General features: G+C 54.7%; 2 protein-coding genes across 3 annotated transcripts; both read right to left on the bottom strand.

The window, feature by feature from the left end:
• Positions 1-2,662: 2,662 nt before the first annotated feature.
• Positions 2,663-25,713, bottom strand: SEMA7A (semaphorin 7A (John Milton Hagen blood group)). Its single transcript, XM_019441474.2, has 14 exons — positions 25,484-25,713; positions 12,156-12,307; positions 11,575-11,616; positions 11,158-11,250; positions 10,852-10,936; positions 10,622-10,732; positions 9,822-9,961; positions 9,062-9,246; positions 8,106-8,214; positions 7,822-8,020; positions 5,265-5,392; positions 4,910-5,064; positions 4,649-4,710; positions 2,663-4,353 (listed from the first exon to the last, which is right to left on the bottom strand). Exons 1-14 carry the CDS (start codon positions 25,650-25,652, stop codon positions 3,992-3,994), a joined length of 1,992 nt encoding a protein of 663 aa, XP_019297019.2. The 5' UTR covers positions 25,653-25,713; the 3' UTR covers positions 2,663-3,991.
• A 10,950-nt stretch (positions 25,714-36,663) lies between these two features.
• Positions 36,664-49,681, bottom strand: UBL7 (ubiquitin like 7). 2 transcript variants are annotated; one of them, XM_019441472.1, is made up of 11 exons: positions 49,554-49,681; positions 47,761-47,973; positions 46,829-46,960; positions 43,703-43,785; positions 42,811-42,895; positions 42,226-42,283; positions 40,999-41,132; positions 40,690-40,739; positions 40,281-40,448; positions 39,589-39,711; positions 36,664-36,912 (listed from the first exon to the last, which is right to left on the bottom strand). In XM_019441472.1, the coding sequence occupies exons 1-11, from the start codon at positions 49,639-49,641 to the stop codon at positions 36,775-36,777; spliced, it is 1,272 nt and encodes a 423-aa protein (XP_019297017.1). In that variant the 5' UTR covers positions 49,642-49,681; the 3' UTR covers positions 36,664-36,774. The 2 variants fall into 2 exon arrangements, with proteins under 2 accessions (XP_019297017.1, XP_019297018.1); XM_019441473.2 differs by having other exon boundaries at positions 46,829-46,948.
• Positions 49,682-50,703: the final 1,022 nt, after the last annotated feature.

Genomic DNA, 50,703 nt, shown 5'->3' with positions numbered 1-50,703 from the left:
TTGGGTACCTTCTTCCTAGGACCATCACTTGCACTTCCACCCTCCAGCCCCACTTCTGCCTCCCCTATCAGGCTGGGAGGGTCTCAGGGGCAGGTGCTATGCCTTCCATAGCCAGGACCCCAGGGTCTGATTCCAGCTGCACTCACCCGAAGGCTCCATCTGCCCCCTCCCCAACCCGCAGCTCAGGACCCAGCAGGCCTAGGCATTAGTGGTGCTGGTTGAGAGGATGGTTCAGGACTCCTTTGAAGTCGTTCTGAAATCCCTGCCTGAGATCGCCCTACTCCTGGCATTCGAGGGGAGAGATTCACAAGAGCAAAATCACAGTGTTTCCAGCAAAGGTGGGTAGGGGACTGAGGGTGATGAGGATAGAGAAGACAGGGGTGTGTGGGGCTGTAAATAGAGAGCCAAGGACATCAAGCAGCAGAGAAACTAGAAGGCAGTGATCTTTCCCCAAGGGAGACAGGAGGGGAGGGGGGCAGGGAGGCAGACACCCTGCTTCCGCCTTGCCTCCGCCTCCAGGGTAAACCTTAATGGCCCTGTAGTTATAAACGAGTCCCCCATTCCCTTCCCCAGGGGAGCTGAGCCTTGGTCTTTCACAGTCTCAACTCCCTATTTTGCCAGATCCCCTCTTCCCCTCTGGTGGCAGGAGGCGATGCACAGGAAAGAAGACAGAAAGACAGGCCTGGCTCCTGGCCCCAGCCCCTGGCCCCCAAGAGGCTGATGCTGGTGCCATGATATCAGGTGGATCTCCATGCTTCCAGGCCCAGCCGAATGGTCCTGATGGTCCACCGCCATCCAAGGCCCACTGTGCTTCTTGCCCATTGGGAGAAAACAGGACAAGAGGCTTGTGCCCCGCATGCCCCTCCCTGCCGGCTCATTTACATGGGATTTACACGGGCTCATTTCATGCCTCGATGCACACGCCTTCCTCCTTCCCTAGTCTCTGCCGGCACCTCTGTGGAGACAAAGGAGTGTGTTCTGTCCCTCAAGTCTTCTCCCCAAGGCCCATCCGGGCACCTAGAGCACCGCCACAGGAAAGAGGGATCCTACTGAAGTCCAATAGGGCAGAAACCTCATTGGAGGTCACTCAGCAATCCAGGCAGGGCCAGGACTTGAACCCACACTTTCTCTACTTCCTGCTCCTGGAACCCACTCCTTCCTCCCTTTCCTCCACTGTGGGGTAGGTGGGCTTGCTGAGGGGGAAGCCCTGCCTCTACCTTTGCTTGGATGTGAGCTGGGAAAACAGACAAGGCCAAGATATAGACCCTGAGCTCCCTCCAAGACCAAGTTAATTGGTCTTAGAACCCAGAACTGTGTGCAAGAAAGGGCCCCACAGAAGCGCCGGCCCAGCCCCTTCTTCTTACACATAAGGAGAATGAGTCTCAGGGAAGGCAAGGTCTGCCCAGGATCACGAGCGTGACGGCAGACCCACGTCTCTACACCCAGCCCAGAGCTCTTCCAGATCCCCCCAAACTCCCAGACTCCTGGCCCGAGCACCTGCTGTTGCCTTGGTCATTCTGGGAAGGCTGGGTATGGGGAGGAAAGAACCAGGCAGAATCTTCAGTGGGGGACTGGCCCAGGAAAGCACAAGGGAGGCTGACAGGGAGGGGGTGCCATGGGTGAGGGTGATTCCAGTTCTGCGGGTGTCCGCCAGAGCCACCCAGAGGCTGGGCTCAGACTCAGAGAGGGGAACTGCCCCAAATCTGCCACATTCCTCTTGCCAGCAGTTACTGTTCAGGAAAATCTCCCAGCAAACCCCAAAAGGTCTGGGTCCCGGCCACAGGGGTAGGCCAGAAAGGAACAAAGGGGAGGAGAGGCCTCTGGGGGATTGCAAGGTTCCTCTCCGCATCCCTCCATCTAGCGCACCCCCATTCCTGGTCCTGCCCTAGCCCACTACCTCCCTGAACAGCCTCCTAACTCCCCTCCCTGCCACTCACCCCATCCCTTCTCATGCACGCTTCTGAGTTCTGAAACCTACGTGCTTTACCTTGGAGGGAGCTCAAGTTTCTAAGGCACAGACCCCACCCCAGCCCTGGTCACTGCCCTGGGGGTTGAAAAGCCAAACTCTGGGGCTAGCACATAAACCCCGCACCCCGCCACCAGTGTCCCCTTGCTCGCCAGCCTTCCCCTCTGCACATATGCCCTGCCTGGCAGGCAAGCCCGGAGGAAGTACCTCGTCCCCACTCAGGCACCACCTGCCGCCACCCTCCGGCTTCCTGCACACACACTTCTATCACCACACATTTATCCCACCGGGTCTCATTTGATCAGCTCTCCCTCCCAGCGTGGGCCCCCTGAAGGCAGGAAGGCCTGAAGCGGTTTCTAGCCTGGCTAGGCCAGGCCTCTCAGGGGAAGTGGTGGGAGGTAGAGGCAGGGGGGTGGAGGTGGGGGTGGGGTGGGGTGGGGAGAAAGGCCAGCTCCCCAGGTATGAACAGAGGAGCTGGCGTGCAGAAGCCGCCTGGCTTCCCGTCAACAGCTTTGCAGGCAGCACACCACGGCCCAGGAGATGTGGGTGCACACCCCACCCCTGTCTCTCGCTAGCTAGGTCTCTAACGGCAGAAACAGCGAGTGTGTGTGATGAGGAGGTGGCGAGTCATAAACAGGAGCCCCCCACCCTTGTCCCCCAACCGGGATGGCTTTACAAGCAAGAAGCAGGCACAGGTAAATAAATAGCTTGTTTATTAGTAATATGTTACATTATTAAAGTGCATTGAGAAGAGATGCAGGGGCCAAAGCTGGAAGGCCGCCGGCCCCAGGCCCTGCCCTGGGCTGGCCAGACACAGCCAGAGAAGGGCCCAGCTCTCTGTTGAAATCCACGGACAGGGCTGGGGGCAGAGCCGTGCACCTGGAGAGCTTGGCCCAGGCTGTCCCCACCGGAATTCACAGTTTAGCCTAAGTTATAACATGTCCTGAGCTGAAGGTGGGAGACTAGGAGCATGGAAGCACAGCCCCTGGGGAAGGGGGCTGAGGGGAGGGGAGGGGGCCCCCCCGCCCCCCAGCCCCCAATGCCAAGGGCAGAGTCCTGGAACCTCCCCCTGAGGACCCGGCTCCTCCTTCTATATGAATGTGGTGAACCTAGGGCTCAGTTTCTCCTTCATTTTCCCCTGTCTCCCTCACCCGACCCCCTCCCATAACTGCCCCACACTGGGGACTGGGACCATGCCCCCCTCAGACTGGGATCCCAGGGCAGAGCCAGCTCATGCCACTCTCCTCGAACCCATGCCTGTCCCTAGACTCTTATCCCATCCCCGGAGCCTCAGACTGGGACCCCCCCCACCCCAGCCCATTCCTTTCCCCAGTCCCTCCCTGTCCCACCCCACCCCCAGCATGTAGTTTTGGTATTTTCATACAGATGCAGTCAGAATTAGCTATACATGAAATAAGCCTAACATAAAAATAGAGCTTTTTCCGTCCTTCTGTCCGGAAAGCAAACATCCTTCAATAAACATGCAAGACGGCTGCCTAGTGGGACCCAGGGCTGGTGAGGGAGCCGTAGAAGGCAGCCCTGGGCCTACAAGAACAGCAGCTACCCCCAGCCATGGCAGGAGGGAGGAGGAGGGGGCAGTTTGCGTATAGAGAGTCCGATGGACTCGGGCCTCAGCCCCAAGGTCCAGAGCCTGGGGCCCAGCTTCCCTTTCCAAATCCCGTTCTGGCCCGTGGACTCTTGGGCTGGGAACATCACTGCATTTAGTCAAGTCTGAGGAGGAGTTTTTGAAAAGTAATCTCCAGAAGGTAAAATCTTAGGTCACCAATGCCCCAGCTTCACAGTCAGCGCCTTCACTCTGTGGCCCCCGCCACCCGTGCCCGCTCAGGCCCGGCAGCCGCCTGCGGCTGGCCATCTCCAGGCCTGGTGTCCTTCATCAGGTTATGCAGTCCCCCTGGAAGAAGCATCGAGCAAGGAGCTCGCCGGGCCCAGCCGGCTCTGGACGGGAAACTTTTCTAGTACCTCTGAGGCTGCAGGAGCCTGTGCCATGCCCAGCCCCAGGGGACCTTAGTGGACCAGCAGGCCGAGAGTGAGCGTGGGCAGGACGCCCAGCCAGAGGGAGGCGGCCAGGGCCCGGGCCCGACCCAGCAGGTGCTCGGCCATGGCGCCGTCATCGGGCAGCAGCTCCCAGTGCTGAGCCTCACGGAGGTAGGAGCCCTCCTGGGCCTCGCAGTGGTAGTGGCCATACTGTCGGGCTGTGAGGTTCTCGATGAACAGGATGCAGTTGGGGCTCTGATGGCCCGGCTCGCAGCTCTGCTCCACGTTCTCCTCGTGGCGCCATGAGTAGGTGGCATGACGGGACTCCATGGGGCAGCTCAGGTAGTAACGAGAGTTCCGAGCCAGGGAAACCTTCTGCAGTGGGGCCCTGTCTGGAGCGGGACGGGGGAGGCAGCCGTGAGGAGAGGCCGAGGGCTCCCAGGGCAGACTGTATCCTCCTCTGCTGGCTGGGCCTCCAGGGCCAAGGCTTCTAAATGAACACAGTGCCAATCTCCTCCCCACTCTCCCCTGCCCCCTCTCAACAGCCACCCTCCCATACGACAGGGCCCCCTCTCCAGGACTGTCCTGCCCCATCTGCCTGGGGCCCCCAGGGCCAGGCCATGTCTCTCTCAGACAGGGCTGTGCCACCCTCAGCAGATTGGGGCCCAGCAGGGCCAGATCAGGTACCTGGCTTTGGGTTGGGGCATTCTTTGTGTGGCTCAGCTGGATTAATGGACTGCAGCACCGGCCTGGAGTTGGAAGGGGAAGAGAAAGCTGAGTGGACAGGAGGCCTCGGGTCTGGCCCCCCATCCCTGTCCTCGTTCCCCACCCCCCCCCCCCACTCAGAGGAGGTTGTGGCCCAGCACCGAAGCCTCCTGCAGCCCACTGACGCTACCCCCACTCCTATGTCCACCTCCTCCCAGGAACAAGGGGTCCTGGCCAACGTACCCTTGGGAGCTGTAGATGGAGACACAGCGGCCCTGGTCCCAGCCACAGTAGGGGTCTCGGGCCATGAGGCAGCCATGACAGCCCCCGCCGTAGACCTCACACAGGTCCAGGGGCACCTGGCTCACCTCCCACTGGGAGCTCACATACAGCTTCCACTAGAAGAAGAACACAACTCGGGTCAGGCCAGGGCCCCCAGCCCCAACAGAGTTCTAAGTCCCCAGGCTACCCTCCAGGCTCTGAGCCCTGGGGCCCAGAGGCTCTTAAAAGGACACGCAAATCACATGCAAAGGAGCTCTGTCCTCAGCTGGCCATCGCTGGGTAGCTCCATAGGATACAGTGGGGTGGGGAGGCTCACCCGCTCAGCGTCCAGCGACATGGCCTGGATGGCGGCCGGGTGGTGAAAGGGCTGGATCTCCATGATGTTGAAGGCAAGGCTGCGTTCCCGCTCCCCCGACTCCACCACCTTGTGGATGGTGCCCCTGTCTGTGGGCGAGGGGCAGAGGGTCAGCAGGCCGGTGGGCAGGAGATCCCCAGAGCCAGGCAGCCTCCCTCTAGGCTGTGCCAACCGGGATAGTCGGTGGAGGAGGGCTGGGAAGTCATGGCTCAGGCGAGGGTCACAGGACTGGGGTGGGGTGAAGCGGGGAGAGGGTGACTGGGAGCCTGAGGGCAGCTCTGAAAGCTTCCAAATCTGGGCCACAGAGGCCATCCCAGGAGGCCCAAGGCTCTACCAGTCCACAGGGGCACAGAGCCGACTGTCCTATAGGCACAGCCCCGAGAGCCTAAAACCCGTGGGTGGGAGCCCATGTGCATTAGCATTTCGGTTGTTGAATCCTCCACACCCTTAAGAGGTGGGTATTATCCTCCCAGTTCAAAAAGGAGAAAATGAGGCTCAGAAAGGCTGAGCAACTTGCTCAAGGTCACACAGGTGGTGACCAGAACCCAGAGGCATCAGAACCCTACCCCTCAGCTCCTTCTATGATTCCCCTGTTTCCTGGACTCTTTGGGGATGTTTTCTTTAAATAAACTTTTCATTTCGGAGTAATTTTAGCTTTACAGAAAAGCTGCAAAAATAGTACAGACTTCCCGAATACCCTTCACCCAGTTTCCCCTAACGTTACCGTCTTATGTAATTGTGGTACATTTGTCACAATGGAGCAATCGACACTGAGACATTACTATTACCTCAACTACAGACTTTATTTGGATTTCTTGGGTTTTTCCACTAATGTCCTTTGTCCGTTCCAGGATCCAATCCAGGACTCCACATTGTATTTAATCTTAGGGGATTTTTTTTTTTAATTTTTATAAAATCTTAGATCTAAAAAGGGCCAGGCCGCCTGCCTCTGAGGCCACGCTCTCTCCATTCATACCTGTCAGGGACTAATGGGCATCCTGACCCCCGGGCCCTCCCGTTCCCACCTCACCCGCTGTCCCAGTTTCTAGAATAGCCTACCTCCCCCATTCCTCCCTCCCAATTTCCCAGGGCATCACTTGCCCCAAAAAAGCAGTCAGATGATGGGATGATTGCTTGCCTAGGATTCTCCTTTATGTGTCTATGGCCCCCCTCCGCAGGCTCTGAGATGTGGCCAGACGCTCCTCTGTCCTGACAAGCCCCCAGTCTTGCCACTGCCTTTGCACACACTGCCTGCTGCAGCCCCATAACTGCCTCCCACAGCTTCTCCCAAATGGGTGAGCCTCCTGCTCTCTGCAGAGGGCTCAGAAAGTTCTATTTCTCATCTGGCCCTAATCCTTCCTGCTGCAGGATCCAACATGGCATCTCTCCAATGGCCCTCACACCAAGACCTCATCACTCACGTGCGCTCACCTCCCAGGTCTGCAGGAAGGGAGCCCACAGCCAACCTGGCTTTCCTGGTCCTGGCTCCTGCTCCCATGCCTGTGTTGTGTGACCCTTCCTATCCGACACCCCAATGCCCTGCCATCGCCTGGCTGACCACAGAAGCTAGGCCAGCTGCCGAGCAGAGCAAGGACAGGGGCCCATGGGTGCAGCCAGGATGAATGGAGGAGTAAAGAAGTGGGGTCTCAGGACCCAGAAGCCGGACCCCTTGGGGAATTCCTTTCCTGGAGGCCTCTAGGAGTCAAACAACCAATAAGGCCACCATGGCCCTGAGAAGGCCACAGAGTGAAACAATAGCAGGAAGCCACATTGAGGAGGAGATGTGAATAACTGAGGGGTGGGTGCCTGAGGCCCTGACTGCTAGGCTCCTGGGGGGAGACACTGCCCTTTCTCACAGCACCACCACTCAGTCTCAAGGAAAGCCTGTGGCCCCACCAACACTGATCTCCATGCTTTCTCCCAGCAGCCCCCTTTGCCCACAGTCTGGGAGCAAGAAGCTACCAAAAACTCAGCTCAGAGCTGGCTCAGCAGAAAACTACCCCCCGGGGAAGCCCCCTCTGTGGTCCTCTGCAAAGCCTCCGCTGTCTGGAAGCCCCTCCTCACGGCTCACTAAATTCTTGGCATCCCACATCAAATGTTTCCTCTCACCTGCATGGTCCCCAAGACAAGGAGAGAGTTTGATTTCCTCCTTCTGCCTAGCAGAGGCCCACAGGATCCCAGTGACCAGGTCCTTCCTCCTGACTTTCCATTTCTCTTCCTACCCCCTTCCCCGGGTCAGACATCTGGACCAAAGCTACGCCCAGCTTTGCTCGGTCTTGCTACATTTCTGCCTCTGAATCCCCACGCTTGTTCTCCTCCCATCCTAGGATACCCTCTCCTCTTCCCTTTGCCCCCACCTCCCCTCCACAGCCACACACACTGACACCTGACAGCTCCTGGTCACTCAATTCTTCCTTCCAAGTATAAAGTTCCAACCAGATGCCAGTGATATCATTCCCTATACGTTTCATATCCGTTTTTACAAAGCAGGCCAGAAGGTCCTGGGGTAGCCCCTCACCTGTGGTTAGGTAAAGCACGTGGAAGGTCTCCCCATGGCTGGCCTGCATGCGGTGGACAACCACTTTCTGGTAGTGGTACTTTGAGTGGAACAGTGGCGTCTTCAAAGGCCCCATGGGCTCCACTCTCTGTGCCACCTCAGGGTGACTGTCAGCCACCTGGAAGGTCTCCGTGGGTATGGGCTGCCGGTCTGGGAGACACTGGGCAAGGAGAGCAGGTCCAGGTTAGTCAAGTGGCTGGGGGGGCGGGGCTGGGGCCTGGGCCATGGTGGGCGTCACAGCTTACCTTGCCAGGCCGAGGGTTGGGAAGGCTCGAATGGTAGCCCTTGAGTGAGGAAGTACGAAAGACCTTGTCAATGTCACCAAGGGAGTACACACAGACAGCTGAGTAGTTCCTGGGGGGACACAGAGACCGCCTCACTGGAGGGCCCAGGACCCACCCACCCTCATTCACCCAGGCCAGCCCAGCAAGCCCGGGGCCTGAGAGTTATGAAACACCAGAGAAGGAAGGAGGAAACGAGAGAGGAAGGGGGAAGGGAGAGAGGGAAGTTTAACCAAATTTCTCTCTGTCACAATCTAATCGCCCAACTTGTGGTCTGTCACAGAATCACTGAGTTCAGAGGCTAACCCCAGGGCAGGAGAAATCCCAACATACGCATTCCTGTTAGGTGATTCGCCAACCTCTCTGGACACAGCTAAAGCACACTGATGCCCAACGGGGCCACAGGCCCGTCCCCTTCCCAGCCTGGCTGGGTCTACCTGCCCAGGGGCAACAGAGCAAGGTTTTGGCCTCCCCACCCTGTCCCCCAACTCTCCTCACAATCACCTGACACTTTTGCCTGCCTTGTTTTCAATCAATGAGAGTGATTAAGAGGTGTGAATTATCAGGCGCAGGCAATGCCTGAGCAGGTGTGATAGCACCCAGCACCTAAGAGGCCTCAGCAGCCTCTTCCCAGCGCCCAGCACCCACTCTGAGCACATAGCTGGTGGACACACAGGCACAGGCGCAGTCACGAGCACGCACATGGCATGTGTGCGCACACCCGTCGTATACAGACTCACAAACACACCAGTGCACGCACCTCCCTGAACACTGGCTATCCCCCACCCCATGCCCAGCAACGGCCCTGTCCCTTGAACCTGGAGTCCCCACTCGTGCCACATCAGCCTTCTCCTCAGCAGAGCCCAAGCCTCTTAACCAACGCCAGCTCCAGCCCCAGCCCCAGCATGAAGGTCACTCACCAAGGGTTGGAGAAAACACCATAGACTCTCGTGTCCCTCCACTGGCCATTAGGGTCAGGGAGCAGAAAGACGTCCTGCAGCCTGTTGAAGTTCTTGTTGGTGGTGACATCGCTGCACACCAGCATGGCTTTCAGGAAGGTGTTCCACTTGGAGACCGACAGTGAACTCTCGCCGCCCTGGTCCCCCTGAAAGGGTGAGGAAGAGGAGGCCCTCAGCACCTGCCCACGCTGCTGCACACACCCGAGGCACCTGCCACCAGGAATGCCAGCGCCCAGGCTTCAGAGGAGGAAAGAGAGCTCTGAAAGGGGCCAGGACCTGCCAGGGGACAAGGCACAGGTGCCTCTCCTCTCAGGCCAGGTCCTTGGGCCAGGCTGCAGCCGATCCAGGGCACAGGGCCAGCAACGGGGACCTGCAGGGTAAGGGTGCCAGGTCCCCGTAGAACAGATTGGCACCTTCACACAGGTGAAACAAACACGTGTAAACACACGTTCATACTCACGAACACACTCAAACACATCCGGCATGAATACAGACATTTGCACACCACCACACATGCACAAGACCCCCTCTTTGCCCACGTACAGATGCATGGGCCTTCTCGTGCACACACATTTGCTCCCACAATCCCACTCCCAGACTCACTCGCACATTTCACGCACTCCTTTATGGAAACACGTGTGCACACCTGACCCAGGCATGTATTCCCTTGCTCCTGTTCAGGCTCAGACACACACTCTTGCCCACTTGGCCACACACTCACCCTGCATAGCTGGGCCACACGGGACACATTGAGAGGAGCCTCAGGGTTCTTGTCGGGATTGTCCTCTCGGAAGAAGTAGTAGATCTTGTCATCATAGGCCTGGTCTTGGTGCACAATGGTAGCCTTGATGAACTGGGGGTCTGCCAGAGACACAGATGAATGGATGTGAGGCTGGGAGCCTGCCCAGAGGACCCATCCCGACTCTGTGCGCACGCACACACACACACACACACACACACACACACACACACCTAGTCTCTACAAACAAACCCAGAGCAAATCAGACCTAGACTAAAACTCAGAACATCAGGTCCAACAGCCCAAGGGGCCTGAGACTCTGCACCCCCACCCCACACTTGTTTTGCCCTCTTCCACAAAGATGTCATCGGCCCAGGAGCAATGACTTCATGCCTAGGGACTGGGGGGAGGTCCCTGGGGGCCCCTATGTCACTTCTGCCTAATTGGCAGAGCCCTAATGAGAAGGAGGAGGTGTGGCCCTGACATGAGCTCAGCAGAGGGATACGCTATGGCTCTTGGGGACCCCGTGCTGGGTCTGCAGCTTCCTCTGTTTTGCTCCCAATGTGTTGGGCCCACCCTGCCTCCACACCATTGTCTCTGTTGGTCCCCTGCTCCCTTAAAGACAACCTCCTCAGCTCTGGGTACCTGCCCCCCGTTTCTTGAGCAGGCTGTGGCCCAGCAGCCCTTGGGGAGCCCTCCTATGGAAACTGAGGGCTCTCCATCTGCTGCCCTGGGCATTCACACCCCTTTAGCCCCCACAGCCCAGCCACAGCCCGACTCACTCTGCATAACGGTATCACTGGTATACAGCTCAATCTCGCCCTGGATGCGGCGGAACCGAGGGATCTTCCCGTTGAACTCCTGCTTCCGGATTGTGGAGTACACTTCGTCCCCTGGGCATGGTGGGAGGGGCATGGGTAAGGGCAGACAGCTCCTAGAAGTCCCTCCTCTGAACCTGGGCCACTGGACACAGAGCTGACCACCCTCCCCCAGCCCAAGGCAGCTGCCCTACCATCAAACAGAACCAGCGAGTTCTCATCTGGGCTGAAGGGGGCATAGCCTCTCTTTTCGCCAAGCGACTCCACGGTGCCGTTCACCTGGGGGAGACGAAGGAGGGTCAGACAGCACATGATGCCATGGCCACCGCTTCCTGTGGGCGCCAGCTTCCCAGCCACGATCCCCATCCTCCCAGGGATTTGATACAAAGTGAGGCCAGCCTCAGAGTCCCCCCCCCCCAGCTCCTTCCCAACGTGGTGGGGGCAGAAGCCCACCCAGACGAGGGTGAGCTGACCAAGTGCACGGGGAGGGGCCTTCTCACCAGGCTCCAACAGCTGGGGCGCCGGGCATTGGTGCCACAGATGAGCAGCCCCTCACCCTTCCTCTCCAAGAGCGTGATGTAGTTCTCACAGTCCTGCCCGAGCAAAAGGGAAAGAGAGATGTTGGCTGGAGGCCCGGCAGGCCCAGCACTAGGACCCTCAGTCTTGGGGCAGGAGTCTTCGGATCTGAGCAGAGGAGGTGCCACTGACTCCAATGCCCCAAGAACAGCAAGGACACAGGGGCCTTGGTGAAGAAGCATGTCTCCCTTCAGAATTGGGAATCCTGGGGCAGGGCTACCTCTCGCCTCCCAGACTGTGGCTCCTGAGGTAGGGCCATGCCTCCTTCCCCAGACTCTCAGGGACTCCTGTCCCTTTTCCAAGGGGTCAGCCTCCCCTCTGTACTCTTCTCCCTCACTCACCCGCTTGTCCAGGCAGGACCCCTTCGTGGAGCCAATGTTCACCTGGAGGGGAGGGGAAAGCATTAGGCCATTCTGCCAAGGCAACATGCCTGTGTGTGCTTTCTATGCATCCTCAGGACGAGCTCGTTTTATAGATGAGCAACTAGGGTGAGTGATTTACCCAAGATCACACAGGCTATTTGCCCTGATACCCGAGCCAAAGCCCAGAGCTCACAGGCCAGCCCAGAGATCTCAGAAGATAGGGGCCATAGGGTTCTGGAGCCCTGGAGTCCTGACTGGGTCTCCCCCATCAGCACTACTCACTTGGCCTGGGAGGTTAGCTCCAGGCTTTTCTCCACACTACCCCAACACCCACACCAATCTGGACTACCTTTAGGGAGCCTCTCGCAGGGACCATATATGGAACATAATGGGGGGGGAGACCTGTTCAGGAAGAGATGTTAGCTCCCCCGGATTCCCTGAGGCCCCTCACCAAGGACAGAGGGGAGATGAGAGAAATGGGGCGGGGAGGGAAGGAGGAAGGGGCTCAGCTCTGTCCCTGGAGCCAGCAGAGGGGTCCAGGCAGAGGGGTCTAGGCTCACCGTGCGCATGGAGGCATTCTTGCCCTCGGGGAAGTCGAAGAAATAGATCTTGCCACGTCCACCCACCCACACGGAGGAGCTGCCGGGCTCGTGGAAAAGCACCGTGTGAGGTTCAGCCAGGCCAAAGTCCACCCAGTCCTGCCCTGCGCGGCCTGAGGGGGAGGCAATTGGCAGAAACATTGAGGCTGGGCCCTGGACAGGAAGAACCCCAACCCTCCCCACCCTGCCAGGCGTATCAGCACCTGCATGGCAGCTAGTGTTTGGGTCTGGGCTGGGGCAGTACCAGGACTCAGAGCCACGAGTGGGAGAAGTGAGGGATCCCCTGCTGGGGTCCAGCAACCAGCTGTCCTCACCTCAAAGCCAAGGCCCCTGTCCTACAATATGTGTAACCTCAGGATGAGGGCAGGATTTAGGGACCCCTGGGGAGAAAAAACACCGCCCACACTCACCACGCACATACACAGGCACACGCACACACAGTCGGCTCTTCCTGGGAAGCTGGGCTCTGGCAGGAGGAACCAGGGCTCCCCGTCTCTGCCGCCAGGACAGAGCAAGCAGCCACCTCCTTCCCCTGCAGGTAGCTGGGCCTCTAAGCAACCCACTTAGAGTCAAGGTTCCCAGGGATCACTTTGGTCAGAGCCCGAACCCCTCCTTTGGGAAGCCCTCTGCAACTCCTTCCCGCCCACCCAGCCCCTTAGTGAGCCGGTCAACTTAGATCAGAGCTAGAAAGGAATCTGAATGTCCACTCCTTCCCATGTTTACAGATGGGAAAATGGAAGTCCAGAAAGAGGCAGCCCAAGGTCACACGGTCGGTAGCAGGCACTGAACTAGAGCCCACGCTGCTGCCCCCAACTGGGCTCTGTGGCCTGGCCTGCTCTGGTCTGGTTTCACAGGGCTGCCAGCTCACCCCGGTGGGGAGAGATCAGCCCTCTCTCCCCAGCAACTCCGGGACAGGGAGCCCTTCACAGGGCACAGTAAGCAGAAGGGCTGACCGGGACACTTTTGCCCAAAAAAGAAACTGTCTGTAGCCACTGCCTCCAGGGAGGAGACGTCTCATCTCCGGTGACATTGCTGAGGTTGTCCTGGTTGCAAGGCTAAATTACAGGGATGGGACAGCCTGTGGCTGTGCCCCCAGCAATCAGCCACAGCTAGCATCTCCCCACCTCTGACCAGCTCTAGGCCTCACCCCAGAGCGCGGCCTGACCACTGTTTATTCAGCTGCAGCAATTTCAGGAGCAGCCAGCTTACCCAAGACCCTGAAGCAGGATGCACCACAGCCCCACAGGAGAGGACAGCCATTTCCCTGAGACTGTCCCCACCCCCGTGCGTTCTTGCTGCCAACCAGCCATTCCTACCGATTCTGCCTTCAAGGGGGGTGCACCCTGTGACCCATACCTTCGTTCCCTTTCCCTAAGCTACCTCCCTGCTCAGTCAAATCATCCCTGGAAGTGGGATATTCTCTGTCTTCACCTCAGCTGTGGTCTGGCTCACAGCACAGAGGCGGAAACTCGGCCCCTGGGGGGCACACTAGTCCAAGGTCACACCAGGAGGGAAGACAAGCTGCCTTATCCAGACAGTATTGGCTGGGGCGGGGGGGGGGGGGGGGTACATTCAGAGAGATGCAACACCGTGGGCCACAGAGAAGTGCTGAGCTCACAGCTCTCAGGTTCCCCTGGCTCTCCTGGGGCACCCCACACACAGCCAGAGCAGCTCAGCACATCAGGCCTCATCGTACCCCAGGCTCACCCCTTCAGCCCCAGCTGTGCAGGGCAGGGCTGAGACCCCGGCTCTGCACTGGGTTGTGGGGACGTGGTGCTGGCCAAGGCTCATGGCTGGCAGGTCTCAGCCCCCGGGCTCCCCCGCCTTTTCAGTTGGGGTAAAATTAAAGTGCTGGGGTCAGCTCTCTGGCTCCCCTTTTACCGGCAGCCAGCCAGAGATCCAGACGGTCTGCAGCCACCGCCCCCCCCCCCGCCCCCACTTCCCTAGCCAGCTATGGCCAGGGAAGGCTGCTTGTCTGCGTCTGGAGACAGGCTGGGCCCTGAGAGTCCAAGCCCCTGGAATCCTACCCCTCAAGCCACATTGGCCTCAGAGGAGGGGACTGCAAGGCCAATCACAGCTCTAGTGGTTGGGAAAGAGGCACCCGAGTGGCCCCTGAGGGACAGCTCTTGTCTGGGGGTCACGGTCCTGCCGTGGGGAATTTAGTCTGATGGGGGAAAGAAAGCCCTGCCCTGGGGAGTCAAGCCTGATGGGAGATGCATGGCCCAGCCCTGGAAAGCAAGGCCTGAGGGGGAGATCCGGCCCTACACCAAAATCCAGCCACAGAAGTGAGATGGCCACACCAAAGCAAGCCTCCCCAGATCTCATGCAAAACTGTTCTGGGACAGAACTCAGGACTGCTCACGAAGTACTTTTGAGGACACAATGGGAGGGAGGGTGAGGGCTGCCCGCAGCTGGGTGCAGCACCAGGCCCAGGGCAGTCCTGCACAGATCTGCAAGCCTGCGTCCCATTCCCTTTAAATCCTGGCTGCAGCAGCCGGGGTTGGGGGGAAGCAAGGGACTACTCGCCCCATTTTGCAGAAGAACAAACAGGGGCTGGCAGCATTGCCTCCCTTGACCCCCTGGCTCCTACCCCTCCCCAGTCTGCGCCTGGCAATGTGTATGGGGAGGACGGCACCAGCTCGAGGCCTTGGCCCATTCTCCACCCCTGCCCCAGCCTGGCTCCCGCACTGCCCGAGGCCCTCAAAGGGCCTGATTGTGCCCGGGAAGTGTCTGAGCGGCAGCAGCTCGATGAATACATGAAAGGGAGCTTTGTTCAGGTCACAGGAGCGGGGGCTGGGGGCTCAGGGGCAGGAGGGCTGCCTGGAAGTGAAGGCAGCACTAAGCCTTCACAGCCAGGACCCATGGCCCGATGGCACCATCACAGAGAGCTGGGTCAAGGAGGGGGCGGCATTCAAGGCTCCACCCATGCAGGGGTTGAGCAAGCCCAGAGGTTGCCCCTAAAAAGACCCAGCCAAGTGAGCAAGTGTCACATCCTTAAATGCATCTTTTTGCTTCCCAGTGAATCCATAGGGCTGGGGGAGGCAGATCAAAGCTACATGGGTCAGGAACAGGCAGGAAGAGAATTCCAGACAAGGGAACCAGCTGAGCAAAGGTGGGGAGGCTGACTGAATGGTGGGTACATAGACCAAAAGGTCCAGAACGTGATGTGGAGGGGAGGTACGGAAGCCCAAGGATACTGCCCATCAGTCTCCACTGCTGCCTTCTCCTCCCTTGGAGCAGGGCTAGGGTTGCAGGGCCAAGCTGGGGAAACCTCCCCTCCTCCAGCATCCCCCACCTCCTTTCTCTCCCTGCCTGACCAGCCCCCTCTGCTTCCCATCCTGGATGTCTAAAAGGAGCACCGTCTGGCACCGTGTCTCCCCCCTCACTCCCCGGCCTGACGCATTAGTGGCTGACTAAGTGGTAGCTAAAAGCTCCCAGAATAACCAGGGGTTCAGGCAGGGGAGGGGGCTAGGGGCACATGGAGAGGGCATGGCCCCAAAGGTGGGCCAGGCACCCACCCCATCCTTTCTCCTTCTGGACCCTCAGAAAGCCCCCTGAGTCCCCTCCCTCCTCACTGTGGCAGGAGCTGCAAGGCCCAGCCCCGGCCAGAAAGGAGGGTCAAGGAGATAGCTGGGGGTGGGAGACAAGATGCTGTTGGCAAGAATCAGACCTGACTGCTCTTGGAGCCACCACCCTCCTACCGCAGTCCCAGTGGCCCATGGGCTGGGGCAAGTCCGGGGTTCACACGCGCTGAGTTTTCCTAAAGCAGGCTGGCCTGGAGAGGTACTGCTCCTCCTCTCCTTCACTCTGTGTGTTGTCACCATCTGGTCCCCACTGTCCCCATACCCTCATTGCCTATGAAAGACGGGGGCAGCCCAAGGGGACGGTAGAATTGGGGCTGGAATGTATGGGATGTTGCTGTCCATGAAGGGAGCAACAAGGCAGGGACAGCCTTCCAACCTGACCCACTGACCCAAAGGGCCTTGAATGCTAACCTCAGGGAGCCTTTTGAAAGTGGGCATTGAGGCAGGCTCTGAGAATGGCAGGAATGTGGGCACGCAGCAGGGAATGCCTGAGTCAGGCAGCCTGGGGGGCCAGGGCACGGAGCAGGAGCCAGGCCAACCTCTGACTGGGGACCCAGCCACATCCTCCCACGACGGCACCCCACCCTGCATTGTCAGGCCCACCTCACACCCTCGCATACCACACACACGTGGCTGAGAAAGAGGAGGGAGTCCTCCTCCCCACATGCAGTCCAAGAATTAGCATGCAGCCTCTCCACCCTTTGCAACCCATACCCCACAGGTCAAGGTGGAAGAGAGAGGATCTGAACAATCACTGGGCTGAGAGGGCACAGAGGCCAGACACATGGCAAGGAGGGCAGAGGTAGGGCCAGGCTACAGCCCAGGGCTTCCGGTGCCCATCACCAGCTCCAGCCCTCCAGGACCACAGCCCGGACCTCCCTGAGAGCCTCTTGATTTACAAAACACTGTATATTGCTTCTTCCTACTTCCCTGGGTCATTTCCTGCTCCCCATCCTTCCCTCCCTGACCACCAGGTGAAAACTTGCTAACCTGATAACTGAAGGGAATCACCCACTCGCCCACTTTCCAGGTGAGCCCTGATCTCTCGGGAGCCTTTAGTAATCCAGGCCTCAAACCCTAAGGAGTGACTAATGGGGAAACTCAGCACTGCGTCAGATCAGCGGAGGGAAACTCTTCCACTGGGATGAGTGCAAATGAACAAGTGTTTCATCTCTGTTTCTCCAGATATGGCCAGGAATGAGGGCAGGAGAAGCCATTCCTATCCACAAGCCCAGTTTCCAGGGTGGCCCCAGCCCATGCCAAGGAGCAGTGATGGTTGCTCTTGGAGATCTGGTAACACAGGACAGAGCAACGTTCCAGACAGCTGCCTGGCAGGCCCTTGAGGTGGTACTTAGCTCATGGCGGAGTGACAGGTCTGCCTGTCTTCATCAGCCATAGGAACAGTGAACTGTGTGCTGGGCTGAAGAGGCACATCCTCCCACCCACCAAGGTCAGCTGTGGTGGGGAGGGGAACATATCTCACGTGTGGGCTCAGCCCTGGCTCCAAGAAGCCTGTGCTCCCTTTGGAAGCCAGGTGGCTGATTGTGACCAGGGCCTTCCTGAGTTCAGTTTCCTTCTCTGTGAATTGAAGAGGTTGATACCTGCTACCATCTAGGTTTTATGACCCACTCATGGTTCTCAGGACAAATCACAAGTCAGGGTTGAGTTCACAGGTCCTTTTGGGGAAGGTGGGATTATGAGTCCTGGAAAGGTCAGAGACAGCTTTTGGATGGAGGTGGGGGTAGCAGAAGAAGCCAACCTCACCTTCTGCCTCCATCAACTAGCCTGCCAAATTCCCCAACCACCCTGCAACGAAGGCAAGTCAAGTGTATGCACCCCCATTTTTTTAGTTACTTTTTTATTTGAGAGAGAGAGAGTGGAGAGGAGCAGGGGGGAGGGGGGGGTGCGGAATCCCAAGCAGGCTCCATGTTGAGCATGGAGCCTGATGAGGGGCTCGATATCATGACCTGAGCTGACAAAATCAAGAGTCAGGCGCTCAACCCACTGAGCCACCCAGGTGCCCCTGTACCATTTTATAGACGGGAAAACTAAGGCCCCTCCAAGCCGGCAAGGGCCATGCGCTCTCTGCACCACGCCGCTGTGCTCGAAGGGCCAGAGGCTTGGCTGGTGGGGAGACCAGCTGGGGCCAAGGCTTCAGGGGAAAGGGCAGTGTGGACAGCAAGCTGTGGGGGCGCCAGTCTGACACCAAAGCCTACGTGGAGCAGGGAGGATGTTCCAAAGCCAGGGAAGTCAGGAAACCCAGGATGAACATCATGTCCTGTCCACCTTCCGCCTGCTCTTCAGCCCAGCAGGTTCCAAAAGCCCCAGAGTAAGGCCGAGGTCAACTATCCTTCAAAGGAGAGGATGGGCAGAGGCATAGGGCCTGCCCTTGGGCCCAGAGCCAGGGCAGAGGTGGGGGAGAGGGCAGAGATGGCTACATCACCCTAGCAGAGGGAGGCAGACACGATGGGAAGACTTGAGAAACAGAAGGTTCCCCAGCTTACTCTTAGCCTGGGCCAGTCGGGAGAGTGGGAGTGGGCAAAGAGCAAGGGCAGGCACCCAACAGAGCCAGTAAGGGAGAGCTGGCAGGGGCCGGCTGCCAGGGCTGCATTTCATCAGAAATCAGAATGTCAAAGGAGGAGAATGACAGTGATGGCAACAGTGATTTTCCTACCACCAAACTGTTCCACTGCATTTATTATGTGCCAGGCACTATTCTTAAGTGATTTGTAGATAAATTAGCTCACTTGGTCATCACTGAACTCTTAGAAGGTGGGATCTCTTACTACCCCCATTTTATAATGAGCTCAGCGAGACACAGAACTTGAGTAACCCGCCCAGGATCACACAGCTGTTAAGTGATGGAGGTTGACTCTCAGGCAGCTTGATTCTGGAATCTGTGCTTAAAGCACTGCGCTCCATAGAAGGGCCCTTGGAAGCTTCCAGGCCAGTGCCTCCCACACAAAAGAGAAGACTGGGGGGCAGAGAGGGTGGAGCCTGGTCAGAGGCCTCTTGACCCATGAAGGCCTGACCGCGATGCCCCAAAGAGAGTGTAAGAGCGTGGGCGTGCAGACCCGAGGCACCAGGGATTAGGGGTGTGGGGTGGGGTGGTAGGGATCTGGGGGTGCAGCACAGCACTGAGTGCTGACCAGCATGACTAATTAGGAAGATAAATCTCTTGAGATCTCTACCCAAAATAGAAAGCACTGTCGAGCCTGAGGCAGACCACAGTGAAGGGCAGGATATGCTCATGAACCCTTCCTTATTATCTGTCCAGCCAGGTTCCTACCCAACCAGCACCAACCAAAAACACTCGCCTCCGCCCCTGACCCCTCAGCTCAAAAACCCACCATGACTCTCAACTGCCTACCCAGCAGGGCCCTCCCCCTCTACCTGGCAGTCAAGGCCCATCTCTGCTCATCTCTGCCAAGGCTCTTTCCCTCCTCCGCACCTTTGCTTGTGCTCTCCTTTACCTTGATTGCCCTTTCCCCTTCTGTCTGTGCACATGGTCTTTCCTGTCCTTGAACACCTGGTCTCAACCTCCCTGGCTTTAGGAAGTGTTCCCTACTGCTCCAGCCCTCACTGCTCTGTCCTCCCTCTGACCTTGTGCTATATACCATCTGGCACACACCATCTTCTCTCAGATCACCTGTCTGGTGGGATTTCACCTGGACTGTGGGGTCCTGAAGGTGAAGTCCAGGCTTCCTCTCGCTCTGTGGGCCCCGGGCCAAGCCAAGGCCAGGGCTGGGCAAGCAGGGACAGTTTAGATAGTAGGGAGGGGCAGACTGGGGTAGTAGGCCACGTCGGAGGAACTAACATCTTGGATGAAGCTCCTGAGCCACTGGCAGCGTGCTTAGTTTATCACAGTGACCTTCCTTCCTCACCAGGCTGGCTCAGAGCCCTGGGCCCAGCAGATAAACAACATGAGTGGTTCTCTGCGCCCCACCTTGCCCCCACCACATACACCTGCCCTTCGCTCTCAGTCTGGATCTTCCTCTCACCCCACACTGACCTGTCCTGCTCTCATCTCCTGTCACAGTCCGTGGCTACACCTACAGGCTCCAGATCTCCCAGGTGCCCTCCTAACCAGGCAGCAGGCCCACCTCTCCAGGCACCTGTGTGCTCCCCAAGGGCAAACCCAGGCCTTCTCCTGCTCTCTCCCCTAGAGAAGCTGCACAGACCTAGGCACGGGGGCAGGTGCTGGCTGCCTCCACAGTGAGGGCTGCCCCTGAGGGTGTTAGCACAGAGCCCGAGCCCCTGACTAGAAGCAAGGGGTGCAGGAGGCAGGGTAGGATCAGCCTAATCCCAGGCTGCCGTGACAGTTAAACCCAGATTAGCCCGTGACACAGATCAACCTGCCCTCAAGACCTGAGGCCCAGCTGCCCTGAGGAAAAGACCAGAGGAGGCACATCAAGCTGGCCCAATCTAAAGTCCTGAAGGGAAGATGGTCATGGCCAGTGGGGATCCTGGGAGCAGAAAGCACTGGGGCCGGAAGAGTCTGGGCTCAGCCGAGCTGGCCGAGGAGCAAAGTGCTCAGTGAGCCCCAAGCCTGGGGAAAGAGCATGTAGACAGACAGACAAGTGAAGGGAGGCCAATAGCTGAGGCCAAGAGCAGGCTTGGGCAGAAGATACAGTCCTGGTCCCAGCTCTGCCTATGTCATTGGGTGACCTTGGGCCAGTCTCTGTCATCTCTGGCCTCAGTTTCCCCATCTGTGGAACACGTCAGGGAACGTGTGGATCTCTGACATTTGTCTTCTGATGTCCTAAGCTCTGCCCCATCAGGCTGTGTGGGTTGGGAGTCATTCAAGAAGTTTCCTTGGAGGAAGTGAGACAGAAATGACAGAAAGGAAGAGAATGGGGTGCTGGGACAGATGACAAGCAGGGCAGTGGCCCTGAGGCAGGAAAACATGGGCGCTGGGGAGCGGTGAGGAAAGATGTGTGGGAGACAAGGTAGGCATGGGGCCCGGCCACCACGCAGCACTGGGGAAAGCAGTTTCTCTGTCACTGTGTATTCGAGGTGAACTGTTCAGCGCATTAACGTGAAGGGATGGAGGGGCCTCACGGGGACAGACAGACGTGTCCAAAAAAGGAAATTAAGAGAAGGGGAAGCTTTCCGGCCCCCGAGCTGCCAACAGAGCAGAGGAAGTATGGTCAGTCTCTTGTGACATAGCCAGACGCCTATAGTGGCTGACATAAGGGACACAGGGCTGGGTGTGGAAGACAGGACGTCAGCTAGGGCCTCAGCTGTCAACTGTAGGGCCACCCACTCCCACCACTGCCCTCTGCGGGCTGCTGGACCCCTTCCCCTGGCTGAAGCCTCAGCTTACCACCTGCACATTAGGGGTCCTGACCCGACCCTCCACAAAGAAGGGTACCCAGTTCTCCCTGCTTCTCCTGGGTGCCCAGAATTCTGCCCCACACCTGCCACGTCCCCTATGCCCAATGACCTACCCCTGCTAAGGTGACCTTCTCCTGGAAGGGAAAGCTGGTCAGAGGAAGGGCATGCTGCCCTCAGCAACAGGGCCTAGATCTTCCCCACAGGGAGAGTCTCTGGTGAGGAACAGGCTGCCTCATCGGCAGAACCTGGGCAGTCAGGAGTTAGGCAGAAAGCTCTGGTCTCCCTGGACCCAGCCCTGGCTTCCCATCAGGGAGCTAGGACACTCGGGAGGCCTTCCCTGCCAGATCCCTCTTCCTGCTGGCTGTGTAAGGTCAAATGGCTCACTTCAGATGTCCCCTCCTGCAAGAAACCTTCCTGGAGCCCCCAAGCCCTGGCTAACTCACGTCTCCCTCCTGGAGACACCCACTCAGCTCCTCTCCTCTCCCTGGTCCTAGTTGCAAGTTTGTGAAATTATGTCACACCAGGTACTTCCTCCTGTCCCTCCCCTCCGAAGCTGGCTTCTACTTCTCCTGACATCCCAACTTACCACCTCTCCGGGGAAGCCCTCCTTGATTGGGCAGACTGGGTTAGGTACCTCCTCAACCCCCATAGTTGCCCTTTGTTACAGGCCCTGCCACATTTTATTGTAACTGAAGGCTGACCTGCCTGTCTGCCTCCCCATCTACCCTGAGAAATCTACAAACTTGTCTACTTTCTCATCCCTGGGTCCCTAAGCCCTGCTCTGGGACCAATACAAGGTTGGCCCCAGCAAATGTCAAATATGCTAAATTACTATGTCCACCCTGGAGACCACAAACCAATGAGCCACTTCCTCCAGCTGATTCACAGCCTTCAGCTCACAAGAGAAAAAGATAGGAAAGAACACAGAACTCAAGGATTTCCCCTGACTTCCCAGGTTTCAATTTCTCCTCACCGCTAAGGTTTGAACTGGCCACCACAGCCTCTGCCCATCCCAGAGAATTCGCGCTCTGATAAATATAAGCTCCTCCCTCCTTCTGCCCACTTTGGACATTTGAGGAAACTGAGGCTCAGAAAAAGGCATGTACGTGCCCAAGGTCACACAAAAAACCAGGTCAGAGCTAGGACCAGAGTCAGGCTCCTGACCTCCCATCTCTTTTCTCCAAGCCGTATAGTCTTAAACCCGTGCCAGCATCCACCCCACCCCAGCCTACTCTCAGAATCTTCACTATCCAGGACAGAGGGGCCACACAGCTTGGCAGGACGCTCCCGGTGACATCACCGTACATCTCTCCCAGCTCTCCCAGCTTAGGAAACCCCCCTCTCCTCCTGGGAATTGCCCCCCTTCCCTGGTTCTGCAGAGGGAGTTCACCTTGAAGGTGATGAGCACATCTAAGTCCCCAAGGGGGCAAGGATTTCCACTGGAAATGCTGATGCTTGGGGAGCCCCAGCTGTGACCTCATCTCCTGGAGGAGGTGACAACAACCCCCTGCCCTGGGGAGTCGCCCCATAATGGCTCCCCCAGCAGCCACCAAGTCAACAATAACATCCTGTTGTTTAATTGGACAAGGGAGAGCCCAGAACCAGCTGGGCAGGTGGAGATTGGAGACTGGGCACTGTTTCTCTCGTTTCATGCTGGCTCACCTCTGATCTTGGGGGTCAGGACCTTCCTCGGCTTCTCCATCTCCTCCAAGCAGGATGGAACAGGAGAGGGGTGCACAGCTTACATAAGCATGCCAACACAATCTCCTCTAGCCCCTGCTTGCAGGGAGGTAAGGCTCACACCTGGCATCTGTGACCAGTTCATGTGTCAGTGATGCCCTCCGAGGACAATCTCCAGAGCCCTTCCTGATCTGGCAAGCTCTGAGGGTCAGAGACAGATGCAGAGTTCAAGGGAACCCAGCAGGTCAGTGATGACACAGTCCTCTCTCTCCTGGCCAGGTCTTCATCAGGCTGAAGAGGCATCAGCCTTCCCAATAAGTGCAGGCTGGGAATCTCTCAGAACTCCCTGATTCTAATCTTTCCCTGAGGCTTAGGAGACCAAGCAACAAAAAATAAATGACAGAGAAGAACCCTCCGTATCCACTCCAGTCCTTGCACCTATCCTGGCTTAAAACTAAAACTCTAGTCTATGCTTCATTAAAAAAAACTGGCTCCAGAACTACCATTATCTTTGATCTAGTCATTCATGGAAGTCAATTCCCACAGCACCCCAACCCCTGCAAGACAGGGACCTGGCCTACAGCAAAGGCTGGAGGGCCCTCTTCTCAGCCTACTCCCCTGTTTGCGCTGCCCAAACCCATTCCTGTCCGACTGCCATGTGTCACCCCACAGGAAATAGGAGACAGCTGTCAGCCAGGCATACCATCACCAGCTGGTGGGCCTGGGGGATAGGCGGATGGCAGGGTCCGTCTGGCCAGTGGGGCGCCTGGCACTGGTGCAGATGAGCAAAGACTGCCTTTGGACAAGATAGGTGAGGGGGTGGCAGATCCCAGTAGGGATCAATAGTGCATTATGAAGCAGAGGGCACGGCCAATGCGGGCCTCTGTGGTACAGTTGTGAACTGCGCGCAGGGGAGAGGTGGAGCTGGGCTGGGAGCTTTGCAAGTGGGTAAGAGGACTGAAAGCAGCTTTAAATAGCCCCAGGGTGGGGACTAAGTGCCCAAGATGTGGAGGTTCACATTAAGTGCTAAGATGTGGCTGCGCATTAAGTATAGGGGGAGGGGTCTTAGGAAGACTTGGGGCTAGGAACAAGCAGAGCCAAATGCAAGGGGTTGGGTGCAGGGGGGAGATTCCAGAACACTCAGATATGGCCATTTGCCCTTTTCAGAGTGCCCAAATGCTGTGCCGTCCAGGACAGCCAAGGGGACGGAGTCAAGGCAGGGATGCTGGCAATGCAGAGAAAGCCTGGGCTGGAGCTCATATGACTGAGGGGTGGGCAGGTGTCCACCATGAATAGGCGACCAGAGGTCCAGCTTCCTGCTCTACTCCTACCAGAAATACCTCTGGCTGGGTAGCAGAACTGGCCCCCAGAGTCCCTCCTTTATGGCCAAAAAATTGCCTAAATCCTCCTCCCCTCCCTAACTCAGAAATAGCACTGGTCCTGTGCCAGATCAGAGCCCCCAGTTTGCACTGTGAGCTCACACACTGCGGAGTGACCTTGGGCAAGTCACATTCCCCCCGCTGCAGCTGCAGATCAGGCTACTTGTTTTGTGTGTGGGATTTTTTCCTCTCTCTCTGCTAAGAATACCTGCCCCAGATAATGCTCAGGCTCTGGCAATTCCTGCAAACCGCCTCAGGCATCAAAGGGCCCCCAGCAGGGCCAGACCAGACCAGTCCCCCAGTCCCCCAGCCCCCACTACGAGTCCACCACCACCACAGGGAGTCTGCAGTGCCGCCAAATTTGGAGGACAGAGCCCTGTCGGTCTAGGGGCGGGGAAGCATTTGTGTGCAATGCAGGGGAGGGGAGCTCAGTTCCTGGCAGCAGAAAGACTCAAACCCCACCTAAGCCGGCTTTCTGACCCATTGGACAGGGGTCTAAAGTGAGGCGCCCCTGGGGGAGACTCTGGTCCCCCAGTTCACATATCTATCGAGGCCTAAAAGCTGCACTCCCTCCCCAGATCCGCCACCTGGGGGTCCTAACGTCCGTGCCCCACCCAACGGGCACTGCCCCCCAAGCTGGCGCCGATTCCTGATGACAACTGCCACGTGCAGACAAGGGGGGAGCGGCCGGTCCTGGCATTGCAGAGGCAGCGCCCGGGTGCCCCAAGCCTCCGCACCGCACCTTGTCCCGGCTCGCCACTGGGTGTCCACCCCTTTACCCGGCCCGCGCTCGGGGCCGGGGCGGGGGCGGGGGCAGGCAGCGGGGTCTTTGTTCCCGCAGCCGGAGCGCAGCGGCGGCGGCAAGGGGTCCGCGCCCCCCTTGCCGGCCCAGCCTGCGCTGCGTGCGACAGCGGAGCCCGCAGCTCAAGAAGAGGAGACCTGGGTGGAGGTCCCGGCCGAAGAAAAGGTCCTGTACAGAGGTCCTAGCGCTGGAGGACCGAGAATGCCTCTCGGCCGAGAGAGGGGCCCTCTTCCTCCCCTGCGCCCCTGCGCTGCGGTTCCCGACTGGGGGCGGACTTGGAGCGACTTAGCCGGGGCTCCGGCCCCCGCCGCTCGCTCGCCGCAGCGTTACAGCCGCTCCAGCGTGCCAGCGCGCACACTCACACACTCACCCAGACCCACACGCTCCCCGCGGGGACAGCCCGGGACCCGCAGCGCAGAGCACGCACTCCCTCCGGTGCCGCACACTCTGCACCCACCCCGCGCGGCGTCCGTTCCCTTTCCCCACCGGCCGCGCGGCGCCACCTACCTTTCCAGACAGCGGAGATGCGGGGTCCGCTCCTCGGGTGGCCTTGGGTGGCGGCGGCAGTCCAGAGCAGCAGCAGCAGCTGCAGCAGGAGCCAAGACCGAGCCAGCCGGCCGGGAACGCGGGCGCGCGGGGCGCCGAGGGAGGCGCATCCGGGCGGAGGCGGTGTCATCCCGCAGCCCGGGAGCGACAGCGGCGAGCAGCCGAGACTGAGCCAGCGCCCGATCGCAGGCTGCTCCCAGTGCAAGGAGGCGGAGTCAAATTCCTGACCCTCCCTCCCCGCTTCCCCACCCCGCAGCCTTTCTCGCCTCCCTGCTGCCCAAGGGGGGCGCAGTGCCCGCAGCTAGGGAACCTTCGCCACCCTCTCCGGGGCAACTCCAAAGGGAGAACCCGGACCGCCAGGGACAAGACAGACGTGGACTTCTCTGATCGGTGGCAGGCCCTGTACCCTCTCTGGGCCTGAAATCCACTCCCCCATACCCCATGAAAGGGTTGGCCTAGAAGTCGGGAAGCACCTCTCCTAGGGCATGGACCAGGTAACTGCACTAATGGCCAGCTAAGTGGTTTGGCCCCTGAAAGCTGTGGTTCTCAGAGGACAGGCTAGCTTGAGTGTACACGGTTCCCTCGGAGACTATATGGAGGAGCAAGATGCTTTCCCCTGGGGGAAAACAGGCAGAGGAGTAGATGATCTGTGGGGAGCACTCAGCACCCCATCATTGCTCTGCAGTGAGAATGTGGAATTTTCATCTTGGCCTGACTCCCTCCCCTCTCCCTTCTCCTCCCTTTCCCAACCAGCAGCCTTCTGGGCTGCCTCCCCCCAGCCAGCTGGTGTATGCTCAGAAAATCCAAACTCATTTCCATGTGAGTGGAGGGGGATGTAATTAAGAAGTCCCCTTTCCCAAGTAGAGAGAGGGGAGCCTCCTGCATTCCCAGGACTCCTTGTCCTGGAGGCAGGGTCAGACCAGCTTTAGGGAGTCTCTGCCCCCAAAGCATATAGAGCTCAGCCAAGCAGGCAACCTGATGACTGAGTGATGATGCCCGGCAGGATCCAGACCCAGTCCCTCTGCAGTTGGGTGGACAGTCCAGGCAGTTCTGCCATCAGCTCATCCTCTTAGAGCCACGTGGCTGCCCTCTATAAGGGGTCTCCTCTCCTCGGGCCAGAGAGCGCCCAGACTCTCCACCTCTGCTGTGCCTGAGGGAACCAGGGATGGGAATCCCACTTACCCAGGACTTACTGGATACCTCTCCCCAGGCAGGCTGGGTAGGGAGGACGTAGGAGGTAAGGACTGGGGAGAGGAGGCAGGGTGAGGAGGCCGTAGCAGAGGTACACATGGGCCTCTAGGACCCACACGCCTAGCTGGACTTGATTTATACGCTTCAGATACCATCGAAGACGGATATAGGCTGCCCAGGCCTCAGCCCCGGCTCCAGCCTTTTGCCTTGTGCCATGGCCAGAAGAGTTTTCTTACCAGGAAGTTTTGCTGTACCATTCCATACTTTGTTTCCAGCTATCCCCTTCCTTCTTCCCTAAGGGCCCCAAGATACCCGAACAGGCCAAAAGGTGAAACCAGGATGCCTCTAGAGACCGGGCAGGACTAGGTTCCTGGGTAGGGCCAACAGCTTCCTGATGCCCAGAGTACAGTGCCCCAAAAAAGAGGGAGGCTATGAGCAAAGAGCCCCTCCCCAGGCCACACCCAAGCCCGTGGCCCTGAACCCAGCAGCATGTCCTTGCCCCGGCTCGTCTCCATGACATACTCTCTCTCCAGCCCAGGGCCTCATCTGCTGAACTGTATGGCCTCCAAAGTCTATCCTCTCTGCAAAGATAAAGAAAATTAAGAAATCACCTGTGCCTGCCTTTAAGCACTGAGAAGTCAGACTTAACGATCACATTGCCCATGTGCTAGGCAACTCACAACACACAACCCACTTCCACCTACCTTATCCCCACCAGTTTTACATTCTCTCCCTCACCGAGGGAGGGGGCACAACCCCATATTAGAGGACACTGAGGCACAGGGAGGGGGAGGGATTTGCCCAAGGTCAGCTGGTAGAGCCAAGGTGGACCTGGGTTTTCTGACTGCAACAAGCAGTGGCTGGCGCTGAGGTTACTATGTGCTACGCATGTTTCACAGCCCCACTTTAACTCAGTCATCTTCAGTCTTGTAAGTAGGTGCTATTGTTTGGCTTCCTTTGCAAACAAACAAACAAACAAACAAACAGAAACCAAGGTACAGAGAGGGAATGTGATGTACCCAAGGTCACACAGCTAGATAGAGAAGGGCTGGGATAGAAGCTCAGGTCATCTCCCTGGGGCCCACACCCTTATCTTCTTTTTTTTTTTTTTTTAACCTTTGTTTATTTTTGAGACAGAGAGAGACAGAGCATGAATGGGGGAGGGTCAGAGAGAGGGAGATACAGAATCTGAAACAGGCTCCAGGCTCCGAGCTGTCAGCACAGAGCCCGACGCGGGGCTCGAACTCACAGACCGCGAGATCATGACCTGAGCCGAAGTCAGAAGCTTAACCGACTGAGCCACCCAGACGCCCCCCACACCCTTATCTTCTACATCATCATGCTCCACTCTCAGTGCACTGCACCCTGTTGCTGCTGCCTGCTGTGTGTAGCTGGGATCTGGATCCAGATGATCCTCGGAAAGACACAGACAGGGCCCAGGTTACCAGGTGCCAGGCTCGGGCTCAGCCTCCCAAGCAACAGGGCAGCAGATGGAAACTGGGGTAGATGCCAGGGAATTTTCTTTTTCCAGGCTGGGGTGGGGATGAGGGGGTAATGCTGAAGATTGTTCCACCTCATGCCCTAGGGTGGGCCTCTGGCTGGGCTTCTCCATGCCTGGCTTAGCACCTGCTACACCAACGGGCACCCCTGAGCCAGCCAATCTAGGGGCAAAGGGCCAGATGGCAGCCCACTCCTGGTTGGCTACAGGCATCCAGGGAGGTAAGGACTGGGCCCGTGATTGGGGCAGTAGCTCTACAGGAGAAAGCAACTACACTGTGGGTATAGTGGGAGCAGGTACCCAGGGTGTGCAAAGCAGAGGACTGGTGTTTGGGTGTGGACTTTGGTGTGCCTCAGGCAGCACGGGGAAATCAAATGAGGATGGCACAAGTGGTGACAAGAGCCTGCCTGCCTCAGTGGAGGCCAAGGCTAGCTTTGGGGCCTGGACCAAGGGTGGGGGCATAATCTCCACTCACAGCAAATGGTGGGAAATGAAGGAGCAGAGGAAGCCACAGATGTGACTGCAGACAGATCTGAGGGGAAGTGCATTCCTATTGCCCTCTTTCCCATGGCTCCCCACATGGGGGAGTCCGGAGAGAAAGCTGGGAGAAAAGCCCCTAAATGGTGCAGGGGCTCCTATTTGGAGAAAAAGACCTTGAAGGGGTCTTCCCTGTGGGGAGCTGAGGCACAGCCAAATCCGGAAGACCCCTTAGGAAGTCAGAGAAATGGACACACACCGACCTGAAGTTCATGGCCCCATAGCAGCATCGGGACCCCTCCCCAGACTTCCAAGCAAAGCCTTGCAGGGCCCTATCAGAGCATTCCTTCTCTCTCCAAGCTTTCTCTGATCCCCTCCTCAGTCCTGATTCCATGGGTCTTCAAAGGAGTGACCTGCTTCTAACAAGAAGCCCGTCGTAGGTATAAGGCACCCAAGCCCACAACAGCCCCTTCGTGCTAGACCCACCATGTTAGGAGGTCTCATGTCCACTCACAACAGCAGCTCTAACTGCACCCCCTCCACTAGCACGGGGCAGAGACCAGGGAAATTCTGAGAACAGTGAAGCAGAAGGGGGGTGGGGTGGGGCTGGGGAACACCAGGAGGGCACACGCTCCATCTACAGAGCAGTTGCTACTTAGCCCCAGGCTATAGGGGCCATGGGAAAGTACACCCAAGATGACAGGCAGTCTCACTTTTCACTGGAAGCTGAAAACTGAGTTTATGTTGAAACTATCAGTTTTAAAACAGTGGCAAAAAAAAAAAAAAAAAAAAAAACCCAAAAAACAAAAACCAAAAAACTCAAGTAAAATGTTTATGACCACCCAGGCCATGTCTGGAAATTCCAACTTACTGTGTGCTCACTGTATGCAGGCCCGTGACTATCTCATGGGCACAGGCATAGACACAACAGCGGCTGCCTCCCCTGTACTTGGCCCAACCTCCAAAGACCACATCAGGGCTTAGGTATGGACCACATGATTGTACACACAGGACACCCTCCTTGGCTTGCGCGGGCCCCGGTACCACATCTCCCCCTCCCCTCAGAGCTCTGTCTGCCCCTAAAACTCTCCCCACCTATCCAAGCCTGTCTCTTCCTTCTAGGCCAGCTCAGAGCCACGGTCTCCCAGGCGGCTGCTCAGACGGAGAACTTCACACAACTGCTGCCACCCTTCCTAGGCTGAGGGTCAGCGCTTTCTTGAAGCATCCCATTCCTGCATCTCTGTTCTCCGACCTAGTTATTCCAGATACATTTTTATTTGTTTGGCCCTACCCTAAATTGTTAAGATTGGGGTCTGGCTTGCCAAGGGGAGAGACAAAAGCAAAAATCCACAGGGGGCTTATTCAGTGATGGACAGGAGACTGGCAGATAAGAGCTAGCCCTTTTCTCCTTCCATCAGGACACTCAGCTCACCTAAAAACATGTCCGGTCCTCCCATGGCTTGCAGGGGCAACCCAGAGTCTTATCCCCCAAACTCTACACGCCAGGCCCTGGGCTTGTGGGGCAGGAGTGCCACCTGGTGGCCACTTTGGAACAGAGGGGAGTCTTAGCATAGACTGTGGGTAGATACAGACTCCCAAGCCTTTCTGGAGACAAACTCCTCCCTCCACCCCACCACACCCCCACCCCCATCTTTGAGCCTCTATTCTCAGTGCCCAAGGCCTGTGGCACAGCAGAATCTCGTGGGAGTCATGTGGAACCCATCCTGCCTAAAAAAGTCTCCTGACTAGATGTGGCTGAGGTCAGAGCAGGTCCCAGCATGGCCAGTGACCCAAGTAAGGCCCTGCCCTAGCCCAGGCCTCCATTTCTTTGTTTACAAAATGATAAAGAGAAACTATCCTTCTGGTCTATCTCCAATCTAGACCAGAGACACACCAAACTTTCTCATTCTTTCTGTGTTTCCTTGTTTGTAGATTGAAACAGATACGCTTTTAAAATTATCTCTGCAGGACAGGTGTCCCAGGCCCTCCCAGCTCTGATGTGTCACCCGAGCCTGCTGGGGCCACCTGCATGAAAAGAAAGACATGCAGACATGTGATCTCCCACAAACAGTTCACGTTCTTTTGTAGATACAATGATCTAAGAATCCTAATTCTTGACTCTCGGAGGTCATTCAGTCCAACCTGGGAGCCCCTCACAGCAGCCTAGATGGCAGTCATGCAGCCTCTTACATACCCCCAGTGATGATGAGCTCACTTCCAAGGCATCTTACTCAGCTCTCATTAAGCCATCTCCCCTGGGAGAAGACTCCTGCCCAGTGGTCCTAAATCTGTCCTCTGAGGCCACACAGACCATGTCTAATCTCTCTTTCTGGGATACAGCCAGGGGATTTCAATAGGGAATTTCAGCAGAGGTCATGCCCTTCTAAATCTACTCTTTTTTCACGGCAAATAACCCCAATTCCAACTAGGTCCCTCAGGGGCTTTGCTTGTTCTCTGTGATCCTTGTTGATTCCTAGGACGTCAGCAGTCAGGCATTTGACAAACTTCTACAGAGAAGCTCTTAGGTGCTGGGCAGCTCGGTTTGTGTCCATCTCCTTCATTTACTTTTTTTTTTTTTTTTTTTTTAAAGTAAGCTCTACGCCCAATGTAGGGCTTGAACTCACAACCCCAAGATCAGGAGTTGCATGCTCTCTTGGGGCGCCTGGGTGGCTCAGTCAGTTAAGCATCTGACTTCAGCTCAGGTAATGATCTTACAGTTCATGGGTTCAGGCCCTGCATCAGGCTCTGTGCTGACAGCTCAGAGCCTGGAGCCTGCTTTGGATTCTGTGTCCCCCTCTCTGCCCCTCCCCCACTCATGTTTGCGCGCTCTCGCTCTCTCTCAAATAAATAAACATAAACAAAAACTTTTTTTTTAATTAAAAAAAAGAGTTGCATGTTCTCCTGACTGAGCCACCTGGGCACCCCTGTGTCCATCTCCTTCAAAAATAGCACCCTGGTGGCAGATCAGAACACAACATTTAGAAGAGAGGCTGAGTAGTAAAGAGTTGGAAGACTGATTTCCCTCCTGACTACAGCCCCGCAAAGGCACTGCCTGATGGGGCTGAGATACCAGGCTGCTAAATCCTATCGTTCTTAGCCCATGGCCATCCTTGGGCCAATTCCCACCCATCAGCAGTGGCCTTCTGGAACACTGGTTGAGAAAGACTGAGTCTGAATCTGGGCTTAGGAGGGGGGAAAAATGAGAACCCATCCTTCATGAGAACAATTGGTTTTCTAGTCCCCACCACAGGACCTCAGGTTGTCCCTATTCCTGTCCCTCGTTAGGGTTGTTCCTGACTCCATCAGTCATCTAGAACACTCACCAGTCCAGCTCTGAGTGCCCTTCCATCTCTGCTTTACACCCTGTCAACATCTACCTCTACAAACTGAGAGGAAATGTCAAACAGGACACGAGCGGGCTCCAAGAGGTTAGGCTGTCTGTGGAGAAGACCTAACTCTCAGCCCGTCTGACTCAGAAGATTGATTCCCCTCGAAGACCCAAGCTGCCGCTTCCTGGAGGGATGTGCCTCCGAGTGGCTTCCAGCTCTGGCAGCCAGGCCCCGCGTGTGCACACTGACGGAATCGTGCTGATACAATCCCACCCCAGTCCTAGAAAGGGCCAGTTTCCCAGCACAGCCACATCCTGTTACACGAGGAAGCCCTCATCAGTAGATGGGGTAGTATCTACCTCTCTGGGTTGTTAGGAGGTTCAGCCGAGATGGCATATGCGTGTACCCAGCTCAATGACTGGCACAGACAGGGTTAATAGACGAGTACTACCCTACTGCACTGCTGTCAGCCACTTTGCCAACGTACAGCAGGGCAGTGCCTGGGTCTCTGCACAAGGCATTGCAAGCATACAGGGAGCTGAATGCTGTCGCCGGCAACTGCAGAGCCTGAAGGAGCCAGACAGGGCGGGCCCAGGGACACAGGGGCAGAGCCAAGCCGACCTAACCCCCACCCAGGCCCACAGGGGGCTCAGGGAGGCTGGGTAAGCACACGGAGGCCTAAATAACCCCCCAACGTTCTCACCAAACGTTCAATGCCACGGCCCGTGGCAGAAGTGACAAGAGGCCAGCTCAGGGTAGGGCTCTGAGAGCTTGGTCTGGGGCCCAGGCCAGATGGGGCTGAGGCGAGGAGCAGAACCGGGGCCCATGTGCCCAGCAAGCTGTGCCAGCCCAGCCCATGCCAGCCCAGCCAAATTTGAGTTATATCAGGAGAAGGGATCTGCTCAGAAAACTCACCCATCTCTGCATATTTACATATTCTATTTTGGGGTCTTTTCCTTTTTTTTCCCTTAGCTTCCTAGAAAAGTTCTCGTGATCAATTCCAACTTCACCTCTGCTGAACTGCAAAAGCTCACTCTCAGTCCCATCTCCCCCCAACTGCCAACTATCTCCCCTCCAGCTACCCTCCTGCAGGCAAGGTTCTCCAGAGTTCTCTGCCCTCCCTGCCTCTGCTGCCCCCACCTATTCAGGCCTCAACCCCTGCCACTGTTTTCTGGTTCCACTATAACGTTTCCGCAAGGTCACCACGGCTCAAGTCAGCAAGTCCAAGGTCAGCCCTGGCTGCTAAGGTCTCTCCACAGAGCTCACAAAACTGACCGTGCCCTCTTTGTCCAGTTCCATTCCGGCAGCTTTGATGACTCATGGTCTCACCTTCCCAGAAGCGGCGGAGACTGCCCCCTTCCGTGTTCCATGGTCACCAGTCACCATCCCTATGAAGTCTAACTCCTTAGTGGGTGTCCCTTGGCTGCTACCCATCCCTGAAAAGTTGAATTCCCTTCTCACAGGACACAAGCAGAGTCTTCAACCCAAGACTCCCTGATCATTATCTCTAACTTAAGAAACACCCACTGTTCTACAAGACACCCCCACCTGGCTGTCCCATGGCACCGTGAGCCCGACGTGTCCCAAACTGGCCCTGCATTCCAAAGCCAACCCCCGATCTCTTATTCTGGCCGCACCACCATCTACCCGCTCACGCCCCACCACCTTCTCCGTCTCCCTCGTCCCCACATCTAGTCTGTCTTTCACATCTCACATCCCTCCCCTCCACCCAGCCCCCCTGCTGCGGCTCTAGTCCCCACGTGCGTGCGTCCCATCTGCAGGCAGCAAGCCGCCGAGCCGCCGAGCTGGTCTCCCACTGCCAATCTCACTTCCCACAAATCCAGCCTCCACACAGCTGTCAGGTTACCTCACACAAATTTGGTCCCCGCCCCCCACCCCCCACCCCCCAACTGGCCTGCCTAAAGCCATCCAAAGGGTGCTCTCTGCCTTTAGGATAAAGCCCAAGCTCCTCTACCTGGTCAGCCCCTGCACCGCCTCCCACCCCTCTGCACCCACCAGCCAGGAGCAGCAGTGGGAAGTGCACCAGCTTTGGTGCAAGACAGACCTGAGTTCCTGAGGCCAACTTGTCCAATGCCTAACTGCGACTGTGGACGGATGACCTCACCTCTCAAGTCCCTGTGTCCTCACCCGAAAACCGGGGCTAATTAAGTAACGCTCACCTTTCCCAAGAGGCCATGTGAATGCTAAGTCCTCAAATGGCTCTCCACCCGCCCCCCTTCCACACGGCCAGACTGCCAGGTAAGCCCACGGTCAGTGCTTAGTGGATCGATCACAGCTTCCTCACTGGCCTCCCTGCCTCAAGCCTAACCCACTCTCCACCTGTTCACACACAGCAGCCAGTGACCTATCTACAATGCAAACCTCACTCTCCCTGGACTCAAAATCTCCTGTGACTCCCAGTGTTCTTGAGGGAAGTCCAAACTCTTTATACATGGCTTAAAAGGATCCAGCCTCTGCCTACCTCAAAAATCCACCCTGCCACACAGGGCTACAGGAGCTGTATTCTCCCTGCTTCTGGCCCTCTCAGCACGTACACTTTCCTGCCCAACTCCTCCTCCCCCTCAGCTCTCAAGTCAGACACCACTTTCTCCAAGAAGCTCTCCCTCACTCACACACCCCCACCCTAACCCTTTCTATGGGGACCCTTTCTCCCCTTTCTATGGGGACCTGCCTCGTCTGCCTGTCATCAGCCTTTAGTGTAAACATGTTTTTCTGTCTTCCCAATGACGTGGCTCTGTGACAGCAAGGACCCCATCAGGTTTACCTGGCTCAGAGCAGAGGCTGAACGAATGTTTTTTGGGAGAGTAAAGGGAACAATGGTGAGGAAGGAGTCCTTGCCCCGTGGAAAGCCCCAGGCTCTGTGTGGGCGCTTATCAGACTCAACATATATTATTTAAAACATGGCCACAGGAAGTAAAGCCAACTTGCCAAGACCTCGGAGGAAAGAGCTGACAAAGAAGGGAAGGGGAAATCGTGGAAACAGTTCAATTCTTGGAAACAGTGCAACTGGTATTTGGGGGGTCAGTTCCAGGGACAGGGCAGGGTTACTCAAATGTCCCCCAGCATGATGGTGTGGGAGAGTTGAGCCCCAGTGCTTGTGATGGCAGTCCCCAGGGGCAGGGTATGAGTGGCCACAGAATGGAACCTAGCTCTAGGCAGGCAGTGTCATGGGGAGAAGGGCTGTGTCAGCAAGTGGTCCCATGTGGCTGGAAATGACCTCTGTTTCTACCACAAACAAGCCAGAGACGTTGGGTGAAAAGACAGAGAGCTTCCTTCTTGGTCTTTGTTCCCACCCACAAGGAGGCAGCTGGGCTCCAGGTAGACCACTGAGGCCCAAAAGAGGCCCAGCACCAAGAAGCCTGGTAAGTTCCAAGCCTTTGCAGCAAATGCAAACACCTCTCAACATTAATTCCAGGATGGAGAGGGAAATGTGGCAAGACTTCACAGTTTCTGGAGGAGGGACAGAACACTATGCTACTCAGGCCATATCTAGAACAGGGGGTCCTCCTGAGCGCCTCCTCTTAAGAGCATCACTGATAAGGAAGTCATTCATGGAGAACAGGATGTGCGAGGCACCAAAACCAGCACAGGCCAAAGGGGCAAGTGAATTGTCACCCCTCTCCCTAACTAAAGCCACGCTAACAGAGCAGAGAGGGCAGCAGGCTTGTCTGTGTGCTCCCTCGGGGCAGAGATGGGACCAAAGGACAGAAGAGACAGTCCTTATCAGTGGTAGACCTCTTGTCCCAGGAAGTGACAAGCAGAGGCTGAATGACCAGGACGGTGGATGCTGTGGGCAGGACGTCTGCCTAAGGCACAGGGCAGGTGCAGACCTGAGCTCCTTTCCACTGAAACACCATCTGAGGGGAAGGATCTTTTCCTGACAAAGTATTCAAAGCACACGAAACCCACTCGCTCAACTTGGACGTGTCTGCGATGCAGTAGGAAACACTGTGCCAAGGGGAACGAGAGCTCGGGCAGATGGAGCGGCAGCTTGGGGGTTGGTGCCCTCTCTTCAAGATGAAAGCTGAGCCCTGTTCGTGTTGGTGTTGTTGTTTAGTATTGTTATTTAACTGCTCTTGTATTTACGCCTTGAGGACAGAGAAGAGGGCCCTGCCTCTTGGCACAGCTCTGAGGCCCAGAGTCTGGCGTGGTTACAGAATAGGCATCAAAGACTCCCTGGCGAGAGGAGGCCAGGGGAGGAATACGGAATCTTGTGGGAGCCTGTGGGAAGGCGAGCTGCCCTACCCGCTCACAGTAAAAGGACACCTGGCCACTCCTCAGACTGGGGTCATCTCAGAAGAGCAGGCCTCTTCTGGCCACAGCCGCCACACAGCAGCCACCCTGGACCTGGGTGGCGGCTCTGCCCCAGCCTTGGGCATGTCCTGAGGCTGCCACACCCCAACGTACCAAAGGTCCTGGGGCTATCACTGGAAACTTCTCCAAAAAAGAGAATGTGGGCATCACACAGCATCCCGTGATGTGGGTCTAAAATTCTCCACCCAGGGCTCAGAAGCAGGGGCAGGCCACAATCCCTGATCCCACGGCGCCAAGACCCACACACCACGCTTGCCCCATTGCCTCCACCAGCTCAGATCAGCCAGAACGGCCAAGCAATGGACAAGGCGGAAGGTCGACCATCAGATGTATTGGGGAGAGGAGAGATGGGGCACCTTCAGGAGTGCCTCCCACGGGCAGCCGCCTTGGCAGTTTGCTGGGGGGTCAGGAGGAGCAGGAGTTCACGGGGCTCCTCCGGCAAAGATGAGCTCCAGGGCCGCTTGGATGTCGCCGCCAGTGGCCTGCAGGGCCCGCAGGCTCAGCTCATCGTCCTGGATGCCCATGTCGCGCAGCTGCTGCAGCTGGGGCTGCCACTGGCTCTGCAGAAAGACAGGACAAGCGGAAGCCGTTAGCTGGGATCCTCAGTAGACTTGCCGGGGTCTGCTCTTTCAGGGGGAGGGACGAAGGTCGGTTCCTAAGGCAAAGTCGCTGATGTGAAGTTCCGCAGAACGCAGGGCTTCTAGGAAGACTACCAGAGGGCCTTGAGAGTTTAGAGAACAAACGAGAAGTTTTCCCAATTAAAAAAGGAAAAATTTAACATAAGGATCAAAAAAGAAGGCACAGATTACTCACTATCTAAATTTTAAAAAATTAAATTACTTTCTTTCTCCTGCTCTATGTATAGACAGACAGACACATACACACAGATGGGGGGAGGGGGTACATTTTTAAATTAGTTTTGTTTTTGAGTGTGATGCATAGTGAAAAGTTTCCCTCTATCCACTCCCATACCCACCCCAGAGAACCTATTTTACTTATCTTTGAGAAAATACAAATATATATTCCCGTAGCTACTCTTTTCTTAGACCCTGTTCTACCCTCAGCACCTGCCTTTTTTCCAACATAATTAACGTAGCCTGATGATCTCTTTGCCACTAGAGAGCTTTTTAATAACTGTACAATATTCCAACTCATACATGTCTTGAAATGTACCATAACTGAGCTGTTTCCAACCCTTTGCCACTACAAACGATGCCACGGTGACGGCCTCTGTACAAATGTCGTTTTCTACATGCACACACATAACTCCAGGAGAAATTCCAAGAAATGGGGCTGGAAGGAATCATGGCGTTAATCAGCACTTCCTTTCCATGAAGAGCCTGTTCCTGTCCTTTGCCCATTTTTCTATGGAGTTGTTGGTCCTAAATTACTAGAATTCTACACACCAGTGAAGTTTTGCCTGGTATGTGTTACAGACTTTTTCCCTGTTTGTTGTTGGCCTTTGGTCTTTGCTTCTGGTTTGGTGTGGTTTCCTATGCAGAAATCTTCACTTTTACAAACTCAAAATGTATTACTCTTTATGTAACGGCTCCTGGATTTGACTCTCAGCTACAAAAGGCCCTCTCCACTATAAGGGTTTAAAGAAATTAACCCACATTTCCTTTCTTTCTTTTTTTTTTTAAATCTTTTTTTTTTAAGTTTTTTTAATGTTTATTTTTGACAGAGAGAGAGAGAGAGAGACAGAGCATGAGCAGGGGAGGGGCAGAGAGAGAGGGAGACACAGAATCCGAAGCAGGCTCCAGGCTTTGAGCTGTCAGCACAGAGCCCAACGCGGGGCTTGAACTCACGAGCTGTGAGATCATGACCTAGGCCGAAGACGGATGCTCAACCGACTGAACCACCCAGGTGCCCCCCACATTTTCTTTTAGTACTTTCAAAGCTTTATCAATATCTCTACTTCATGAAGGAGGAAGTGCACAACTTAAGGAAGACAATGTGCTCACTCGTGGGAAGAAGGCAGTGGGGATGAAATGCAAATTCAGAGAGGCGGGCAGGCAGTGAGGTGTAGAGGGTCTTTCCAAAACCACACAAACCAACTTGGTTGGTCAGGTGGAGCCAGTGAAAGTTCTTGAGCTGGAGAGCAGAGTGAACAGGCATCTAGCTGGGGAAGATGAAGGAATGGAAAAGACAAGCTGTCCACGGACCCTGCTCCTATTCCCCTCACTGTCCACTGGGACCACACAGGTTTAGAGGAAACCACGGGAGCTTGAACCCTGTCTTTCCCACTTGATGGCTATATGACCCTGGACCAATTCCAGAAATGACATTCACCCCCAGGCTCAGGAAACAGAGTGGAAACACAGTGAAGGAAACAAAGGAAACAAAGTGTTTGGAAACAGAGTGAAGGAAACAAAGCAAAGGAAACAGAGTGAAGCAGACAGCTCATGCACAGAGATATGCAATAAAACGTTGGCTCCTATGGTCTTCCACTTAGTTGCTCGAGTGACCTTTCCATGAAGCAGAGCAGCCATGGTGTCATTCCCTGCTGAAACCTTCCTTGGCTCCCTGGTGACTACAGGATCAAGTCTGGTCTCCTTCCTCAAACACTCAGGGCTGTCACACTCAGGGTCCTGCTCCCCTGTTCTCTGGCTCCGTCTGAGGATCTTCTCCATGAGGACACTGCCTTCTGGCCTTGCAGGCTCCGGGATGTCACATGTACCTCCACACATTTGCTCCAACAGGTGGCTGCCTCTACCTGGACACCATCCTCCCAAATACCCCTTTCCTGTCTGGCTAACCTCTAACCAATTCTTTGATAATCAGTTCAAACGCCCCTTCCTCAGAAAAGTTCTGCCTGACCCAGGCCCTCACTTGAAGCCTGGGCCGGGCTTCTCGCTCTACTGCTCCCGTTTCAATCTCCTGATACCCCTCCATGGCAGAGATGATGATGGCTCACCTCTGCCCCAGGAGCTGGACCCAGATCTGGTATTTCAGTACTCAATACTCAGTCAATGCTCACGGAATGAATGAATGACTCTTTGACTAAAACGGCCATTAAGTGTCCCAGCCACACAGTCAGTGGAGTCAGGCCAGGGCCACAGGGTGCAGGAGTGGAAGCCACAGGGAAAACTGCCCTTGCTGGGAGCATCCTCTCCTGTCACACTGCCAGGCACCAGCTGTTCCTAGAGCGAAGAAGGCCCTCCAGAGAGCAGAAAGAAGCTCCGTATTCAAAGTAACCAGGCAGCCGCATGGATACTGGAGTGGGGAAAACTGACCTGAAGGCTGGGCTGCCCAGAGGCCTGCAGAGCGTGCTGTAGGGCTTGGCTGAAGAGATCGTTGGTGATGGGTGTCCCTGACTGGACACCAGAGGACATTGGTGAGGTCCCTGAGGAATGGCCCTAGAGACAAATCAGTGGTTAGTGCCACCCTCAGAGCCACCTCAATCTTCCAGTACATACACGAGACCATCACAGCACCCCATCGTGGCTCCCTGGGGTACCCAACTACTGCCTCCCAATAGACACCTACGTGGGACAACCATACAGGGGTGCCTAAAAGCTCGCTGAGGCCAGAAAAGATTCCATCCTCTTCTGCCCAGGGAAATGGAACTGAGCCTCTGACCTAGCCTAGGACCGCAGCATTGGGAGAGATGGCCTTGGCAGCTAGAGTGACCATTACCAGGAACGCTTAAGCTGGTGATGGCTGAGACCTGTCAAGGATGAGGAAGGGCACACTACGCGAGGGGAGGTTCTGAACGACGAGGGGAGGAATTCTGGACTATACTGCACCCCGGATGCTAAGCCCTAAAGGCAAGTCAGGGAGAGGGTGACCAGGCTGCAGTGAGAACCCCACCAGGGTTCCAGGAAGACTTCAGCTCAAACCAGATCTAGCTCTAGGGTCAGCAAAGGTAAACTCACTGTACTGCTGGGGAGCTTCTCCCCTGGGGGCCCGGCCCCCATCTTCATACCTGGGTGCCAGGAGTCGGCGTGTGAGAGCTGCTCTCCGGAGTGCTGGCCAGGGCCAGGGCAGTGGCCAGCTCGCTCTGGGTAATGGGCCGGGGGCCAGCAGCTCCACTGTACCCCAGGGAGGCTGGGCGGGAGCTGGGTGTGCTGCTAGAAGGCGTGGACCTGGAGGTCTGGAGAAGGGAGGTGCCCAGGATCAGGGAAGTGGCACTGAGACATTCCCAAATGAACCCCGCCCCCGCGGCAGGAACAGAAGGAGCCTCCCCAAGCTGCCAGGTTCAGAAAGGAATAGTATGACATAGATTGGCCACCATAGGGGTTAAGACCACCCCCTGGCTTGGGTGTGCCAAGTCCCAGGGAGAGGCGCATCCCTGGCACCATCTCCTCTAAATGGCAAGCAGCCAGGCCACTTACTGGGTGAAAGTCGTCCTCATCGTCAGAGAGCCCTTCAAACAGGAAGCCACCTGGAGGAGGGAGAACAGATTTCGGGAGGAAGAACAGAAAGGCACAGGCGTAGCTCCAGAATCTCAGTTCAGATACTCTCCAAATTCACATTTTCATCTCTCCCCTTGGAAAATTACAGGACAGATGCACTCCCTGACTCAAACCGAGAGTTCCCGAGGAACGCCCTCTGCCAGAGCTATACATAGCTGCTGAGTAAAGCAAATCCCTGGGCCACTGCCGGCTCCCGAGGGGGCCTACGTTACGCTTTCTGGGGCCTACCTGGCATGTCCCGGTACGAGCTGGAGGGCATGCTCCTCGAAGAGGAGTCAGCTCCTGGCAGTGGGGTGCTACCCGCCACCGAGTGCAGAACCAGGACGATGGCATTGACCAGGGCTGGGTGAGCAGGCACCAACCTGGGATAGAGGCAGGAAGAAACACAAGGGTGACTAAGAAGGAAAGAGACCCCTCAGCATGCCAGCAGTTCTGGGTGCCCCTCAAAACAGCTGCATTCCCTTGCCTGACTTGAAATTCCTTGGCACCTCCCACCGGTTGGCTCTATTCTCCTGCCCTGCCCTCAGCAGCAATGGCAAGGCCGCCAGTCCTAGGGTCCACTGCCAATGCTTCACCTTCCCCTCTGGCAAGGCATGATAGGACATGCACAGCCAAGGAGGCTCAGGGGTCTCTCTCTAGTCTCATCTCCGTCACTACTTTCCTGGATGACCTCTGTCAGGTGCCTTCTCTTCCCAGGGTGGAGCTGTTTTCTTCACTTGCAAAATAAGGTCTATAACCTGTACTGTCCCTTCTAGTTCTAAAATTTTAGGGATCAGTGCTCCTGCATCTTTCCCCATCTTAAAATATTTTAAAGGCTCAGGGCACCTGGGTGGCTCCGTTGGTTAAGCATCCGACTTCGGCTCAGGTCATGATCTCGTGGATCGTGAGTTCAAGCCCTGCATCAGGCTCTCTACTGTCAGCATGGGGCCCGCTTTGGATCCTCTGCCTCCCTCTCTTTGCCCCTCCCCTGCTTGTGCATGTGTGTGTTCGCTCTCTCACTCTCTCAAAAAAAAAGTATATATATATATATATATATATACACACACACACACATATATATATATATGTGTGTGTGTATATATATATATACACACACACATATATATATACTTTTATATATATATATATATATATTTACATTTATATATATTTTTACATATATATATATATATTTTAAAAGCTCTCCAATGTCTACCGAATGAGCACTGAACTGAGCCCGGCTGCAAAGCCACCTCCCTCAGAACCCTGCTTCAACTCCGCATCTCCACGTGTCCTGTCCCCGGGCTTCGTCGGTCTACTGGGAGCCCCTGCTCTTTCTCACCTGCTGACATACTTAACAGGTAGACTTTGGGAGAGATGGGGTTGGGCTCTAAGAGCAGAATCTGGGGTGACGATTAGGTTTCTGACCCAACCATGAGGAGACACAGTACCCTTTAATAAGATGGGTAGACTTACGTATCAAGCATGCTGGGATCAGCGAAGACAGAGAAGAGGTCCTTGTCCTGGAGAACGCCTGAAGGAGAACAGGGCTCACCTCAGAGACTGTTCCTAGTCTAGGAGGGTATGAAGAGGCTTTAGGCCTCAGAGCAACCAGCTCAACAGGGACACAGGACCACAGAGCAGCTCTCATGAGAAGGGGAGGAAACAAAACACCGAGAAGCACAACCCAAGTGTTCTCCACCGTGTTCCCCACTCACCACCTCCCTCTGCACTTAGGTCACATGCTGCATACCGACACATCAGCCTCTCTTCCCCATATATCTGGGTTCCTCCCTTGGCCACCAAAGTGTGTAGGAAGTCTTCCCTCCTGGGGGCGAAATGCTGCCCCCATCTGGTAGGTTTACCATCTCATTTATGATGTTAGCTAGGCCAGGATTTCTCAGCAGCACTGACCGCTCTTGGAGGGCTGGGTGTATGTAACACATCTTGGTTACCCCTCACCCCAACAAGACCAGTGGTTCTTCACAAGATGGTAATTGCCTCTCCCTGTTTCTCCTTCTCCAACAACTCCTGTTTCCTCAAGCTCAGTCCTGCACTTACCGAGGGCAATGGGGTCACTGCTGAGACCTGGGGTGGCCACAATGATCTGATCCAGAGATTCCTTATTGCTGAGCATCTTAAAGACCTGCAGGAGAAATGGGGGTGGGGGCAGGGGTGCTGAGCACTCAACCAGCTCAATCCACTCAGCAAACACCTGCACGCTGCTGAAGTGCTTCCTCCCTCTGTGTGCTTGCATGCACACCACCACAATGGAACAATAGCCCCAGGAAACACATGAACTTTTTTCTCTAAGATTATAGCTTACTGGAGGGGAAACAAACAATTTTTAAAGAAAGCAAGACCACGGTAAACCTTCAATCTCTAGTCCTGTCCCTCATCTGTAGCTCTAATGCTTCCAAAATAAAAGCTCTCTTTGTAAGCCCAATGGCAAACGTTCTTCTAGGTCCCAAAAGCCCTTTTCAATCTCTGTAAAATTATCATTTCATATGCATATATGTCGGGAAGTTTGCAGCTCTATTAATTCTGCTTATCAACTCTCCTACAGAAAGACATCAGCACATTTGCCCAGTGAGGAAATCCAGGTAAGGAGCAGTGGGCAGGCAGTTCAGCAAAAGTCAAAGAATGACGCCCGGCAGAAACAGCATGTGGATCCATTGGCTGTAACTATATTCATTCCATGAGGCCAATCCAATATCAGGAGAGGTAGTATCATTCTCACGAGAGGAAATCAACAAGACCTAGCTGAGAGAGCCTGTTTGGGGGGTGATAGGGCTCTACTGAGACCCACAGACACGACAAAAACTCCCCAAGGAACTCTTAGTAGCCATGGTAACAGGCTTCCAGCTCCCACTCGACACCACTCACCAGCGTTCACACCCTCTCCTGCCATCCTGGCAAGAGTCTGGGGCAAGGGGCCTCGGCACACACTCACCGCCTCCCTGTAGGAGGAGCTGCTGTGCAGGGCAGTGTGCAGCACCCGGAACTCCCTCAGGGCAGCCACTCTGTCCACAGGCTCTGGGGACAAGACACTCAGTTACCTACAACCCGGCCCTGTCCCTGCGGCAGATGCAGAGCATCATCCAGCGTGTTCCCTCAGCACCCCACAAAGAACATGAGTGCCCATTCAGAAAAACCCACTGATGCCACCACAGATGGGAGAACCACACCCTCTTTGGAGCAGCTCCAGTACACAAGGCAAACAAATTCAAGTTCAGGTGGCAGTGGTGGATCTCAGCACCTGAAAGAGACCGCTCTGATCAATATCCCACTGCGGGAGTTCTAGACTTGTTACATTTGAAAAGGAGGAATGTATAGCCAACTCTGTAGACTTTTAGACAGCGATTTAAAATAAGAACCAAAAGCCATCTGAACAATATGGAGCAATGCTGACACAATATGTTAAGAGAAAGAAATAGAACACGAAGTTGTACATATGTTCTCTAGTAAAACTCCGTAAAATGTGTCAGTGTGCACGTGGTCCAAGGCTGGAAGGGGACAAAGGGGAGAAGAGAACTTAGGGAGGGTGGCAGGATCAAGGCTAATTGTTTTCTCTGTCATATTTTCTTTTAGGCTTCTATATTATTTTTAATCTTAAAATATACATATATATAAGAACCAAGAAAAAACACTGTACCCCTTAACCTTGTTATCACCTACGCCCAACAGCAAGTGTTTCACTGGGACTCAAAGCTCCTTCCTGATCTTTGGACACTATGATTTGTATATATGGGAAAGTTTAGCCGTTGGCTTAGTTTTAATTGGTAAAGCAGATGTTTTCTAGGAGAAGGTATTCTAAGCTTCAGTGAGACTGTGTGCAAAATCATGGGAGAATAAAAGAATGAGGTGCTTTGATGGAATCCCAAGTCATTTTTTTTTTGTGGCCAGGGCTCACGGTACACGTCCCTGCTCAAACAGCAGGCTAAGTAAGATCCTGAAGAGATCCGTAACCTGCCACAGAGAACCATCAAAGGGATCCAGGTGGGAAGGGAGGGACTGACAGGTTCTCCTCCTACAGGCGCTAATCTAGTGGGAGACCCAGAAATGTGCTTCCTTTTATAAGAGCACTCAAAAATAAAATATCCAAAATGCCACCGCGAAACCGTTTCTTTTCAGATCTAAGTTTATTTTCACCCCGCAATAAAACATGCACGTGTTTCAAAGATAAAACTCCAGGCCAAAGGGAGGAGGAAAAGGACTCTTAATATCTGAATCCAGTCATCAGCTAAGAGCTGTGGTTGTCTCTGTAACATCTCTGAGCTAATCTCTACCTCACTCTTTGGAAGTGGGAAGCAGCCAGCCCAGTGGAAAGAATGTGGGCTCTAGAGCCAGGAAAACCTGATTCACATCCCAGCTCTTGCATTAATTTTCTAAGTAGGTGACCTTGAATAAATACCTTTTCTAACTTTCCTTTTCTTCATCTATCAAATGCTAATGCTGTTACCTGGCCTGCAGGTCTAATGATTAAATGGGATATCAAAGACAAACAATCTGGCTTGAAGAAGCAACAAATGTTACTTTCCTTCTGTCAGTGCCCTCCAGCCAAAGACGAGAGGGGCACACCTGCAGTGGACCAAGTTGGGCTCACTGCTCTGTACAAAGGGAAGGATGCACACCACGAGAATTGGGGGTATCGCAATATGATGATGTTACAGAAGATTTATAGGATTTGGGATTCGGCTGCGGGATCGGGGGTGGGGGGGCGGTTTCAAGAAGTAGGGTTTTGTTCTGGATTGAACGCTGTCAGGAAGTGGGGGTGATTTTATGATTGGATAGCTAATAATTCTTAGCTAGAAGGAAAGAAAACTAGAGCGAGGCCAACGCTGTAACTGGTAAAGAAGCAACAGCCACACATAATAGCCAGGATGGAGGGATATTTGGTCACTTCTGTGATGTGAACAACGCTCAGGGCTTTGTCTCTGTTCAGAAATGAGAGGGATCTTATTCTTGTCTTGATCCATTATAGTCTCAGAGTGAGTGGCCTTACAGGTGTTGGCGATCTGTTGAAATTGCTCATGTTTCAAGGCCTAGCCAAGGGCCAGGCCAACTCTTGAATGTCAGAGACTGCCTTTCTCTTTCTCACCTCCCGTCAGTGGACAAGAGATCTTTTGTCCTTGATGTTTAGAATTGAAAAGAGGGGATATTTCAGACTGATAACCAATCACAGCAGTCATGAACATTTCAAAAATATGTCAGATGGGCAGTTTAACAAACCTCTTTTACATAGCTTAGCTTTATCCCTGGGGACACTTTTAAAACACAGATGCAAAACTGAAATTATGAATGCCAAGCAGCACCGTTTATTAATAAATCAAAAGGGCATTCGAGGTTTTGTGAGTGTTCTCCAAGAGCTACTTTAGTACTGTTCAAATATTTTCAAGCTTCAGGAAAATAAACTACCAGTACAGCAGAAGTGAGCTATCCAGGGCCACTTGTGGGAAGATTTGCTACAGCATTAGGAGAGCACAGGGAGTTTCAGCTTTTTTCTAGTAAGAACAACAACAAAGAGATCCAAAGTTCACTGAGAAATAAACTGTTAATCTAAACAAGTTTAAAGAGACACACGCTCCCTACCCCACTAGAATACAATGGGTAATGAACTTAAAGTGTAGAGAAACAAGTCCCCTTCTGTTAGTGGTGTTGGCAGCAAATAGATTAAAACTGTACTCTACTGGGGCGCCTGGGCGGCTCAGTCAGTTAAGCGTCTGACTTCGGCTCAGGTCATGATCTCCCAGTCCGTGGGTTTGAGCCCCGCGTCGGGCTCTGTGCTGACAGCTCCGAGTCTGGACCCTGCTTTGGATTCTGTCTCCCTCTCTCTCTGCCCCTCCCCTGCTCGTGCTCTGTCTCTCTCTCTCTCAAAAATAAAGAAACATTAAAAAAAAAAAAATCAAAACTGCACTCTATTACCAATGGGACTAATCCACTAGGTAATAATAGATATCCTCCATCACTATCTCGGTAACTCACTTCTTTGTTCCACCCAGGCCAGGCCTCAAGAGCACACAGACCCTTTCAGTGTAGACATTACAGAAACTCTGCTTGTCTAAGGGCCCTTACTCACCTGGTTTCTGATCAGGCTCGGGCCAGGACTTGCGCAGAACATGGACTGTGGACCCAGGTTGGATGCCGTAGAAGTCAAGGGTCTGGTCATCTTTAAGCTTCCGGCCACAGTAGATCAGATCTAAAAAGAGAACTGTCCATTTATATTTTATTCTTCAAAACAGTGTAGATAGTTTCTGCCCCTAAGAAACTTATCTTGATCGGATAGCTGGAGAAGGATACGTGCTTTAAAAAGTACTCTTTATTAATAAATACATTTTAGTAACAAATTATTAGCAAGTACAAACTCATAAAATACAGAATCTATGCGCAGGTAGGCTCTAGAGCTTAACATCATGCTGACTGATATTTAATTGAATGGGAAAATGCAACAACAAAAAAGGATGAACCCAGTGTTTTTATGACTAAGAACATACTTTTTGCCAGTTGGACACCTCAGCTATTATAAATTACGTTTATGATATAATTTAGCATTACATTTAAATTCCCTCTTCCTCCACCTAGAATACCCTTACCATCTTCCTTTCCTTTATTTACTGCCTTCCCTCTAACCAACCAACCAAGCAAAAACACAAATCCTTCTAATTATCCTTTAAAACCCATCTCAAATGCCATATACTGGGGCCCTCCCCCAACAAGCTGCTCCTTCCCTAGCACACCCCAAATTCTTGCTCTTTCAGGGAAGGAATTTAACAATGTCATGGTTAAGGAGCTCTGTGATAAAGGAACTCAGTATAATGCGCAACTGAAATGGCAACCAATAGTTTTATTTCATGGTTTGTGTTTCTATTCACCCAACTACCATTAACTTCCCCGGACCATTAACATTAATGAGGCAACAAATCCCAAACTCTTAATTTACCCTTGTAATTCCCGAAGTATCCTCCCCAGAAAGAGAGCAGAGCAGCAGCCCAACCCGTTTCAGAGACTCACCAATCAGCTCAGGGTCTGGAACAGACTCCTGGAGTTTTCCAGCAATGAGTTGCTTCAGAAATGAAATACTATAGCCCCCCAGTGAGTATTCACCCAGCTCTGACTCCGGCAACTGAAGAACAGACTTTGGGGCAAGTGGCTGGTCGGCCAGCTTCACCGCCAGATGCCAATCTGAGAGAGACATCCTCTCTCTTTCGCGCTCTCTCTTTCTCCCTGTAAAGGAACAGAGCCTTAGTGGTTAAAGGACAGACTGCCACCCTACACCACCCCCACCCCACCAAGGGGCTGAATGAAAGATAATTCATTGTGACACTGTTGGAAAAACACAGGGTGCAACATCAGGAAGCCAGAACTAGAATCTGGGGTCCTTTCTATACCCATCCTATGATAAACAGCAAAAAAACTTCAGCTCGCTAGGCCTTGGTTTCTTTATCTTTAAAGTGGACATAAAAATGGAATGTCGTGAGGTTCAAATGAGATCATCCAACCCCCTCCCTTACGTACACTCCTTATTTCCAATTTTCTTCATCAACTCTTGCTTGAACTGCAATAGCTTTATAACAAGCCCCTGCCTCTTGCCTCTCTTCCTATCAAATATCCATGCTGCCACCCAACTCATCACTATTTTTTTTCAATTCAGTATAGCTAACAGTGTTATATTATTTTCAGGTGTACAGTCTAGTGATTCAATAATTGTGTACATTACTCGGTGCTCATCATGCCAAATGTACTCAATCTCCATCACTATTTCACCCATCCCCCCCACCCACCTCTGTTCTGGTAACCATCTGTTTGTTCTCCATAGTTAATCATCACTTTAAAACATAGATCTTATCAAAACATTCCTCTGCTTAGGACTCCTCCAACGACTCCAAACCACTTCTGTGAATAAGTCTATAACTCCACAGCCTGGCTTATGACAACATTTGTTTTGTTTTATGTTTTGTTTTGTTTTATGACAACATTCTTTCTGTTCCCTCTGCCAGCCTTCCTCCCCAACAGAGCCCTGCCCTGCCCTAACCTCCCCCCAGCACTTAAGTCCACCCCCAGGAAGCCTCCAGTCTTAACAAACGGCTCCCACTTTATATCTCTGTTCATCTGCTAACTCTGCATGTATAATTCCTCCTCCTCCCTCTGGCCTCTTAGCAAACTACTAAGATCAACTCAAATACAACCTTCTCTGTCCCCTCCTTCCTCTGTTGTTCCCACATACCCTCAGGGCAAAGGGTTACAAATATCTATATACTTGTCAAACCCCAGTCCCCAACGCCTTCCTGAAGGCCCCTGATAGCAAAGACTAGAATTTTTGCCTTTATTGTCCCAACGCTTGGCAGATGTGGGTCCCCAGAAAATGAATCAGAAACTCTGAGGGTGGAAGAATCCTCCAAGGCAAGCCCTCGTTATAATCATTATTGCTTCCAAAGAGGCCTCTAGTAGGGAAGCTAAAAAAAAAAAAAAAAAAGGCCGTGTGGCTTTGAAGCTGCACAGCAGACCCCAAGGCATCCTCAAGGTACCGATCTCCAGGTTTATGAGAAGGAAGGAAATAAATAGGTCTTTTTATATACCATATCATTTTATCCTCACAACTGTTCCTTGAGGCAGGCATTACCAACTAAACATTGAAGACAAGGGAACCGTGACTCAGAAAGGTGAAGTCACTGGCCCAAGGTTACAGACAGCTAATGGTGGGGCAGGAGCACGATCTCTTAGGTGACGACCCCACCACTCCCACGGAACCAGCTAACTAATGGACACATGTCGAGCCCGCGCAACCCGGGGCCCAGAGCCCTCACCCGTCCCGCGGAAGGAACCCGGCCGCAGAGCCGCCGGTGTAAACACACTCCGGTCCTCTCGCCGGAAACCGGAAACCCTGCGCTGCATTCTGGGAATTGCAGTTTCTGCTTGCGGCCCCGTCCCTTCTAAATCCCCTGTCTGCTGGTGGCGCTAATTGCAAAGCTTCCGGTTCTGGGGTGGGCGTGGCTTCCGAGTCCCTTGAAATTTCCCGCGCGGGGCACAGCTGCGGCTTTCGCGGGTGAAAGGCCTGGTTCCTGTCTGCGTTCCAGGGCGCGAGTTGCGGGAGGTGGGCCTGGCGCCGTCCCCGGGAGCATGCAGAGTCCTCCGGCAGCGCTGGGTTGTTACTGCGCCGCCAGAGGGAAGGCCCCTCCCGGAGCCCCTCCTGCTCCGACGCTCGCCACCCGCCTTCCCTTAGCGGCCTCTTCAGACACACCCAGTGGTACCTTGCGGCCCTCCCCTGGAAAACCGAGGGCTCTCGGATGAAGGCATCCTCTTTTGCGCTTCTCGCAGCCAGTCTACCAATGAGGCAAAAGCAGGAACGGAAGGACGACTCCCTGTAAACGTGGGTCCGCTGTTAAGTCGGAATCCTTGCTTCACCATGCAGTGGTGAGGTTTATATAACAGTCATTCATAGAATCAATTTGGAGAGGGGAATTTCCACTGAACTGTAATAGAGAAACTGCATATTTTAAATGCATGGTTAGAATTGGTTTGCGTTTGCACAGAAATTAGAATTAGCGCTAAAATGTTGAAGAAAGTTACTTTTTTTTTTTTTTTAAATCTGAGAGCGAGGGAAGGGAAGAGAGAATCTTGGGCTCGGCTCGGAGCCCGAGGCAGGACTTGATCCTGTGACCCTGGGATCATGACCTGCGCTGAAATCAATAGTCGGGTGCTCAACCTGCTTAGCCACCCAGGCGCCCCAAGAGGGGCCACTTCTAATTGGATTCTATTCGAGAATTAATTCAAGGACTAAGGAAAGCAAAAGAACAGGCGAATATAAGTGAATGAGGTTGATCATAGCAGCTGAAGGCTGATCTGGTGTGCACAAACGTAGAAGTGTAATTCTAGAACATTCTAATGTAAGCCTGGGACTGGGGCAGCAACTGAGCGGGATAGCTTGTCTGAGGAGAGCAAACCACAGGGTCTGGA

Source organism: Panthera pardus, unplaced genomic scaffold, assembly GCF_024362965.1.
Source record: "Panthera pardus isolate Hobbes unplaced genomic scaffold, ASM2436296v1 HiC_scaffold_24, whole genome shotgun sequence".
NCBI classification, from domain to species: domain Eukaryota; kingdom Metazoa; phylum Chordata; class Mammalia; order Carnivora; family Felidae; genus Panthera; species Panthera pardus.
Note: the sequence above shows the minus strand (reverse complement) of the source record. Positions and strands in the feature narration are given on the sequence as shown.

Coding starts and splice junctions, on each gene's coding strand:
- SEMA7A (XM_019441474.2), bottom strand. CDS start 25,652: ATGACACCGCCTCCGCCCGGATGCGCCTCCCTCGGCGCCCCGCGCGCC. Junction 5,393..7,821: donor CGTGCTTTACCTAACCACAG/GTGAGGGGCTAC, acceptor CCTCGCCCACAG/ACAGGGGCACCATCCACAAG. Junction 4,711..4,909: donor TCCATCTACAGCTCCCAAGG/GTACGTTGGCCA, acceptor TTCCAACTCCAG/GCCGGTGCTGCAGTCCATTA.
- UBL7 (XM_019441472.1), bottom strand. CDS start 49,641: ATGCAGCGCAGGGTTTCCGGTTTCCGGCGAGAGGACCGGAGTGTGTTT. Junction 46,961..47,760: donor TCCAGACCCTGAGCTGATTG/GTGAGTCTCTGA, acceptor ATAAATGGACAG/TTCTCTTTTTAGATCTGATC. Junction 41,133..42,225: donor GATCCCAGCATGCTTGATAC/GTAAGTCTACCC, acceptor CCTCTATCCCAG/GTTGGTGCCTGCTCACCCAG.